General features: G+C 35.6%; 1 protein-coding gene across 1 annotated transcript; it reads right to left on the bottom strand.

The window, feature by feature from the left end:
• Positions 1-37525: 37525 nt before the first annotated feature.
• Positions 37526-70291, bottom strand: LOC149828388 (protein SHOU4-like). Its single transcript, XM_090017041.1, has 4 exons — positions 69989-70291; positions 69568-69723; positions 38300-38508; positions 37526-38014 (listed from the first exon to the last, which is right to left on the bottom strand). The coding sequence occupies exons 1-4, from the start codon at positions 70289-70291 to the stop codon at positions 37801-37803; spliced, it is 882 nt and encodes a 293-aa protein (XP_089873167.1). The 3' UTR covers positions 37526-37800.
• Between the last annotated feature and the right edge of the window lie 1798 nt (positions 70292-72089).

Below are 72089 nucleotides of genomic sequence, written 5' to 3'. Positions count from 1 at the left end.
TCCTAAATATTGATCTCTTGGTCGATAGCACGGCTGGTCATGCCATGTTCTCTTTTATGGATGGATACTCCGGATATAATCAAATCAAACTGGCCGCTCGTGACCAATCCAAAACATCCTTCACTACACCATGGGGCACTTTCTGTTACACAGTCATGTCGTTTGGGCTCAAGAATGTCGGAGCAACCTATCAACGCGCAATGGCTGCCATATTCCATGACCAGATGCACAAGACCATGGATGCATACGTGGATGACATCCTAGTCAAATCCAAGGAAGAAGAAGATCATATTGATGCTTTAAGTCAGGTCTTTAAGCGACTTATTCTTTATAAGCTAAGACTCAACCCTCAGAAGTGTGTCTTCGGAGTTGGATCAAGCAAGTTATTAGGCTTCTTGGTCAGCAAAAAGGGAATAGAAATGGATCCCGCCAAAGCAAAGGTCATCATTGATATGTCACCCCCGACTACTCTCAAAGAATTGTGTAGTCTTCAGAGACGTATGCAATCAATTTGGAGATTCATATCCAATCTTGTCATGAGATGTGAGCCTTTCAATCATTTGCTTAGAAAATGAGTGAAGTTTGAGTGGGGACCGGAATGTCAGCAATTGTTTGATCGTATCAAGAAGTACCTTCTTAACCCACTTGTTCTGAAGCCACCGGAATTGAGAAAGCCTCTTTTGTTGTACGTTTCAGTTAACCAAGCCGCTTGTGGTGGATTCTTGGCACAGTACGAGGAAGGCAGTTTGATTGAGCATGCCATCTACTATATAAGCAAGACTTTTATTGATTACGAGAAGAAGTACTCCCAGATAGAGAAGACATGTCTAGCACTGGTTTAGATGTGTCAAAAGTTAAGGCATTACTTGTTAGCATCAGAGGTCAAGATTCTTTCAAAACTTAATCCTCTCAAGTACATTCTCGAACAACCATTTCTCAGTGGATGGATTGCCAAGTGGCAAGTCCTTTTGATGCAGTATGACTTGAAATATGTTTCTCAGCAATCTATCAAAGGCCAAGCAATTGCAGACCAATTGGCAGATTTTCCTCTAGCAGAAGATGTTAAAGTTGAGGATGATTTCCCTGATGAGCGGATCTACAATGTTCAGCAGTCTCCAGTTTGGAACTTATTCTTCGATGGTTCCAAGAATATGACCGGCATAGGAATCGACATCTTACTGATCACATCAGAGAAAGAGATGATCCCCTTTTCTCTAAAACTAGATTTTCAATGTACCCATAATATGGCTGAGTATGAAGCTTTAATACAAGGTATGAGAATTCAGCAAGACTTCAATGTCAAGAGAGTACACGCTTTCGGTGATTCATTGCTTGTCGTCAGCCAAGTCAAAGTTGAATGGCAGGTAAAAGACCAGAAGTTGCTTCCTTATCAAAAGATTGTTCTAGCCCTCGTCAACAATTTTGATGAATTTCAGTTTTTCCATATCAAAAGAGAGTTTAATCAAATAGCCGACGGTTTGGCCAACCTAGGCTCCATCATGTCTTTCAGAAGCGGAGAATTCTGACATTCTTTTGAAATTGGCAGACTTGATCAACCTGCTTTCATTCCAGCAATGCAAGTTAACCAGGCGGAACAGAAAAGGAAACCTTGGTACCAAGATATTAAAGATTTCATTGAAACTGATGAGCTTCCACTGAAATTATCAAAGAAGGAGCAAAAAGTAATTCAGCATATGTCGGCCCGTTATTTTATTCTCGCCAATGTTCTTTATCGTCATGGGTTCAGTTCTGAATATTCTAGGTGCTTAGATGAAGAAGAAGCCAAAGAAGTCGTGTGAGAAGCGCATGAAGGCATTTGCGGTGGTCATGTTGGCTACCAAACCCTTGTTAAGCAAATCATTCAAGCAGGATACTATTGGAAAACCATGCAGCAAGATTGTTATCGCTTTGTAAAGAAGTGTGTTCCGTGTCAGGTGCACGCACCTTCCATTCATGCGCCAGCTACGTACTTGCAATCAGTCGTGTCTCCATGGCCATTCTCTATGTGGGCCTTCTATGTCGTGGGACCCATCAATCCTTCTGCTTCCAATGGTCATAAATATTTCCTTCCCGCAATAGAGTACTTCACCAAATGGGTTGAAGTTGTCACTCTGCGTATGGTAGAAGGTCGACATGTAGTCTCGTTCATTCATAAGAACATTTTTTGTCGTTTCAGTATATCGCACGACATTGTGTCAGATAATGGTACTCATTTCAAGAATGAGAGAATGAAGATCTTTTGTTCGAAATTCAGATATCATCATCATTTTTTAGCTCCTTATTATCCCCAAGGGAACGACCAAGCAGAAGCGACGAATAAAAGTTTGATCCGCATCTTTGAAAGAACCGTTGAGATGGGCCGTGATTGGCACGAGAAAATCCATGATGCACTCTGAGCATATCGAACCATCATTCGAACCCCGACCAATGCAACTCTTTCAGAACTTGTTTATGGGACCGAGGTGGTGCTACCCCTTCATGTTCAAAAACCCACTCTTAAATTTGCATCTCTTCTAGAGCTACCACATGATCAGTATCAGCAACAGAGATTGGTACAGCTGGATCTACTCGATGAGAAAAGACTTAAAGCAGCAGAGCATGCCCAGCCTTATCGTCAGAGGATAGCAAGACAATACGCCAAGTCAGTCATCAAAAGAAGATTCCAAGTTAATGACCTGGTCCTTAGATCAACGGCTCATCTCAAGCATCGTCCACGTGGCAAATGGTCACCAAATTGGGAAGGACTTTACGTAGTGAAAGAAGCACTACCTCATCATTCATATCGTCTGATTAATGCAGACAGGGTAGAACTATCCGACCCCATTAATGCTCGACATCTGAAGAAATTCTACACCTAGAAAATCTTTATTCTATCTTTTATATGCTTCAAAAATCCTTTAAATAAATGATCAATTATTCTTCTATAATTCTTAGAATATACTGAGGCATTCTTGTTATAAAGTTGTCTTTTATTCAAAACAACCTGTGTGCAAGCAGGATCTAATAAATCTCTCATTTTGCACGCATGTGCACTCAGTTGCATCCTTTGCATTTGCATCTGCATTCATTTTACATCAAGCTTTTTCACCCATTCCGGATAAGGGATAAATCCTGAGACCCGTGGCGTTTGTCCAGGTCATTGGAAGGGTGAAGATCGAAAATCCCCTACTACGATCAACCAGCAATCTTTCAAAATCCAGTGCTCGTATTGGCAAATCTTTTAAAAATCCAGTGCTCGTACTGGTATCCTTTCAAAATTCAGTGCTCGTACTGATAGTCTTTTAAAAATCCAGTGCTCATACTGGTAATCCTTTTAAAATCCAGTGCTCGTACTGGTAACCTTTAGAAATCCAGTGCTCATACTGGTAGCCTTTTTAAAATCCAGTGTCCGTACTGGTAATCTTTCGAAATCCAGTGCTCGTACTGGTAACCTTGTGAAATCTAGTGCTCGTATTGGTATTCTTCAAAAATCTAGTGCTCGTACTGGTAACCTTTTCAAACCCAGTGCTCGTACTGGCAAATCTTTTAAAAATCTAGTGCTTGTACTGGTATCCTTTCAAACTTCAGTGTTCGTACTGATAGTCTTTTAAAAATCCAGTGATCGTACTGGTAATCCTTTTAAAATCCAGTGCTCGTACTGGTAACCTTTTGAAATCCAGTGCTCGTACTAGTAGCCTTTTTAAAATCCAGTGCCCGTACTGGTAATCTTTGGAAATCCAGTGCTCGTACAAGTAACCTTGTGAAATCCAGTGCTCGTACTGGTAACATTTTCAAATCCAGTGCTCGTACTGGTAATCTTTGGAAATCCAGCTCGTACTGGTAATCTTTGGAAATCCAGTGCTCGTACTGGTAACCTTTTGAAATCCAGTACTCGTACTGGTATTCTTCAAAAATTCAGTGCTCGTACTGGTAATCTTTTGAAATTCAACGCTCGTACTGGTAGTCTTTTAAAAATCCAGTGCTCATACTGGTATCCTTCAAAAATTCAGAATTCGTACTGGTAATCCTTTAAAATCCAGTGCTCATACTGATACTTTGTCAAAGTTTGGTCTTCATACTAGTCGCAACATAACTCTCACATTGAGGTTCAGACTCAATCTTCAGATCTGCGAATCAAATAATCCTTATCAGACCTTTGGGTCACTCCATTCTGTTGATCTGACCTTCTGGTCACTAATCTTGTCAGACCTCTGGTCATCCATTTTACCAAGCAAACCTTTGCGTTATCAAATCCTATCAATGTCGATCATATTTGTTCGACCTTTGAGCTGTATCATGCAATCATAGTCTTTCAAGATTAGACTTTTATGTCGAATCCGTCTGCCAGTTAGTTCAGAACCAATTATCAATCTTTTCTCTTGCGAGGGACCCTTTTTCCAGGGAGAGTTCAAGGGAGCTCATTTTTTTCGCATCTCTTTATTGTTCGTTCGTTGAACCCCTTTTTCTAGGGAGAGTTTGAAGGGACTCGTGCTTCACGAACAGTTTGCAAAACAATATTTATTGTCATACAAGGAACCCTTTTTTCAGGGAGAGTTTCGACGGAAGCTCGTCATCCAATGAATCTGCTTAGACATTCATTCATTCGTTCTAAAATGAACATGCTTATACATACATTTATTTATTCCATTCATTCGAAATGAACCAGCTTAGACATGATATTCTAAAAAATATTATAAAGTTCTAAAAAAATGCAAAACTCATGACAAGTATCAGTCGACCACCTGAAAAATCTTAAAATTTGCAGGTTCGATAATCGCAAAATTATGGACAAGTATCACAAGGCACATTCAAAAATCTATTTAAGTGTTACGAAAGTTTGTACCTTACGAAAATTCTCATTCGCATCGCACCTATAATGTGAAATTCCTTTTCTTGAGAATTTTGGTCTCATAAAAATGCACATTTACATTTTTTTATGTTTTTCATTTGTATATGAAAAGAGCAATAACTCTAATCCTCTTCTCTTTAGAACCCCAACCCTTCTAGTGCTTTTCGTGAACAATGAAAAAATTTGATTTGTGTTTTTTGAGATGAATGAATTGTGTATATAACAGTAAATAAAGTTTTGTTATTCTAGTTTTTTTAGTAGAATGAACTTTTTATACAATAGGTGATTGATTTGTTTATATGTGTGTTTGTAACAGGTGATTGATTTATTTATGAGAATGAATTATGTATGTAATAGGGAAACCTATTTGTTTGATCTTGTTTTTTATTTGATACATATTATTTATGCAACAGATGATTGATTTGTTTATGAGAATCAATTATGTATAATGTGTATATAATAGAGAATGAACATGTATTTGAAACTGGTGATTTTTTGCATCAGATTGGAATTTTGTAAGGTACATGTGAATTCTGCATCATGAAGGAATTTTGCAATGAACATTCATCGGATATTCGCTTGAATGACATCACAATATCGTTGGAAGATCGTCGGATTGGAGAACACCGGTTGGGGACCACAAGAACCCTAGGGTTGCGAAAATAGGGCATCCAGATGCAAAAAAGGGTTGAGAAACGAAGCATCATTCTTTCACAAAATAAAGTTGCTCATACATTATACTCATTTCATTCTTTTATAAAATAAATTTGCCCATACATTGCATTCATAAAAATATTTTACAAAATGGATGAATGATAATACATTGCATTCATTTCATTCTTTCACAAAATAAAGTCGCTCATACATTGCATCCATTTCTTTTTTTTCACAAAAATTTTGCTTTTCCCTACCTTTTTTATAGGGAGAAAACAAAGTATGTGCAGAGGTACCTTCATCATTGATTCTACATTGTGTTGTTTTCTTGATTTTTCCTATACCACCCTCACCATGTGATCGAACATTGACTTTGAGATACGTCGATTGTGTATTGAATGGCGTTATCACAGTTCGTTAAAGCAGATGTCCCCCATCGATTCTACATCATTGTCGTTAATGATGAGAATGAGTTTTCAGATGATCAACTACAACACTCACGAACAACTTTCAGACTTTTGGTTTTCAACCCCACCCATACCATAAGTGCAGTTACCGAAAAAACTTATCACGATAATTTTTTGCCGATAATGACACTTCTAATGCTTGGCTCTAAGAAAAATGGTCATAATTTTCCTCTGGTTGAAGACCACAAAAACCTTAGTTTCTGTGAAACCCTAGTTTTGTTTTTATATTATGCTCATATGAAAATTTGAAAATATAAAAAGGAATTTTAGAAAATCAGTGCGATGTGAATAAGAACTTTCATAATATCAGACTTTCATAATTTTTTTATAATTTCATAAATTATGGACTTTCACAACACTTGAACATATTTTTGCAACATAGTATGTGATACTTGTAGCAATTTCATAATATCAAACTTTCATAAATATTTTGAATTTTTACTTAATGTGATACTCATCTACAATTTTGTGATTATCAGACTTTCACAATTTTTATGATTTTTGCAGGTGGTCATGCGATACTTGTTACGAATTTCATAATTTTTTGGGAATTTTGCAATTTTTTTTTAATATCGCAACCGCAGATGCAATTTTGTTGATGAGTTTTATGGGTGTATTATTTTATAATCATGGTGCACGAAAATATGAAATTCGCATGTATAAGGGGTTAAAGTGTCCAACAAGTATTAGGTACCTGCAGAATTGTCCATTTAGCAGATTTGGTAAATTATGGAGTATTTTTTGAAATACATCATTTTTTATCTATAATACTGTCATTTTTTGCATTCAATATGAACAAACTCTTACAAGTATTCATTCATTTATTCCTCTTGCAAATATTCATTCATTTATTCTTTCATTCATTTAAAATGAACCAGTTCAGAAATTCATTTACTCAAAATAAACATGCTCATTTATTTCATTCATTCTAAAATGAACCTGCTCATTCATTTTATTCATTATAAAATAAACATGATCATACATACATGTATTATTTACATTTAATATGAACCAACTCTTACAATCATTCATTCATTTATCACCAAATGAACATGCTTGTACATGTATTTATTCATTTATTAAAAAGTAAATATGCTTATACATGCATTCAATCATTCATTAAAAAATGAATATACTCATATATATATATATATATTTATTCACTTAAAAATAAACTAATTCATACATTCATTCATAAATAAGCCTTCTTATACATATATTCATTTTTTGCATTCAATATGAACTAACTCTTACAATCATTGAATCATTCGATCATTCAATAATTCATCACCATATAAACATGCTTATACATACATTCATTAAAAAATGAATCTTCTCATGCATGCATTCATTCATTCATTTAACTTGAGGTAGTTCATACTTCTCATTCATTTTATTCATTTATTCTAAATCATATTTCTCATTCATTTTATTCATTCAATAATGAACCTCTATAACTTCAACATTCACATTTGAAGCCCTGCAAGAAACACAACATTTAGAGCATACATGCACATAACTATATATACTTCTTTCTTTAACCCTACATAACTCTAACATTTACATTTGAACCCCTATAAAAAATATAATAGTTAAATCATACACATACAACTATATATATTTCTTTCTTTAACCCTCTATAACTCCAACATTCATATTTGAACCTCCATAACTCCAACCTCTATAACACCAATATTTATATTTAAAGCTCTGCAAGAAACATAATATTTAAAGCATACATATATACACAACTATATATATTTCTTTCTTCAACCCTTTATAACTTCAACATTTATATTTGAACCTTCATAACTCTAGCATTCACATTTGAAGCCTTGCAAGAAATACAATATTTAAATCATACATACATATATAATTATATATATTTCTTCTTTCAACTCTTCATAACTGTAACCTGCATAACTTTAAAATTCATATTTGAACTTAAAAACTTAGAATATTAGAGAAAATTCATTAATCGACATGTTAGACAACGTCAACTAACAAAAAAAATAAGTTTTGCTTCAAATATATAAAAGCAATTTTATAGTTCATGAAATAAGAAAATGGTGACATCTCATAACTAAAGTTTTATAGTTCAAAATAATGCATTAATTCTAACTATTGATGAGAAAGGATGTAAGGTGGATGTGTTGTCTGGCGCTCATCGAGAGTACTATGCAGCTTGAAAATGTTCTGAAGCTTGCACCTAAATTTTTCTCCAAGCTTTTACATATTCCTTCACACTCATGCTTTCATTATCTCAAGAATGTTAAACTTTTTCTACAATAACAATATATATATACATATATACATATATATATCTTACATATAGTTGATTGAATAAATGCTAAAATTTAAAAAAATACACTATATACGTATATAAGGAATAAACATACCAGCAGTAAAGTCCAAGCATCCTCCTTGTAAGAATCTGGTAATGCATACTAGGAAAAAATATGTAAAGAAGTGTGGTCAGAATCTCGTGTGATTATTCTTATGAAGCAACTTAGGTATTGTGCCTGTCACACTATGAGTTGATCATACGTATTAATACTAACCTTATGCTTTTGTCTATGCATCAATGCTTCTAATGATATAAGTCTAGGAAGCATTTATTGAAAATTTAATAATAAGTTAACAATATTAATGACAAAATAAGCATATATTCAATAATATATTATAAAAATATGAATTATAATAAAAAAATTCAAAAATCAAAAGAATATATAAGAAAAAAATCAGATTTAGCATGTATTTACTAAGAAAATTATAAAAATATGGACTAATATGCAAAGCCCTAAAATTTAAATCATACTTAAAAAAATCTAATTTAAGATACATTCAATCAATATATTACAAAAATATGGATACCACAAGAAAGCACAAACATATCACTAAATAAATGAAAACCTATTACTATTATAACGCCCCAGATTTCCAAAACAGTACTTGCTAAAAAATTCATGGATTTCTTTTTTTCATTGCAGTAGAATTTAGAAAAGGTTTTTAGCAGTGAAAATAAACGATAATGAGTCATCGATTTTAGAAAATGTTGGGCAAGTCACAGGTATGTGGCCAAGCACACATTGACCACCAAAGTGTTTCATGTATCAAAATAAGTTGTTTATTACAAACATCAATGCTTGGAAAAAAAATATTCTATGAAATTGGTTTTATAAATGAAAAGGTTCAACACTCTCTAGAGAAACCCTAGAACTCAATGTTGACTTACTCTGCATATCGCATCGTAGGTTCAGTACCTATATCTCCTATAAAAAGGGGTCATAACCATCGTTGGTTTGGTAGGAAAGCATTCAAATTCAATGCAAGTATAAACTTTGAAAATACAATGAGCCACTTAGGGTCGCAGTTTGGAACAACATTGCTCAAGTCTCTACGACTTAGCGTATAATACAAATGCCTCTTTAGGGATACACTTGAAACATCATAACTCAAGTCTCTATGACTTGGAATATCGATATCTCACAAATCCAAGCGCCAGCTCCTCGAGCTTAGATTAGTCGTGCGGATACAACTTAAGTCTTTTGCCTGATCGATCCAACAGTGTACCAATGACAATACCTTTTACAAGGTTATGTATGAGTCATAATAACAACACATATTTATTCATTCATTCATTCATCACTGAACCTATAACTAATGTATTATTTTGATATTAACTCGTTCACCCCTTGGTATGCAAGAGAACTTATCTTCGACATCAAACGAAGACATCTTGGGGTTTATTATACTATGTATTTTGTATACCCTAGATGCCTAAGTGACCCTATCCATGGTGGGGCGGTAGACAAAGCTTATATTGGGATAACCCCATCAGGCCAGTTCTGATGCATCCTTCTACTGTAGTAGTGGGGTTCAATCCCTAGATCTTATGGATAACCTGACCTTCAAACCTTCTGAGTGACGGGAGGTCTCTTAAACTCTTTGGTTCATAAATAATTCATGTCACTCATGGTTGTACCATCACCGCATGCCACGATGAGTATAAATCCTAAAAGGGTTCAGCAGCATAATTTTTTTTAATAAGACTTTAAATGCCACTTGGGCAAACCAGTGCATTCTGCACTAAGGAAAATATGTTCCTCAAACCCATTCAGTATTTCGAAGCACAGGCCACCAGTGTGGTCTAGGGACTACCGTTATGTTTTATTCAGATACATGCAAGACCCTACTCTTGGCATCTATGACCTTCACGAGCGTTTCACCCCTTTTGAGTGGACAGCCAACAAGGTAGTTGAGGCACTCCTAGGTCATGGCCAACACATCCTTTACGTCTGGTACGGTCACAACTAAGAGTGTCTCTAGTAGATCTCAACAAAGTGGCGATACAATAAGGTCTAGACCAAAATCGGATTGAACCTAGTTTAGGTCTGGTGTGAGTTTTATGAAAATGATTTTTAAAACAATATTTTTAATGAAAACAAGTGTGAAAGCCAGACACCAAAAATATAAAAAACGGCTCGCACAAGTGGTGGAGTCTGGGTTGAACTCAGGGAAAGAGAAATACTTTGTATTCAATCACACAATCTAAACTACTCTTTATTGCCAAAAAAAAGAATTAATTAAATCATTAACTTACTAAGGGAGTACGGCCCTACGCAGAGAACTTAAACAAAAGAATAATAAATGGTTTTATTACAGACCCAATTAATAAAATAAACCTTAATCTAAGACTAAAAGAAAGGTCTTCAGTGCTTGAGTCCTTGTGTTCCTTTGTTCCCTTCTTTTGCTTTTCTTATTTGCATATTACTTTGTGGTCCCTCTGAAGGCTCCCTGAGGGCATTTCTGAGAGCTTGAGGGGACCTTAGAGGGTACTTTGAGGGCATAAAAAGGGCTCTACCGCACATTCCAACACCTCCCTGCAAAACACAAAAACAAAACAAAAAGCAGTACGACGAAAACTAACAAGATTTTACTAACTAATGATAAAAGAATTCAGCTAAAACAAGATTTGAATTAACTAAACTAAACTAAACATGAACTAACTATTTTAAGAAATCAACTTGTAACAACCTACACTAAATGATGAAATAGCAAAACTACCTAACTAACAACTCAAGAACTAACTTTCTAACAAACTAACTAATTCAAGAAATCACAGGATTAATTAACTAACTCAAGAGATCAAAAACACAATCAGTTGAACATGGCTGCCTAGTTAATTAACTTACTCTAATATCAACAAGTTAATAAAAAATAATTAACAAGAACTAAAAACATTCAGCTAACAATAAACTATGCTAATCGGTTAACCGAAATCAATTAAAAACTAGTTATTATACTAAATGCAAGAGGAAAACTAACACCCAACCAATTGATTCCAAATGAGACATGCTGTACGGATTTTCAAAACTGATTAATAATTAAAAAAAAAAGAATACTCACTAGCTAACGGAGATGTATTAAATGAATAGAACGTACAAAACCAGCTATTACTAATTTTTCTTAAACTAATGAATCTACCAAGTTTGAAATAATCATTAACTAAGTTAAATGGGCTGAGTCAAATATTAATGATGTACAAATGATGGGGATATGTACTCTTTAAAAACAAGAAAAATGACATGGGCTGAAGCAGTTAGTTCGGCTAATATTTATCAAAACTAACCCTATTTAGGCTAACATTGAACTAGGAATTAAATCTAGACTAAACTAACTTGGTTTCCTTTCATCTATGCTACCTAACTAACTTGACATTGACAGCTAACAATAAAAAAATTAACTACTCTACTCAGTTGAAAAGAAAAACATTCAAGAGTATGATTCTATTTTACCCTAATACATGAATGAAACTAATTTTAAAATAACTACGAACCTCAAGAATACTAATTAAACCTTAAATCAACTAATATAGTACTAAAGTTAACACGCTTAAGGAAGAGACTCTAACTACACGCACTGACTAAAAAAAAAAACTATTAAGTACGAAAATCGATACAATCGCCTAAAGCTAAGCTAAGCATATATATATATATATATATATATATAATTTTTTTTCTCTCAGATGCAAGATATGAATTAACCTAATCTAAATATGCAGATAATGATGGTGATATGATTTATAATATGAAAATCTAAAACTACGATGAAACAATACTATGATCCTAAACTACGGAGAAACGGGGAAGAAAGAAGCAAACCTGACAATCAGCTTCTGATGGACTGGTTGAGAGGAGAAAGTGGTTGATCCCAGCTACATACATGCCTCCCCAATGAAGAAGGTAAGAAAAGCCGATGAAGACGAGGTTTAGAGGATCGATGAAATAAAGAATAAGAAGAGGAAGAAGAAGGAGAAATGGAAGGATAAAAGAAATCGGCCAAGAATGAAGAAGAAGGGAGAAGGGAAGATGGAGGCAAGAGGGCTACTGAAAAAAATATTTTTCCCAGCCCTCTAAACTACTATTTATAAGCCTAATTAGGTTAAAACAAATTTTTCAAAAGAGTTCAAATATTTTTGATAATTTCCAAAACAGGGTTTCTTATGAAAACATTTTTTTCTAAAAATCAAAACTTACTAAACTAATTAAAAATTAGCTAATACAAACCTAAGCTAACTAAACTACAATTAAGAAATTCTAAATCTAATAAAAACACTAAAAATGCAGGAAAAGCTTTGAAAAACATGATTTTCTAATAAAATTCAATTCAATGCGGTTTCTCAAAAGTAACGATAAAAATGGGTTTTTACAGCAATTTTAATATGGATCATGCATAAATAATGATTAATAAAATGTGAATATTATGCATGATCAAGGTCCAACTGGGTTTGAACCTACCTCAAGTGGGCTAGGCTAGGTCAGATGGGTTGGATCTAGTCAAGAGAATGGTAGAGGAGGTCAAGCAATCAGGGGTAAGGGGTTTTATCCCAACTGGGTTCAGTTTAGGTCAGGTGGGTTCAAGCTCATATCAAATAAGTTCAATCTAGGTCAAGTAAGCTTGATCTAGACTAAGACCAAAATAAAGAAAGAGAGAGAAAAGCTAACCTGGTAGGTCAAGTTGACTTGACCCAACTAAGATCAGCCTAGGCTAGGCAGGTCTAAGTTCATTGCAAGTGGGCTTGGTCTAAGACAACTAGGCTTAACCTAGGCTAGAACTAAGAGAGAGAAGAGAGAAAGAGGAGAGAGAGGGCTGGAATTTTTTCTAAAATGAGGGGGTCTCCTCTTATTTATAGGCAAAATTATGGATCTTGGATCCACATGGGGTCTGGGTATGTTCTTGATGGTCTATTGATCTAAGATCCAAACTTAGTGGCAAAGTAACTAAATAGCATATATGTCCCTGTGGGGGGCACTTAATAATTTTATGAGATATTTATGTGGGGCCCACAAGATATTTTTATAAGATATTTTTGTGGGGTTCACCAGATATTTTTGTGGGTCCTGCGTATTTTTTGGTTTCGCTGATATTTTTTGCAAAAAAATATGAATATATCATTTTTTTCGTATTGACAAAACTAAGCGAGTTGGCTTGTTAGAATCTCTTAATTTTGTTCAATGAGAGAGTTATAGCGCCCTGATTGTGTGAGCATATATTTCTGAAGATATATATGTCCTAAGTATAATTATTTCATTGAAATTTGTTTGTTTTGCATTCTGGGTCAATATGATAATTTTTCATAAAATACCTCTTAGTTTTATTCAAAAATTTTATTGAAAATTTATGGGTCTTACAACAATCATGTCAACATTCCTCTATGGGTGTGTTAATTGGGATTTTAATGTTTGTTTCAAGGATATTTGTTCTAAGCCAATTTATATCAACATCCCCATTTACACTTTGAACAACGTCAATAGTATGTGGTTCACTAGCACAATATGGTTCTGGCATCGTCATTCATGTCATGCAATTCACTACCTATTTGTTGTGTATATCAAATAAATCTCATGGTTTTGTTCTAATGACAACATGTCAATCTATAGTAGTAGGATCTTGCATATAAAAAATTTGTTGTACTTGAGATGCAAACACATAGGGTTCGACATCCATATAACGCAAGTTCATGTTGACAAGTGTGAAACCAAATTCATCTTTTTTTATCTTCTTTGCATAAGGACTGTAGACAATTTCTAAAAAATGTACTTCGAAAATGATTTCCACTAGGGATGGTAGGACCCATTTTTGTTTTAAGTATTTTATTTTTTTTATAAATTGGATTTCAAGCTCATGGAACTAAATTAAAATTTATTGAAATTACATTATATATATATATATATATATATATATATATATATATATATATATATATATCAAATGATCTTAATTTCATCTTAAATCATATTTGACTTTATTTTGACAAAATTTATCAATTATTTTATTAAATTCTATCTTTTTCATAAATTCGATTCTGAATGAGAATCTCACTAAAATCAACTCTAATCAACTTTAATTTTGCATAAGATATTTCTTATAATTCATCTTAGGCTAATTTGTATTTTTACACTTCTTTCTCATAAAATTCATCATTAATATTATTTTGTTCATTAAAAGTTACCTTGAAGAATTGCAGGTATTACATCTAAATTCATATTTCCCAAATCGAAATCCAAATTTGATAAAACTTCAGAAATTGAAATCAAAATTCAATGAAACTCCAAATTGAAATCCATACTTAATGTAAATCCTAACTAATATTGAAACTCAAATTAAATTTTATTTAAGTTCAACTTAAATCCAATTATAATTCAAAAACCTAATTCAGAATAAATTTTTAACTTGGAATTTATTTTGAATCCTAATTAATGCTTGAATCATAATTTAATTCTCATCTTAATTTCAAATAATATTTTAACCTTAAATTCACCATTATTTCTCATAAAAATATCGAAAATTTGTGGGTTTTACATATTTCTCTCCTTAAAAAATTTTGTTCTCAAAATTTAATTAGGGTTATTTATCAACAAAATTCTGGATGTTTTATTTTTATCATTTATATGTTTAATAACTAAAAAAAATTATGGGTATTACAATTGAGCTCCAAGTCAAAGATAACCTAAAAGACATGCTCAAAATAAGGTTTATCATAGCCATATATTACCCTGAATGGTTAGTTAATATTGTTGTTGTCCTTAAACCCAATTACAAAGTTAGAGTCTGCATAGGCTTTAAGGACCACAATAAGGCTATGGCCAAAGATGACTTCCCTCTACCTAACATTAACCTCGTAGTGGATAGCAATGTAGGTCATGGAATGTTCTATTTCATGGATGCTTTCTTAAGATATAACCAAATAAAGCTAGTTGTAGCTGACCAGCCAAAAAACTCATTCACAACACCCTGAAGCACCTTTTACCACACTGTTATCTCCTTCGATCTAAAAAACAGAAGCAACCTAGCCTTTCCTCCTATATATGTCGGTCAATGATGTAGCGCTAGGATGCTTACTTGCTTAGTATGAGGATGATGAAAAAACAAAATATGTCATTTATTATATTAGCAAAATATTTATGGATTATGAGAAAAAATATAATATGTTAGAGAAAACATGCCTAGCTCTTATTTGGGTGACTCAAAAGTTGAGATGTTATATGATAGCATGCGAGGTTAAAATCCTTTTTAGGCTCAATCCAATCAAATATGTCTTTGAAAAACCAACCTTGATTGGAAGGATTGCAAGATGGCAAGTCCTACTTATGAAATTTGATCTGAAATACATTTCCCAAAAGTTGATCAAAGGGCAAGAAATAGTTGATCACCTAGCAGACTTACACATAGACGAGAAAGCTAGAGTAAATAATGATTTTCCTGATGAAAATATCATGACAATAAAAGAAAAAGTACAATTTGGGGTTATACTTTGATGTACCTTGAAATGTCAATGGATCTGGGATTGGATTTATTATCATCACTCTCGATGGCAAAAAGATTTTGTCTGCTTTTAAATTGCTTTTTATGTGTACTAACAACATAGTAGAATATAAAACCTTGATTCAAAGATTAAAATGTTTGGTTAAATTAGGAGCTGAGAAGGTCTATATCTAAGGTGACTTAATATTGGTAAGCTGACAAGTCATAGGAATATAAAAAACCAAGCATGAGAAGTTGATGACCTATGTTGAAATAGTCTCGAAGTTGATAAAAAGGTTTGAATTATGCAAATTCTTTCATATTGGCATATATAGTAATCAATTCACTGACAATCTAGTTGTAACATCCCAAAATTGTAACCCAAAAATTTAGCAAAAATTTAAATTTTTTCTTATAACTTTAAACAGTGGGAAACAATGTTTTTGCTTTTGAGGTTAAACAACTTTAGGCGGGTTATAGGTGTGAATCGACAATGTAAGATCAGAGAATTCCATTCCAAACTATTCACGAATCATTTATGAAAAAAACTATAATGATTTATATTTCGTAAGTCATTCACAAAACCTATTGAATCATATGGAAAGGACAAAGTTGCAATATAAACAAGTACTTGGGATCAAAACAACTAAACAAAATTCTAAGTCTGGCCTATTATCCCTATAAGATTCGGTCCTCATCGCAGTCACTGCATTCTGTCATCCACTATTTGGTGTATCATTCTTCACCTATGTTATGTATAATATCAGACTCGTGAAAGTCGGGTAGGTGTACATCGAATCACACGCAATTATACAATATTCACGTGGACCTAAAACTTTGGGCAAAGTCATAGAAGTAGCTACTCTCCTAGAGTGAGACTGGAATGACTCTCAGAGAACCCAGAATAATTGAGGGGTTCAGTAATCATCAGGTCAGCAGAGCTGGCCTAGAAAAATATTTTTCCACAAACAATCAGGTGCGAAAAGGTATATACCACCAAACAAGAGATCAAGACAACGAGGGAGCATGAGGTCTCAACAACAACAATAAGTACAAATACAACCTTGCCCTCATTGCAAGAATTACCATCTAAGGTGACCCTATCCCTGTAGAACCAAAGAATGTTTATATTGTGGCAAGCAAGGCCACTATGTAAAGGAATGTCATGCAAAGATAATCGATGAATGGAGAAGCGGAGCAGGAACGTCACAAAAAATAGCACAACGACCACCGCATCAGCATCAATAACAACAAAAGCCAGTTGGTCGGAAAGCAGTGGCAAGACAAGTGTATACCACCACCATAGAACAACTGACCAAGGGAGAGTTGGTGCAAAGTACAACACTAATCGTTGGGCGAGCAACCCTTACTTTATTCTATTATGGTGCCACTCACTCTTTTATCTCAAAGAAATTTGTGAAACAATTAGATATACCTGTCAAAACCCTAAACTACCCATTGGAGGTACATACTCTAACTGGTGATTATTTTTTGTGCATCACCTATGTATCGAACATAGAGGTACTAATAGCAGGGAAGAACTTACTTGTTGATGTAATCCTACTCAATATGACTGACTTCGATGTCATATTGGGCATGGATTGGTTGTTTGAGTACCGTGCACGCATTATGTATTGGGAAAGAAAGGTCATTTTGACAAGACCAAATTGTCCAACTATAAAATTTAAATTGTTTATGCCCATACTGAAGGGCAGAGTTATATCATCCTTGAAAGCCCAAAAATACATTCAGAAAGGATGTACTACTTTTTTTGTTAGTATCAATCTAGTCGAGACTAGAACCGTGCCTATAAAAGAGTTGGACATAGTAATAAAATTCCCTTATGTATTCTCAAAGGAGCTACATTGACTTCCATCACAGCAAAAAGTAGAATTCAACATCGAGTTACTGCTTGGAATGGCACCGATTTATAAAGCACCATACCAAATGACGTCAGTAGAATTTGAGGAGTTAAAAAAGCAATTGCAGGAGCTTATGGATTGAGGATTCATTTGATTGGGTATATCACCTTGGGGTGCACCAATATTATTTATAAAAAGGACAGAATGATGAGATTGTGTATCGACTGTAGGTGTTCAATCAAGCTACCATCAAGAATAAGTATCCATTACCCCCATATTAAGGATCTGTTTGATCAACTAGAAAAGACAAAAGTATTTTCTAAGATCGACCTTAGAACTAGGTATCATCAACTCAGGATTAAGGATGAAGATATCCCAAAGAGTGATTTTCAAACAAGGTATGGATATTATGAGTTCATAGTGATGCCATTTGGACTCACTAATGTGCCAGCAGCCTTCATGGATCTCATGGACCGAGAATTTTGACCTTATATAGATACATTCATGATTGTATTCATAGATGACATCTTAATCTACTTAAAAAGTATAGAGCAAAATCGAGAACACTTGAAGATTATACTCAGAGTCCTTAGAGAACATCAATTGTTCGCTAAATTTTTCAAGTGTGAATTTTGGCTCAAAAAAGTGATGTTTTGGGGTCACGTGATATCTAAGAATAGAATATCCATGGATCTTACCAAGGTAGAGACTGTACTAGATTGAAAACAGCCAAAAAATAGCAGTGATATTAGAAGTTTCCTTTGTTTAGCAGGTTACTACTGGTGATTCATTTAAGACTTCTCTATAATTTCCTTGCCTCTAACCAAACTCCTACGCAAAGGAATCAAATTTGAATGGATTGACAAATGCAAGAAAAGTTTTCAGATCTTAAAGACAAAGCTTACAACAACTCCAGTCTTAGGTTTGCCTTCTGGTCGAGTAGGATTTGTGGTATATACAAATGCCTCTGGAACCAGCTTGGGTTGTGTGCTGATGCAGAATGATAAAGTTATAGCGTATGCATCATGACAATTAAAGATTCATGAACGAAACTATCTAACCCATGATTTGAAACTTGCAGTAGCGGTGTTTGCACTAAAGCTTTGGCGACATTACTTGTATGGAGAGAAGTTTAAAGTTTTCTAAAATGATAAGAGTCTCAAGTATCTCTTCTCTAAAAAAGAATTAAACATAAGACAATGGTGATGGTTAGAATTCATCAAGGATTACGAATTTACCTTATCCTATCACCCAAGAAAGGCAAATGTCATAGCAGACACGCTTAATCTTAAGTCTGATAGCATCCTATTACAGCTAGAGTCTTGTGGAAGATTTTATCGCATAGAAACTGTTTCTAAGTGATCATGGGATCATTCAATTATTGAGTCTAACTATGCGACCGGAGATCATTTCTTGAATGAAAGCATAGCAGAAGCAGGACTCGCAATTTGAAAAGTTGACAGTACAAGTATAATAGGAAGGTACATCTTTTCATATTGAAAATGATGGAAGTATTCGTATAAGAGGGCAACTTTGGTTCCAATTGACTAGAGAATTGAGGCAAGAAATTCTCAACAAAACCCATAAGACCAAGTACAACATTCATCCTGGAGATACTAAAATATTCAAGAATTTGTAACAAAATTATTGGTGGAATGGCATGAAGCAAGAAATAACACCCTACGTCTCTAGGTGCTTGACCTGTCAACAAATTAAGATCAAGCACCAAAGGCCTAGAGGAACAATGCAGAGAATTGAGATTCTCCAATGAAAATGGAAAGACATTACTATAGACTTTGTGGTAAGTTTACCTAGGACGCACAGAAAACATGACGCAATTTGGGTTATAGTTGACCGACTCACTAAGTTTATTCACTTCTTACTCATCAGGATCAAACAGCCTTTGAAAAGCCTAGCTGATTTGTATATCAAGAAGATCGTACGATTACACGAAGTACCACTCTCAATCATCTCAGACCATGATCTGCAATTTACATCGTGATTTTGGAAACAACTACAACAAGCATTAGGTATGAAACTCAAGTTCATTACCGCATTTCATCTATGGACCGATGGTCAATCAGAGAGAACAATTCAAACCTTAGAGGACATGCTACAAGCTTCTATGTTTGATTGGAAGAACGACTAGGATGTGCACCTAAGTTTGGTTTCATTTAAATACAACAACAGCTATCATGCAAGTATTGGAATAGCTCCATACGATGCTTTGTATGAAAGGCCATGCAGATCACCAACTTACTCAGATGACATCGATGAGCGATCAACCTAATCACCGATAGGTTTGCACTGCACTCAGCAAGTCCAGAAGATTCGAGATAGGTTAAAAGCTACCCAAGACAAGTAAAAGAGTTACGCTGACCAACGACATCAAGAGCTTACTTTCGAGGAAGGAGACATAGTGTTTGTGAAGATATCTCCTACCAAGAGCGTATTTCGATTCGAAAAGAAGGAAAAAGTACCGAAGAAGCTGAAAAGCCCATTTAGGTTGTGGTTTATCACCAAATGGGTTTAGCACATACCCATTACTATATATATACCACCATAGGTTATGATGGTACACACTTGGTTTACACATATCTAAGCTCCAAAATCTAAATCTAATTAACCCTTGGATCATGCTTAGTATATTCTATTTTTTATTTTTGTGTTACAGTTTACTTGGGAGACATCAAGGTTTTAATCAATCAAAAGCCAATCAATGTGTGATAAGGAGGTGTTTTTTCCTTTAATTATAAAAAAAATGATGTTTTTATACCATTTTTAAACCCCTTTATTTGCATGAATTGCAAGTTGTTGATTTTCATTATTTTAAAATGAAATTTTATGATGCATTAAACATGATAAAACCTTCTAATATATTCAATAAAACATGTTAAACACATCTGTGCAGTTAAATTTACCATTTAGTGGCTAAATCTATACAAACAAAATGTGTACCACCTTACCATTTAGTGGCTAGATCTAATCAAACAAAATGTGTACCACCTTATGTTGTTATAGTACAGAACCACCATACACACACGCCCCACACAAGTTTTTTTCTAAAATTGTTGTGTTATACCTTTCTCACTCGCACCCGCACCAATGTGTCTGATTGATAGAATACCTCCATCTCTCCTGGTCAACTCGAGCATGAGGTCATGTATGCAATTATCTTCTTTTTATGTAAGGGTGCTGACATAAAAGAACCGTATCAAAACCCCACTTGGTGCGCAGGTCTGCCAGTAGCTTTCAGAGGTGAGCCACGTAAAGCAGGGTGGTCGTGGACCCTCACCGGGGGTTTTCCTTGCTTTGGAGAGGGTTCCTTGTCATAAAAAAATTCTAGGTAAGGGATCATATTAAAAGATTAAAAGGCTCATGACAATGTGACAACTAGACAAAGGTGCCAAAAATGCATGCATGTAAGATCTTATGTCATGCATATTTTATGTTTTAAGTAGGCAATGATCAAACGGTGCACGCACAACTGCTCCGGGAAACTTGCATGAAACTACAAACAAATGGAAAACAAAAGGGGTTATCACAATCAAACCAGAAAAAAAAAAGAAAAGAATGAGAGTTGATGAGGAAGGAACTAATCTTTAAAGTTTAAACCCAGATCCACTTTTATCGTTTTTGGATGAAGAGACTGTTGACTTGTTGATATTAATAAATTAACATGTCGATATGAGAATTTATCTATATATTTACATAAGAATGATTCCGTTGTCAACTTCCCAACTAATGGCCCAGAAGCTCTAATGAGTTCCACGAAACATTTTGTACATTATCACCGGTGCTGACTTTCCAAAGGATAACGGTTAACAAAGTCTACATCGTTTAATAACATCAATAATTGCTTCAGAATGACGAACATGGTTGACATATTTTTTTTTTAAAGGCAAGCTGGGGTTAGGCAGACCCCTACCAGTTATACAATAATACCATTAGGTTTTGAACCTACAACGTCCCAACACAAGGTGACGTGCACTAGCTGCTCCTACCAGACAAGCGGAGCCCCCGTTGGTATGGTTGACATATATACTTCCTGCAATAAACAGTTCTTGCAAGCGAACGATTGCTCACGACTCCCAATTTGTGAAGTTTTTTTTTTTTTTGAAAAAAAAGAAAAGCTTTATTAAAACACTCAAAGTCCCCCATCAACGCTCACTAAACATCATAAGCACCATCCAGAATACAAGTATTGATTGGGTTGACTTGCAGTTGCGCTAATGCAAGTTATTTAGAGTTGATATTTTGCATCTCTAATTCTTTTCTCATACTTCTGGTTGTTTTTTTAAAGGCAATCATATTACACCCGATTCGGACTCTCATTTGCAAGGAGTAGGGGTGTTAACGGGTCCGATTCACTCCAACCCAACCGGTACCAAACCCTATAGGCTCCGGGTATTGTGATAAATAAGATGATTTGATTAAGACCCGGGTCCATACCCGAAGATTCGATTAATACATGGAGCTGGGTATAGTTTGTGAAATTTTATACCAAACTCAGGCCCGACTCAAGTTTCGATTAAGACCTGCAATTTTTTAACATAAAAATGATAAAAAAATATTATTTTATCGGGTATGGCCCAGGTCTGGTTCATGTCCGAGTATGGCACCACTACAACAAAGTAGTAGATTAGCGACGACCACATTCCGTCGCTAATCCGTCGCTAACCATGTTAGCGACGGATTAGCGACAACGAGGCGACAGTATGCTTACGTCGCGAATATTTCGACGCTAACTGGCGACGGAATTATTCCGTCGCCAGGTCCGTCGCTAATTGCGACGGAATAACGAGCGCTATATTCCGTCGCCAATCCGCCGGTACTAAACGGCGACCACGGCTTGGTGACGGATTTAATTTCGTCGCTATGTCGTCGCTAGATTAATATGAATAGCGACGGATGGTTCCGTCGCTAATCCGTCACAAACACGAAAAAAAATTAAAAAAAAATTATTTGAAAATTAATTACCGAGAACTGTACAATTTATATTTCCTGTAAATAAAAAACAAACCACACAAAAAAATTCATATAACAAGTATCTACAACAATTAATCGTTCCACCTTAAAATTAAGAAGTTTAATTATTTACAATTCAATAATTACAATTAGGAAAAATAAAAAAAATAGAACTTCTTCAACACAGTCCTCTAATCATCGCCAAGATTTTATGCGTCTTCTTGTTCATTGTCTTTATCTGTCCCTTCAGCTCCACTACCCTGATTATCGCTAGCAGCCTACACAAGAAAAGAACAATCAGTATTGATAAACAAAATATAATGAAATAAATTACACACTATATGTGATTCTATCATGTGCTCATGTGTGATCTAAGGCAATAAAAAAACTCTATATGTGATTCTATCATGCTCATATGTGTGCTAAGGCAGTCAAAAAATTGAATATGTGATTATAGCATGTTCATATGTGTTCTAAGGCATCTAAAAAAACTCTATATGTGATTCTACCATGCTCAGATGTGCTTTAAGGCAGGCAAAAAACTATATATGTGATTCGATCATGCTCGTATGTGTGCTAAGGCAGTAAAAAAATTGAATATGTGAATATAGCATGCTCATATGTGCTCTAAGGCAGGCAAAGCCAAAAATTTTATATGTGATTCTATCATAAATGATATATAACATGTTCATATGTGTTCTAAGGCAGTAAAAAAACTCTATATGTTATTATAGCATGCTCATATGTGTGCTAAGGCAGTCAAAAAACTGAATATGTGTTCTTAGGCAGTCAAAAAACTGAATATGTGATTATAGCATGCTCATATGTGTTCTAATGCAGTCAAAAAAACTTTATATGTGATTCTATCATGCTCATATGTGCTCTAAGGCAGACAAAAAGTTATATATATATATATGTGATTCTATCATGCTCATATGTGTGCTAAGGCAGTCAAAAAATTGAATATGTGATTATAGCATGTTCATATGTGTTCTAAGGTATCTAAAAAAACTCTATATATGACTCTACCATGCTCAGATGTGCTTTAAGGCAGGCAAAAAACTATATATGTGATTCGATCATGCTCGTATGTGTGCTAAGGCAGTAAAAAAAATGAATATGTGAATATAGCATGCTCATATGTGCTCTAAGGCAGGCAAAGCAACTTTATATGTGATTCTATCATGCTCATATGTGTGCTAAGGCAGTAAAAAAATTGAATATGTGATTATAGCATGTTCATATGTGTTCTAAGGCATCTAGAAAAACTCTATATGTGGTTCTACCATGCTCAGATGTGCTTTAAGACAGTCAAAAAAACTATATATGTGATTATACCTAAGAGGGACCTGGAATCGAAGATCTCCTATCTTGAACAGCGGCCTTGATCTCATTTCGGAGAAAGGGGCGATGGTGTATTGGAAGTAGTTATTCAGTGATTCATTAATGATCTCGCGTACATCATCACCGAAAAGAATAGTCGGCTGCTTGGAGCTTATGTCGGCGCAAGAAGTCGGTGAGCCGTAACTGAAAGAACCAATAACTGGTGAAGTGTTCATATTACTTCCAAACCCGAACACGCGACCTTTTTTGGGTTCACCTGCTGCAGTCACCCATGCTGTAGGATCAAATGATGGATGATGAGTAGCGTCTTCGCCATATCGCTCTACTATCTGTTGCTCATATGCCTCCTACAAAATAATGTTTAAAGTATTCATTAATAATTAATGATAACATTATGATAACTTGCATATATATTGCAATGATTATTAATAGAATTAATACATACCGTTGTCGTTCTCGCCTTCTCTGATACGAAGACTCCCGTGGTCTTCCGTTTATGTGTTTCTACAAACACATCCTTATATGGTACACTGCCTCCTTTTTCTGCTTCCTGCGAAGTTAAATGACAAAAGATTTAGTACACAAGTTTGCAACAATACTTATAAAATTAATATTATATATTGATGAGTTACCATTTTCTTTAGGTGGCTCCCAAATGTCTTAGATCCACCTGTGTGTAGATGGGCTTCGGGCATCTTCGATCGATTTTGTGAAGCCTTCACAGAGCGATTTTTAAATGCATCTCCCGCCCACTTATCGCACATTTCATCCCAGTAATCTCTCCTGATAGTAATAGGACCATGGCCCTTCCACAGTAATGGATCATCTACTATGCCAGATGCTTTTTTTGCTGCAGTCTTCATAGTGTACAGCATGTCTGCAAATCGATTGGCAGTCACTTTCTGCCACACCTTCCTTGCATCATTTTCTTCCACCGTAGTTGCGAAGCGATTCGAAGCCTACAAATATTTTCAGAAAGTTAGTAGACATTGCTTAAATAAATTAAATATGAAACACATTAACTATGAGGAACAACTGTATACCATGAATGAGGACCACAATCTGTCTAACACCTCCTTTGGGTACTCTTTCCATTGAGCAACTGGTCCTGGTAGATGTTGAAGAAGTGAATTCCTAATCTCCCGTACTACTTCTTGTGGCTCAAACCTCGTGCTGCACATGAATTGTTACACAGTAAATATCAATATAAAATATTTAAAAGACATGCAATAATTGAAAACAAAATACTTACGGTCGATTATCGATATACACTATTCGAATGAGTCTTCTTGTGCCAGCCTGAGAAGACCCTGTTTCCTATGTTGGCTGTTGACTTGTGTGATGAACTGGTGTAGGTGGGTCGTGTACAGGCGCAACATCATCTGTAAAAAAATACATTAGAAATTCTCAGAATGTGCATTTGAACTAATCAAGCATCTAATTAGTTATATGATATATCTATCACAGGAGCCCGTGAAGATGAAGGTTGAGTCTGGCTACTACTGGATAAGCGACCACTATAACCTCCACGAACCATATTCTAACAAATAACATATGTCATACAATACATTCAAATAATTCACATCAAGTATTACAATGCATTCAAGTCATTCACATCAAGCATTGCAATGCATTCAAATAATTCAAATCATTGACATCAAGTATTGCACTACTTCAAATCATTCGTTAATTGCATAAATTATAATACATTCAGATAATTGAAATCATTCACATCAACTATTACAATGCATTCAAGTCATTCACATCAAGCATTGCAATGCATTCAAATAATTCAAATCATTGACATCAAGTATTGCACTAATTCAAATCATTCGTTAATTGCATAAATTATAATACATTCAGATAATTAAAATCATTCACATCAAGTATTACAATGTATTCGAATCATTCGTATCAAGTATTACAATACATTCAAATAAAATTTTTAATCATTCACACCAAGTATTGCAATACAACTCACATCAAGTATTACAATGCATTTAAATAGAGGTTTGTAGTATAAGATTTTGCTCACTAGCTTGAGAATTATTCCTCGTCACTAGTTTGACTTTCTTCTTCTTCTTCTTCTTCTTCTTTTTCTTCTTCTTCTTCTTCTTCTTCTTCATTGTTTGCCCATCCACTTGGTACATCATTTGGATCACATTCCTCTATGAATGTTTCATCAGCCAATGGAGATATGACATGCATATCATGCGCAACATCGTGACCATAAGCGAAGTCATAGACATCATCTGATTGATAGTAATCACTGTCTTCAGCTAACTCATCTTCCTGTAACTGATCATACTCGGGGTATAGTTTGGATTTCACCTTGCAAACTGCCCACCATTCATTTCTATCTGACTTTTTTATACTCGGATATGAAGTATAATAAACTTGTTGAGCTTGCGAGGCTAATATGAATGGTTCATATGTTCCAAACCTGGATTTATGATTCACCTCCACAATGCTTGAAGCTTTGTCGAGTTTTGTTGCAGTTGGATCAAACCAATGACACTTGAATATCGTAACCCTGTTATTCATGCCTGAGTAAGTCAACTCCATTATTTCCTCTATAACACCGTAGTAATCATGTTCATTTTCACAGTAGCTGCTACCCTTGACACACACGCCACTATTTATCGTTGATTTGTTTATACCGTAGTCTTTTGTATGGAATCGATAATCATTTACGATATACCCGTTGTAGCATTGCACAACTTTGGTCGGACCATTTTCTAAATCACATATTCCTTGATCTTTAACATCACCATTGCGAACCTACGCACAAACATAAACAATGATTGTGATCATGATCAATTAAGTAACTTAGTGTTGTTTATAAGTACAAAATTTATGTTAGCTTCTTTACCAACTGTTTCAACCACTCCACAAACTTAGTTTCACGTTCTTTTTGTACTTCTGCATCAGTGAGATGTGAAACTTCGTTTCGCAACTCTAGATCAAATCGTCTGCAAACCACAAATACTTATATTACCGAGTCATGTATCCACATATAGAACATAAAAGGATTTATAATTGAGTTGCATATACATATACTTACTCGATGTATGGGTCGATCGCTGAGCAATTAAAAAGAATATAGATGTGTGTTGCATCTTGCTCTCGATCTGTCAATAGCCTTGATCGGCAACTACCAAATGCATGCCCAAGTGGTTGAAATATCGACAGCTTGTCAGCTACAGTTACTTGTTCTCCATCATCGTTACGGGGCGGGCATGTGTAACGTGTTGAAATATGAGGTTCGAAGTACATAGATGAGAAATTTAAAATCTCTTCTAAAGTGTACGCCTCACAAATAGAGCCTTCTACTCTTGCTTTATTACGAACCTTTTTTTTTAGGTCGAACATGCATCTGACAAGAATATACATTTCAAATTTTAAATATCTGTCATTAAAGAGACAAATATAAAAAAACATATACCTTTCAAATGGGTACATCCATCGATATTGCACAGGGCCACCAACCCTTAGTTCATATGGCAGATGTATGATCAAATGTTCCATAACATCAAAAAATGCTGGCGGAAATATCTTTTCTAACAGACAAACAGTGGTGATGACAGAGTCCTCGAGATTCTTTACATCTGATACAACGACCTCCGATGCGCACAATGTTCTGAAAAATCCGCTCAACTCAGACAATACCCCCCATATAGGTTTGTCTAACATATCATGGAATGCTAGGGGTATCAATCGTTGCATAAAGATATGACAATCATGGCTCTTCAACCCATATAACTGACCATCGTCAATCTTCACAGCCCGAGCAATGTTAGAGACATATCCATCTGGAAATTTCAGTTGTCTCAACCATTGACATACATGTTTTATTTGATCAGGTCCGAGCACGTACTTTGCCTTTGGTTTCAGTACTTTGCCATTATACTCTTTGAGTTCCAATTCTGGTCTTTTACATATTAATTTTAAATCCATACGGGCCTTCGGATTATCCTTCGTTTTTCCTTTAATATTCATTACTGTATTGAACACATTATCAAACACATTTTTCTCTACATGCATCACATCCAAATTATGTCGTATCAATAGGGTCGGCCAATACGGTAGTTCCCAAAAAATAGATTTTTTCGTCCAATTGTGATCCTTCCCAAAACTACGAAAGGGTGTAGGACTGCGGGCATTTGTTAATACATCTGGAAAGTATCGCAATATTCTTAGAATCTCTATGCCAGACAATCTTGAGGATGGACCTTCTGTTTCAATTGTGCCTGCTGTAAATGCATTTTTTTGACGTCGGAATGGATGATCGCTGGGTAGAAATCGACGATGGCAATCAAACCAGCAAGGCTTCCTTCCATGCCTCAATCTAAAAGCTTTGGAATCCTCCATGCAGTACGGACAAGCCAACCTCCCATGTGTGCTCCAACCAGATAACATACCATATGCAGGGAAGTCACTGATTGTCCATAGAACAGCGGCCTTCATGTTGAAATTTTGTTTTTTGTGGGCATCATACGTGGTAACACCGTCATCCCATAGTACTTTTAATTCATCAATCAATGGCCTTAGATATACATTAAGATTTTGGCCAGGTGAGGTCGGACCAGGGATCAACAGAGACAAGAAAAGATTTGGACGTTTCATACACAAGCTTGGTGGAAGGTTGTATGGAGTTACAAATACTGGCCAGCATGAGTATGGAGTTGATCTACCCCCAAATGGATTAAATCCATCTGTACATAGACCGAGTCTAACATTTCGCACTTCCATTGCGAAGTTCTGATGAGTACGATCAAAGTGCTTCCAAGCTTCAGCGTCAACAGGATGCGTGATCTTGTTTTCATCGTGTCGAACTTTATTTGCATGCCATCTCATGTGTTTAGCTGTCCTTGAAGACATATACAATCGCTGCAATCTAGGAGTGATAGGAAAGTAGCGGAGCGACTTGTATGAAACTTTCTTTGATCTCGTGCTACCATTGCCTCTTGTCTTTGGCTTGAACCGAGGATGCCCACATGATGGGCATGATATATCGTTTTCCTGCTCCTTGAAATACAACATGCAGTGATTTGGACAAGCATCAATCTTTTTGTAACCTATACCTAGAGCGTTGACCATAACTTTCGCACGATAGAAATTTTGTGGCAATTTCTCATCTTTAGGCAACATACTCTTCACAATCATGCACAAACGGTCAAAACATGATTGACTCAAATTATACTCGGACTTCAAATTCATTAGTTGAAGAACTGCAGACAAGATAGTGTGACTCTCACAACCGTTCCAAAGTGGCTCATCAGCATCTTTAAGTAAATCATAAAATCTACTAGCTGCATCGTTTGGTGATTCTTCATCTACAACAGTTCTTACATCACTAGAACTCATAGCAGAACCCAGTTCTGTTCCTGCAGCATCAAATATCAAATTCGTATATGGATTATCGTGCACCACATTCACCTGTGCATCAAAATCGTTTCTAAATTCTTCTCCATGAAACATTCAGTTCTGATAATCACTCACAAAACCCTTCCTGTATAGGTGATGTCTAACGCCATGAGGTTCTACAAATCGATTATTCTTACAAATCTTGCAGGGACACCTAATCCGACCTGTGGGATCTACCGTACTGACACTTGCCGTTGCAAATTCAATAAAACTATCGACACCATCCATATATTCATGCGATAACTCATTGTCCACTAACCTACGGTACATCCATTCATGGTTTGCAGTCATTCTGTCGTATGATGTTACGAATAGTATCCTAACCAGTTAAAAGAGAACCATCAGAATGCTATGATGAACAAAATATCAAATTTATCATGCAATATATGATGTCATACAATCACAAGAATTATGATGCATGCATTGATAACTTAATATTTTCATGTGCAAACTATTCATGACACGATACATTCATTTGAAGCATGCTTTCAGTATACAATTTCACATGGAAGACATAATCAAATTGAAAGTAACTACATGTAAGCATGGATACAATCACATTAAACATTGCAATACATCGAAATAATTCATATCAAACAAATGTCAAACATGTACCTGCAGCAAACACACTTCAATATCCCACTAACTACTACCATGCATAGCATGGACTCCGTATTCCAAAAATAAGAACACTTCTATTCTCATACATTAAAATCATGCTCAGCATGATCTCCGAACTCCAACAAAGCAGTTCTAGATATCAACAACTAAGCGAGTGTGTGAACAATAAAGTGTTACATTCAATAAATTAAATAACATGTGATGCGCTTGCATCACTTACTCACCACGGGTATTTACCCGATTTGCATTGTTTTTGTCACTTACTTACCATGGGTGGCGGGGCGCAAGCGAGTTCCGTTGAGAAATCTGCAAAAAACACTGTGTTAAAATGAATATTGAAGTTAATTAGGAAAACACAAACACTTATGCAATGCAAAAAACAACTAAATTGTTGATGATATATCTAATGATGAAATGCGATGAAATAAAGTGAAAAAGAAGCATTGATGATATATTTTTTTAAACTAGCGTCTTCCCCTAAAAAAAAGGGAGAAAAATTATAAGTGCACTCCGAACCTTGTTTTTGAAGCTTGAACATCAAATTGTAGTGAGAACTCGATGAAAAAACTAAAGGCTAATTTTTCAAATTGCTCCCATGTTTTCAGTATAATTCAAAATTGCACCAATGTTACAAAACTTTTCGTAAATGCACCTAAACTTTGTTATGGTTAATAGAAAAAGTTCATGGGCATTTTTTACAATAAATTTATGGCAAAATCTCAAATATAGCCTCTAAAAGTTTAGTAATATCACTTTTTATTTTTGTTTTCCTCTAAAGCTTAAACTCTCTTTTTTGAACTAATTTGCCATGGCATGGGGGTTGATGACGATGTAAAGATTGATTTTTTTGAACCAATTTGAACTAATTTGCCATGGCATGGAGGCATAAACAAAACATTGGCATTTTCTGAAGATTGCAATTTGTTAGGCGAAGAAGAAGAAGAAGAAGACAAAATGGATCAAGTATATGAAAATTAAATGGAAAAACAAACACAAAATGGATCAAGTATATGAAAATTAAATGGAAAATAGGAGAGAAAATTTTAACATTTATGGCGATTTAGAATATGGGACAAGTTCTAGCCATTGGTGCAGCTGATGCATCTCTAGGTTTCCTAGACATGGCAATCAGCAAAAAAATGATTTCATTAAAACTAAACAGATAAACAAGCAAATAAAGACCATTAATGGTGAGCATTAGCAGGTTCTGAACAAATCTTGAATTCATGACGAAGCACAATAAAATAGAGCCCACTTCCCTTCTCAATACAACAGAACGCTAAATAAATGCATGTCAAACGATAATCTATTCCACTCCTTAATAATCAACAAAACATATCAATATGAGAAAGGTCCCCCTAACCATCCACTGAAGTTTTATTCATTCTACTCCACCATATGCACAACCATGACCAAATGGTCCAGTCTTTAGGATAAAAAGGATCTACTATTGACACTACAGTCACCAACATAAAACGGGAATTTCTACATCAAAACTTTCTAATCAGTTTTGACTAGAGATATGAAACAACCTACAAATTGGACTGAAGGTACATGAACCAAACAGTCATTACACTTAGAAGCCTTTACTCACAGCGCACTTGCTAACCCTATGATATCCCACTATCCCAGTGCACCAACACATTATTTATGACACAACGGACCACCAACGCAAATAACATGGCATACAACATACTGGGCATTCCAACTAGGATAAACCTAGTCTGAGCAAGAAACAATCATAATATTCAACAAAGAAGAATCCTCTTCCTACAATTCCCACGATGGAATACCTTGACCTGCCCTTTGCAAGATGAGGAATCGGAGGAAGAAGAAGAAGAAGAAGAAGAAGAAGAAGAAGAAGATGCAAGTGATTACCTGCGCGTTGCCGGGCGGTGGCGGGAGGCTGACGGGGAGCGGCAGCTGGCGAGCGGCGGCTGGCGAGCGGTGGACGGGGAGCGGCGGCTGGCGAGCGGTGGACGGGGAGCGGTGGCTGGCAAGCGGGAGGGAGAGGGCGGCGGGCGAGAGCAATACAGCGAAACAGGAAAAAGAGAAAGAGGGATGGGATTAGGGATTTACGCGACATTTAGCGACGGCTTAGCGACGGAAAAATTCCGTCGCTAAGCCGTCGCTAAATCAAAATACCAAAATACCAAAAAAGCGACGGAATATATTCTGTCGCTACGCCGTCGCTAATTAGCGACGGATTAGCGACGACAGAGTTCCCTCTCTAAATCCATCGCTAAAATGGTGTTCTTGTAATAAAAATTAGCGACAAAAAATTACAGTCGCTAATCAGTCGCTAAGTAGCAACAGATTAGCGATAAAAGTTATTTCCTCGCTAATCCGTCGTGAATTAGCGACAGATTCTATCTCTAGCTAATCTGTCGCTAATTAGCGACGGAAAAAATTCGTCGCAAATTTCCGTCGCTAATTAACAATTTTCTTGTAGTGCACGGGTCTAGTTCATGTAGTTCTTATCAGGCCCGGGTATGGTTTCTCTCATAATGGGTTTGATTAGACTTGGGTCTGGACCCGATACCATACCCAAAAATTGGGGCCAAGTCTGGTTCTACCTAGGTCTGAACCAAACCCGACCCATTGACAGCCCTAGTAAGGAAGGGCAGAACCAGAAAATTGATATATATAGGAGGGGCCAACCACACACACTTTCTTATATATATATATATATATATATATATATATATATATATATATATATATATATATATATATATATATATATATATATATATATATATATATATATATATATATATATATATATATATAATAATTGGTAATGATAAGGTGCTCCCTGAGTACATACTCCCACCTAATAGAAGTTTTAGATTTTCAAAATTCTTAAACTTTTTTTTATTGATCAAACCCTATATATATGATCTATAAGAATTATTTAGTAGAAAACAAGTTTTGAATTATGTGATTATATCAACATTACTATATATATATATATATATGTGTGTGTGTGTGTGTGTGTGTGTGTGTGTGTGTGTGTGTGTGTGTGTGTGTGTGTGTGTGTGTGTGTGTGTGTGTGTGTGCCAAATGCTTTTCTAGTTACTCATTAGCTAATTGGGCTTTTGAAGGTTTTTTTCTATATTTTTCTTAAATTTGACTGTACAAATGTGTTTGATATGCTCAACTTACTAGGGAATGACACTCGATCATGTTTTTTCGATAAAAATATGCCTTAACATTTATGAAACCTTAGACCGTCAATTTTTAAAGTTTATAAAAGCTTACCTGAGTATTGAAATTAGATGATCAAAGAGTCAATTCTTATACAATCAAACATGTAGAACACATCTCAAATTTAAGGAAAACATGGAAAAAAAACCTTTAAAAGCTCGGTTAGCAGGTTGTTCTCTAAAAAAGTGGTTAGCAGCTACCACCTTCAATATATATATATATATATATATATATATATATATATATATATATATATATATATATATATATATATATATAAGAAAAGTGAAATATGTAAACTAGTAAAATATGTAAATTTGTATGAACAAAGTTTTTCATTGGTTTTTTTTGCAAATCTAACTGTGCATATGCATTGGGCATGGTCCATTTGCTTGAAATCGACTATTAGATCATAGTAATTGGACCATGAAAAGTAATTTTTTATGCTTGCATATTTATAAAAATTATGAGTCATCGATTTTCAACCAGTAAAATTTCTTCTTATACATCTTTATCGGATGATCCAAGAGTCTCTTTCTATAAAACCATGCATCTAGATCTCATCCATACAGTGAATTTTTAGAAAAAAATATAAAAAGCCTATGAAAATCTCGGTGCATATCAGTTTACATAGTTACCCTATATATATATATATATATATTTTTATTTATTTATTTATTTATTTATTGCTACTGTCAATCATAAGTGCAATCAACCTCGCAAATGAGAGAAACCTCCTTTGTTTGGTTTTTTTTCCACATCTAATACCATAGATGGTGGGATCATGTAATCAATGGCTATGAAGGCATCGATTTTTTCTAACTCATAAAAACATGTTTTTTCGTCAAAAAAATATAATGCAAGAGTTTATTCTTACTAAATCGAGCATGTTGAACACATCTATGAGGTTACATTGTGTCAAACAACTTGCATCGTGAGCAGGGTCCTGTGTCAAAATTGAGGTGGTATCCCATGTGGTAAGCCGGGACCTGTGTCAAGCTGAAGGTCCAGGATCGAATCCTGATCTGCCATGTGGGGAGGCTGTTGTTCTGCTCTGGTCCGCCTAACCCCAGCTTGCCTTTTTAAAAAAAACAACTTGCATCGTGAGATTCAAACTCTACAATCTATTGTAGCAAATATATATAAACAAGTTGCATATATATAACCATAATTGATAGCCATTTATCAGTAGGATATTGAGAGCAAAAAAGTAATTTTGAGTTTATTAAATCCCTAAAAATCTTGTAGTGATTGTGGTGGCTAGTAACAACTATATGCAATATTTGCATCCATAGACCAACAGATCCGTAAACTTCGGGAGGCTATCCAATCATTAACGGATCAACGAGTCAAGAATTTTGAAGTGCTTGTGCAATGGTAGCAGCAATATCTTTTGCACAGTTTTAAGAAAAATGACTTGCAGAAAGTCTCCCACAAATAAAATATGGTTCTCATCATTTAAATGATGTGGATAAAGAGAAATCAATGAATACAAGCACCAGCTAAGAGTCTTGCACAAGAACTTAATTAATGATTGAATTGTGCATGGTCTTTGCTGGCACTGTGATGAAAAATGACATAAACACAATAGATGTTAAAGAAAAAGTTTATTTCTGATAGAGTTCATGGTGGTAGAAGCCGAGGATGGGAGCACTTGGAAGGTAGAGGTATTTTAGGGCCAACTTTGAGAAGAAGGCTGGAAATTAAGGGTGGGGGGAATGTTTGGGTTATTAAGAAATTTTATAGATAATCTAACAAATGTTTATTTGAATGCGTAGGGATAAGAAATGTAAAGATAGATTAGGATGCTAGAAGTTGGGGATTCGTTATAGTAAGTTTCTATCAATCTAATATGATGTTATTAAGATGATAGTAGTTCCTTTTCAGATAATAGGAGTGAACTCTCTCTCTCTCTCTCTTTACATATGAGAACTAGAAAGAACTAGATATATGGGCATTTCCGACACTTTTTTTGCAAATCCAACCACGTGGATGTGCTTGGCATGGTGAATTTGCTAGGGAAACCATTGGATCGTGTATTTTCGAAGAAAAATATGATTTTTTAATGTTTGAATATTTATAAAGATTGAGGCATTGATTTTAAAGCCTTAAAAAAATCTTGTTTATGCATCAAAATCTGACGATTCAAAAGCGGATTCTTATAAAACCAAGCATGAAGATCACATCCTGTTAGATTCAAGAGAAAATAACAAAAAATCCATGAAATCATGGTTCACACATTAGTTCTCATATTTCCAATTCTCATATTCTAATGATTATATATATATATATATAATCTTTTGAGTTATGAAATGTTGGCATATTATGGGCTGTTGATTTTTTAACCTTTTAAAAAATTGAAAAAAAAGTGATTTCTACTCATTAGTTTTGTACCTTCATTAGTAGCCGATATTAAGGGTTAATATCGGCTACTAATGAAGGTACAAAACTAATGAGCTAGAAATCATAGGTGCAAATTTTATCAAGTCAATTTAACCATATAGATGTGTCTGGCATGGTTTATTTGCTAAGGATCAAGCCTTGGATCGTGCTTTTCTAATATAAAAATGTGATCTTTGAGTTATGAAATTTTGACATATTGTGGGCCGTTGATTTTTGAACCCCTTTAAAAACCTAATTACTTGCCATAATCACATGATTCAAAACAAGTTTCTTAATAAACAAACCATGTAGATCACATTTGTAACATTTGATCTACAAAAATTAAAAAAATTTGAAAAAAAGTGATTTCTACTCATTAGTTTTGTACCTTCATTAGTAGCCAAAATTAACACACACACTATTGCCCAGGTCTTTTATAAAAAAAAACTTTCTTTTTTTTTTTGGAAATTCTTGGTGGGCCATGGCCCCCTTCCCGCCCCCTATTGGTCCTGCCCCTGTTTGTAAGAGGCTTACCAAAACCAAGGGAAAAAATAAAAGATGTGACAGGTGATATTAAAATCACCTATCAATGGTAATTTTCGATATCAAGGTTGGCCACAGAAAGCAAGGTGGTCGTGGAGCCCCATCCCAGGTTTTTCTTGCTTTTGCAAGGTTCCTCATCATTAAAAAAATTGTGATTTTCAAAATCAACTGCCTATCCTGGTGGATCAAAGGGCTGGATGTTAAATAAACCTTTAAAAAGAATTTTGGGGTTTTTTTCGTCCGGTGCAAGGCCGATGTCAAGCCCCCCATTTATAATACTTGGTCAAGCTAAGTCTTCAAAAATTGGTCGTGCTAGTCTAATACCAAGTGCTAGCAAGAACTTGGTTTGATTGGCTATGATTGGAGATTGGCAAGGCTCGATCAAGACTGACCAACTAGGCCAAGTGCAAGCATGGTTCCAACTTCCAAGTCTACCAGCAATTATCATGACGATATTCAATATCTACTAGAAAGAAACGAAATTGCAAAGCACACAAGGATTCCACTCATCTGGTAGGGGGCCAACTTGTGAATGTCACCTGGTTGAAGGGACATCACAATTTCGAAATCCACCGGGCATCCCTGCTGCAAGGCCGAAGTTGGATATACTCTCGGGACCTCAAGGATTTTATCAACTAGAGGGCTGACAATATATGGCCAGTGATAGGAATGTTTTCTCCCTTGGCTTAGCCCAGAAAAAAAAAAAAGGAAATTATCAAGTTAACGGTTATAGACCTGATCTTGGCATCATGTTATGATTGTCGGTTGAGATTTCAAAATCCCAGTACCTCTTAAAAAACTTCTTTTTATGGTGTTAGTGACTCTTTGTTGTCTTGCTGCAGTTTGAAGCATGTTCAAATTTTTATATGCAACTTTTCATAGTTAACATCTTGCAAGCTTACAATTTTATCATCAAAGTCTAAAGGGTATAGTCTTGAGGGATTCTGCTTCCCAACCTTGGTTTGCCACCAAATATAAGATTAGGGTTCAAAACCCACAAGGGGAATCATCCCTTGCTGCAAGGTCAATACTCCTTAGTGATCAGCGGTACCTCAAGGGTTTAGGTTGGTGACCAGGGATTTCCCCCTCAGCCTAGCTGAAAAGAAAAAAGTAATGACATGAGACTTTCTATCAATGATCAGCTTGGCCACAAATCAGCCAAGGCTCTCGTTCATCAAACATTCTTATTTCATGACTGCCGACATGTAAAAATAAATTCAATGAATGAATGAATGTGTGTGTGTGTGTGCGTGCGGGCGAGTAGAGAGAGAGAGAGAGATCATATAATTTTTTAATGTTATAACATTTTTTTATCAGCATATTTTCCAGATAATTTAACATCAACACATCCCTAAAAGTTCAAACTGTGACCGGGAACGTGCACCAGTATACAAGAACCGACATATAACTCCCGGCCTGTGTCTCAGCTCTAGGGCTCAGCATGACTTGGCCACAATCAGCTGTAAACAAAGTCTCTCCCGGCCTTTAATTTTGAAAGACCTAAAGGCACTACAATTCACTTTGAACCATCAGTCTTGTTGAGAGACCAGATAAACATATCCATGGCAGAAGACACATTTGATGATTTTATCTTGGAACCAGGACTACAAGGGCTTCATGAAATTTGCTACGTGCATCTGTATCCATGTCATTCTTTTAAAAGGACAGCATATTCGTCCATCAGTCATTAATTGGCACAATCTCTTGCAGAGAACAGGCAATTTACTGAATCACTGCTTCCAGTGGGTCTGAAGATCAATCTATCTATGTCCAGAGGAAATAGCAGCCTTCCCCATTGGCATCCAGTAGAGATCGATTCTGGTGGCTCAACTATTGCAACGCCATCATCACTTCTTTTCAAAACGCCCATTACACTTACACTCTTTCCTTCTTCTATGTACCTGTTCATTATATAATACCGAAATATGAAGAAATGCAACATAAAGAAGTCTCTTTTCTTGGCAGTCAAAATCAACCAACTTATTAAACCTAGTATGTGAATCACTTATAAAAACATGCTTTAGCTTTATAACCACCAAGGAATAGACAGACAGAGAAAGGAATACCAAATGCAGTGGTCTAAATTAACTGAATATATAGAAGAACTTGGTGACAGACCCTGTACAATCCAACTCTGGTGGTCAATTTGGATATGGGATCTTTTTAAACAGGTCAGAAGTCATTACCCTTCCTCTAAGCACAAGCATGCCCCACTTGTGAGGTTTCTTTCTGTTAACCAATTCTTCAGATATGGTGACAAGGGCTGGCTCTTGCTTTTAGTGTTAACCAGCATACATTCATCAACCAACGGAACAACTTTGGAACCAAATCCGGCTTTGACTGTGGCTCTCAAACCAGAGATTCTATCAGTTATATAGAAATCTGTAACAAGTTTCTGTTCAGAAGAAGCAGTTAAGTACCAATAGGAGGCCAAAGAACTTCAAAACCAAAGATAGCACTACTCAGATTATAAGGACAAGTTGACAGAAACTAAAAATCTGCATTAACAAAAAAACGACAAAGAACCCCATGATAAAAGTTACTCCGTACTAGATAGATAGTTTAAAGTCAAAATAAGCAGGGGAATGCATCAGAATTTCCAGTGTCTTCACCTTTTTAAGTATGCCATGCATTTAAGACAAAAAAAATATGTTGCAGGAACAGTAAAGCATCTAAGCAGTAAAATTTACACAATTACTCTAAATGCCTTTTCTTTTTAAAATGTTAATGAAAATGGTTTAGTTGCAGGAATTCTGAGGCCCTTTCACCCCAACACATTATACTGGCCAATGAATATTTGCAAGCTGGCTCCAATGCATAAGAGCTCAAAGAATTATGGACACCATAAAAAATTCCAAAGAAGAGCATGGACCAGATTATAAAGACAAGTTGAGAGAAACTAAAACTTTGTATTAACAGAAAACAAAGAAAAAAGAACTCCATCACAAAAGTTACTCCATATTAGATTGCTAGCTCAAGACAAAGTAAGCAGGTGCACACATCACAATTTCTATTCTCCACCATGTGAAGCATGCAATTCATTTAAGACAAGAAACTATATTTCCAGGAACCGTACAGCATCTAACCAGTAAATTTCCACAATGACTGGAAATTCCTTTTCTTTTTAAAACGTGAACGAAGATGGTTCAGTTGCAGGATTTTGAGTCCCTTTCACCCCAAAATGTTATAATGGCCAACAAATATTTGCAAACTCACTCCAATAGGACCAATACATAAAGCTCAAAGAATTGTGGACACCACAAAAAAATTGGCAAAGTGACTGTTCACAATGCACCTTCCGAAATATGTACTGCTATAGAACAGAAACTACTAATATCATGATGAATACAAGGAAATCATCTTCTAATACAGACAATGAAAGAGTAAACTGATGTTTTGACCACAGAAATAATGTAGAACAGCAAAAATCAATAAACAATAAACACAAGAGTAAAGTGTTTTAAATATTAAAAGACAGATAAAAACATAGGACAAAATATGCCCACAAATAGAGTCAAAGTAATGACATTCAACATGCACTGTACGAAATATGTATGGATGTAGCACTTACAGAAGCTACAAATATCACGATGAATAAACTGAAATAAATTAATAACCTTATAATACGCATAATGGTCAAAATTTGGCAGAGTGATAATGTTCAAAAACTTCTGCAATATAATAAAAAAGAAATCTTCCAATACATATAAATAAAGAGTTAAAAGGATGTTTCCATCATATTTTTTTGTTTTATGATAAGCATGTTTTGATCATAGGTAACAACACAGAATGGCAAAAATCCAATAAAGACAAAATGCAAGAGTAAATTCATTTAAATTCTAAGACATAAAAAATTAATGTAAAAAAAGGTAAATGACATATATGTGTAGAGTGATGTAAACATGCTAAATGAAATATGCTGAATGAAACATGTTAAATGAGTTTTTCGGCTTTTAAGGCACTTACTTCATGATTCCAACCCCATAGATGTGTTTGGCATGGTCGCTTTACTAGGAATTGACACCCGGATCTTATGTTTTCGATAAAAACAAATGATATTTGGATCCTCAAAAATTTACAAAGATTTTGGACCATTGATTTTTCAAATCTTATAAAAACCCACCCATTTTTCGGAATTGAATGCTCCAAGAGCTGATCCCTATAAAATCAAGTACGTAGATCACATATGTATGATCAGAATTTAAAAATAAAAAGAAAAAAGTCTGAAAACCCATTTAGCATGTTTGCATCTCTCTCTCTCTCTCTCTCTCTCTCTCTCTCTCTCTCTCTCTCTCTCTCTCTCTCTCTCTATATATATATATATATATATATATATATATATATATATATATATAGAGAGAGAGAGAGAGAGAGAGAGAGAGATGGAAAACTTTTGCTAACCCTTGTGGGTAAGGAACCCACTAGGCAAAAAGTAATTTTTAATTTTTTTCACATCTGACCCTACAAATGTGATTTACATGTTTGGTTTAGTAGAAATCGGCCCTTCGATCATGCTTTCCAACACATATGTTGGATTTTTTGGAGGTTGAAACATCAATGGCCTACAACATACTGAATTTTTAACCCCTAAAAGATTGTATTTTAATGCCAAAAATATAATCCAAGGGTTGATTCTGATTTATTTCTACTATTTTGACCATGCTAAACATATACATGGAGTCAGATTTGGCCCTTATCTATGAGGGTAACAAATTTTTTCCTTGAAGGGTTTATCTAATTTAAACCTAGTTATATTAACATTAGCATCATTCAACAGATTGAACTGACTAACGCACCCTTAAAAATGAGCACATTTTTATATTATGTTAGCAATGTTCAATTGATTGAAATGAAAAAATACACCATCAAGAGCAGAATATAGTTACTTTCATATGTAGATTAGGTGTTCTATTTTGAAGGAAGAGAAAAGTTGAACACAAATTTTAAAATGTAAGAGTTTTTTTTTTATTTAAAAGTCAAAACTGACATTTTTGTTAACCTAAAAAATAATTATGTAATTTCAAAATTCCAGCCATAATGGAGTATTTTGAAAAGTATTTAACAAAAATATTTTGTGTTTTAAGTTTTTCCAAAAAGAGCATGTTTTAGGGTGCGTTAGTTGGGAGTTTTTCCAAGAGAAGCTAAGCTCCATTCTTAGACCAAAATGGAGGGTTTCATTGGGAGTTTACATTAAGCATTTCAACTACTTTTCTTTGTGGTTGTGCTTTTAGGAACCAATTTGATTGGAGGAAAAGAAAGATGTTGAAAATGATCACTAATAGTGGCTTGCTCTTCAGATTGCATGTGGGACAGCTGCATTGGCCCAAAGTTCAACGAATCTTCAATCTGGTGGTTAGAACCACCATTCTTAGACATTGAGGACTCCTAGTTCAGTGATTTTGTTTCATTCTCAACCACTAATCCTTCTCGGTTCAAACATTTATTCAAGCCCTTAACATGACAATCAGTGACTAAAAGAGCAACTACTTTGAAAAGCCAACTCTTGTCTAAAAGGGATAGAGAAAAGGTTGTTCTCATCAGCATGGTGTGTCTCAATTTCTAAAAGCAATTATGATGTTGTTGATTAAACCCTTTGCCTTAGGCTAAGGTTCTCAACTTCAATGAGAACACATGAAGATCTAACAATTTAAGATCTATAAAGAACTTCAATAGCAAGCTATCTCTAAGCTTGATATCTACATGAATTCTTGCATAGCATACATGTTTCATGATCTGGGTGATTTAGTTGGCCATTAAGACCATCAAAACATTATTTAACCCGTCTAAAGCAACCATTCAAAAATTCAAGGACCACCTTTTGAAGCCTAGCCCATATCGGGATAGAAGGCATACATGGAAATTTCGGAAGCTCACCGCATGTAGTTGCCTAAAAATTAAAGTTGGTTCCACCCATGCACCATGTTGAAGAACCTCATTCACATCTAACAATAGTCTGAACAAGTTCAGAAAGTCTCCCGATGGAAGATAAGAAAATCAAAACACTCACTTTTGATATTCAGTGGTCATCTTTCTATCCTTATCTTCAATAGTTGTTTTTCAAAGTCCTATTTCTTTAAATTTTTTATTCTTTACTTGGTAATTGTCTTTCGGTGAAACATCTTGATAAATGTTTATATCCTAGGACCTTATAAATAGTGTTGGATAAGATAGTGAATTGAGTAATTAAGTTTACCATGAACAAATAGCTTTTCAAAAACAAATGTCTACTATACATATAAGAGAGGGAGAGAGGAGATAACAAATTTCCATGTCTTCTTTTTGATAATGTGCACATACCCAGGATATATAATTCCAACCTTTTGAAGATAAAACTCAACCAAGAAGCTAAAAACTCCAACTCACATTGGTCACAGGTACTGGTATCAAATTGCTTCTGACAAGAACAAGAAGCATACATTTGAACCACAATAGAAAGCATGAGCGTAGAGTTTTAATCTTTCCAGAATAACCTACTCAACATCCATCTAAATTCTAGTAGCCTGGAGCATGTGTAGTAGCACCTGTATTGGTAAATTGATAGCAAGTACCTAAACATATACTAGGAGAAGATATGGAGTTGCATTAATAGAATGATTATCATTGCATCAAATGGGATGTTCATTTTAGATTCTATTCAGCTTAAGATGACTAATGGAATGACAAGGAATAACATGATCGAAGTACCCCATGGATATCTCCCAATCTATCTTGCCGACAAAAGATGTGGAAGAGATGGCAGACTAAGTAGTAAGCCTTGCACATTATCTAACTTCAAATATGATGGTCCCACTCTAAATTCCTTCAACGAATATCACAGATTTTTCTATTTGGTATACAAAATATACTGCGTTGTGAGATACAGTAAGTGTAAATTCATCATCCAAAAATGGATATCCCTTCTTAAATTCAAACAGCTTTTGACTATTTCTAGTGATTGATAAATAATCACCATAATGGAAAATTCTGCATAGAAAGCATCTTGAAGATAACACTTTGTACCATCCTTTAGAATAAGGGCCAACACATGAATAGTAGTCTATACAAAAATGATATGAATCTAGGATAGCCTATTTCAAAACATACATCTGCCTACAAGATCTTTCGTCACAGATATTTGAGATCGTTCAACATGAACCTCTTCTTCAAGTGTTATTGGGTGCTGACTCGACACTAAAAGTGTGATCTAATACCCTTATTGCAATACTAGGCCATAACCTCGATCATTGGTAGTCCCCCCACATGATGGAATTTTGGTAAAGACTCTGCCTCACTTATCTAATTTGGGTTGGATCTGACAATGAGCCAATGCCTAGAATATAATTGAATATAGATTAAATAATTAAATTACACAACCATGTATTTGAAGTTTGAACTCACCCAAGCTCAACGATCCACAACATAATAAACTCTAAATTTATTTTTCAGAATACCCAGAATACCTTAGACTTCTCAAAAACCTCTGTTTTTTAAGATATATATAAAAACATACCTCAAGCAGTCATCAATAAAAGTAAGCATGTAACAGTAACCATTCTTTGATAATTGGTTGACTGGACCAAACACACACGAGTGAATGATCTCCAAAGGCCTTCTTGCTTGGTACCTAGCTTTTTTATATGAAAGTCTGAGCTTTCCCTTACTGTCACCCTACACACCCAGTCTCTTTCTAGCCCTCTAATTTAGGAAGTCTCTTCAACATTGATTTGTGCATCATCACTCTTAATTTTATTGAAACCCATATATCTAAGTTGAGCATGCCAAACATTTATTGCTTCAATTTTACAAGCCTTTTGCCAATATATATATATATATATATATATATGTGTGTGTGTGTGTGTGTGTATAGTTTTGTTGTCAAGGGGTATTTTTGTTATTTTACCCCTTGTAAATTAGAGCTTTTGTATTTTTCTTTTTATTATTATTTATTTTCCTTTTATTTAATGACCAAGGGTTCTATGGTCATTAACCATAGAGTTGTTGGGACTCATCCCAACGGTCATAAATATGACCATTGGAGAGGTCCCAATGACTCTATGGGAGCCTCTCCTGGGTCCTTTTGTTGTATAAATAGGGGTTGTTAGCCCCTCTCCATGTAATGATTTTTTATAGCATTTGCTCAATAACAAATTCATTATTTTTTATGTTGTTCCTCTTTATGAGCATTGTGATTAGCCCTTAGTGGATCTTTGTATCTTGCCCATTAGTGGCTTCGTATTTGTGTCGTTGTGCACTCTTCATAGCCCTTTGTGACATCTCTTGTGCACTTGAAGTTTCATTACATCGTACCAGAGCCCTTTGGGTTCTTTTGATATTGAAGGCTTTGTTTGTGGTGATCAAAGATTGTGTGTTCCTAACAAAAGTTTTTTATGCTCTCTTTTCCTTCTTTATCCTTTCCTCATGTTATTCGTCATGGAGCATGAGAATCAAGAGTTGAGCTCTCTTTCAAACTCAATGGATCCAACAGCCATGGAAAATCACTTTAAAGGCAAGAAACTTTAGGGATTCGTGATGGGGACTACTCTTGGACCATCTTTAAAGCTCACCAAAGTCCAAGAAGGTATTGAAAATGCCCTTGAAGGAGATGATCGCATTAAGGCTATCCATGAACATCAATTAAAGGTAAAAGATTGCCAAAGCAACCATGCTAAGATTTTATCATGGTTCATGAACAATGTTGACACAAAAATATGTACCGACATTGCTAAGTTTAGAAGAGCCAATGAAGTATGGTTCTTTCTTAAGGGTATGTATACCTAAAAGGATCTTGCTAGACAATATTTTTGTCAAGACAATATTAAAACGACTAAACAAGGAAACATGAATGTTCGTGATTATTTTAGTGTTTTATCTCCTCTTTGGGACGAATTAGCACTTATTGAGCCAAGATGAATGGCTCCCGAAGATATTGAACTTAGAAGAGAGCAAGTTGAGAAAGAACATTTCTTTTAATTCCTTCATGGTCAAATTGAGGTTCTTTCTCCTTCATAGGATTTTGGCCATGCCTCTTGAAGATGCTCTTGCTAAGGTAAGCCAAAAGGAGATTCATCTTGGCATGACTACTAAAGGTGAAAATGTTTTGGCTATTAGTAGGCTGGGTAACAATATAAGGACTTATAGGGCCCCTCACTTTGTAAGGCAAATTAACTATAATAGTGTATATAAGAAGGGTGTTATTTATCATTATTGTAATGAACCGGAACATATTAAACAGGTTTGCCCAAAGCTTAAAGGCAAAGTTGCTTTCATTGAAGAAATCACACCCAATAAGAATCTAGCAAGAATGGAGGAGATATTAAAGACACTTTTAGTCAAATATCGGAAGCACTACAACAACTACTCAAATCATCTTCTACTTCGGTGGTTGCCATTACATCTTCTTCATCTCCTCAAGGTACGTGGATTCTTGATTCGGGTGTTTCCTTTCGTATGACCCCTCATGTTAATGCACTTTACGAAGTTTACACTAATTCTATTTCATCTTATGTCTTAACCGCCGATGGAACCTCTTTAAAAATAAATAGTATTGAAACTTTTGATTCAAAAACTTCTTAAAAAATTTTTGTTCCAAAAATAAGGGTTATTCCAAAATTGAATTTAAACCTTTTCTTTGTCTCTCAAATTTTCAAACATGGATGCAAAATCTCTTTCTCATATAAAGATTGCACCATGCAAGATCTCCAGTTAGGGAAGCTGATTGGGCAAGCCCATAAGAGAGACAATGTTTACTTTATGGATTTTGTTACTCTTCCATCCAAGTCATTTGTAATTATGTACAAGACAAAGTATTGATATTTGGCATAAGAGACTTGGGTAACCTAGTTTTCGAAGATGCACTCTTTTCTTTTTTGGAAAATATCTTTAGTGAAAAGGATATTGAAATGAAACAAGATGTGCACAATCACAATGTCAACGAAGGGCTATACAAGTGCACAAATACAATATGGTCTCTAATGGACTGATAACAATCTCATAAAATAGATATCTAAACCACAAATTTCAATAGAACACAATGTAAAAATGCACTCTTTCCTTTATATAGCCTCACATACAAGAAAGGGAGGCAGTCCAATGACTAGTTGGATTGCCTCCCAACAGTCAAGTTTGATAAAACTGCTTTGGGTTGGCAGTTTTGTCGTGAATACCGAGAATGAGTGGAAGAAGAAAGGAGAGAGGAGAGGGGATTTTCCTTGGAATCGGCAGCCACAGATTTTCTGTGTTACTGCACTAAACTTCATTAAGATAAAATAGGTTTACAAAATCTTTTACAATGGCAAGATTACCCCTAGTTAGTAATGTATATTACATTATAATATAGCATACACGTGGTCAATATGGATATGGATCCTCTACTGGATCCATATCCGATCTGTATTCTAATACCCTCCCTCAAGTTGTGCATGGGATTGAACCATGTGCAACTTGTTTTTCAGATACCAAAAGCGATTACTTGTGAGACCTTTTGTGAACATATCAGCAACTTGGTCTTCTGAAGACACATAAACCGGTTCAATCTCTTTGTCTGCTACCTTTTGTCTGATGAAATGTTGGTCAATCTCAATATGTTTGGTCCGACCGTGATGAACAGGATTGAACGCAATTTGTATAGCACTTCTATTATCACACATGAGGGTTGAACTTGAGATACTCTCTCCCATCTCTGTAAGGAGATGCCTAATCCATATTACTTCTGTTGTGGTAGCTGCTATAGATCTATATTCTGCCTCTGTGCTAGAACTTGCCACAGCTTTCTGTTTTCTGCTACTCCATGAAATAAGATTACTTCCAATGAAAACACAGTATCCTGAAACAGACCTCCTTTCATCTGGGTCCCCTGCCCAGTCTGCATCTGTATAGGCCAATATGTCATGTTTTGGTGTTACCCATGAAGATTGAGCATATTTGAGTCCACCACCCACTGTGCCTTTTAGATATCAGAGAATACGTTTGACGGCATCCATATGACCAATCTTTGGTTCATGCATAAATTGAGATACTTGATTTACAGAATATACAATGTCTGGTCTAGTAAAAGTAAGATACTGTAACATGCCCACTAAACTGCGATACTTGCTTGCATCAGGATACAACTCGCCATCACAAATGCTGAGTTCTTGATTGACAACACTGGGTGTAGGCACAGGTTTGCAATCTGTCATTCCTGCTTTGGCCAAAAGATCAAGAGTGTATTTGTGTTGAGTTAATGACATTTCTCCATCTTGTCTGTCTACCTCTACACTAAGAAAATATCTTAGCTTTCCAAGATCTTTCATCTTGAATCGCATACTCAGCAAAACTTTAATTTGTTGAATATGCTCTGGAGAATTACCAGTGACCACTATATCATCAACATATATAAGTAAGAAAACCACAGCGGTTCCATCCCTGTATATGAATAAAGAATGATCTAGTTGGGAACGAATAAAACTGTGGTTCTGAATCTCTGAGGAGAAGCTTTCAAACCATGACCTGGAGGCTTGCTTTAAACCATACAATGCTCTGGTTAATTTACATACATATTCTTTTGGGTCTCCCTCTGCATAACCTTGAGGTTGCTCCATATAGACTTCTTCTTTTAAATCCCCATAAAGAAACGCATTTTTAACATCAAGCTGACTAAGGCTTCACCCATGTTCAATAGTCAGGCCAAGGATAATACGAATGGTTCCCATTTTCACTACTCGGCTGAAGGTCTCATCATAATCTTCACCATATTCTTGGGTGAAACCTTTGGCAACAAGATGTGTCTTGTATCGTTCAATGCTCCCATCCGATTTATATTTAATCTTATACACCCATTTTGAGCCAACAACATTTTTATCTGGGGGACGACCAACTATCTCCCATGTTCGACACTCATGAAGTGCCTCTATCTCCTCATTCATCGCCTCAATCCATTTGTGAGATTGAATAGCTTGACAAAACCCAAGTGGTTCCTCATGTTTTTCAATCTTGGATAGAAAGATCTGAAAATCCATAAAGAAGTTATTGTAACTTACCCATTTTTCAATTGGATGCCTTATCCTGCTTGATCTTCTTGGTGCCTCTCTGTTACTGGGTAATGTCATGTGTTCTCCAACAAGGGCATCTGTTTGCTCTCTGGGTCTTCTGGTGTAGCCATTCCCTTTGTATCTCTGACATTATGTTTCTGATACCTTATCTGAAACCGTCTCATCATGTATGTTTTCAGGAGCCAAAGTGGTACATTCAGCAGCATGTGAAATAAGTTCAGCACTGAGCCATGGATCATACCAATTATCAGTCATATCATCATGTTCACGATCATTGTTGGCTTTATTTTCCAGAAAGCTATTTTCATCAAAGACAACATTTCTGGAAATTCTGATCTTCTTATTGATAGGGTCATAACACCTGTACCCCTTGTGTTTATCTGCATAACCCACAAATTGGTATATAGAGGTTTTGTCTTGAAATTTGTTTCTCATGGATTTGTCAACATGTACATAACATGTGCATCCAAAAACTCGTAACTCATCATAAGGTTGTATACCAAAGAGAACATAATAGGGAGACTGATTTTCAAGGATAGGCATAGGAAGGCGATTTATCACATGAGTGGCAGTGTGAAAAGCTTTTGTCCAAAGGTTGATGGGCAAATTACAACCATGCATCATACTCATTGCACTTTCCACAATATGTCTGTGTTTACGTTCAGCAATTTCATTTTGTTGTGGAGTATACGGGCAAGAAACTCTACAATGTATCCCATTATCTTGGAGGAAATCTAAAAACTCTTTGAAGGAATACTCACCACCTCCATCATATTCGAGAATTTGAATATTTTGGGAGAATTGATTTTTAACATAGGCATGAAAGTGACAAAAAATAAGAAAGACCTCTGATTTGTGTTTCATGAAGAATATTCAGGTAAAACGAGAGAAATTGTCAATAAAAGATACATAGTATTTATTTCCAGAAGAAGAAGGATTGGGAGTTGGACCCCAAACATCATAACATATTATCTCAAAAGGAATAGAAGCTCTTTTATTTATTTGATGAAAAGGAAGTACATGACTCTTGCAAACTTAACAACTGGAACACATTTTATTCTTTAATGAAAGTGAAACAGACTCTGAAAGAAAACCATTGGACACTAACTTTTCAATAAAGACTTGACTACAATGACCAAGACGAGAATGCCAGAGATCTGGCTTATTACATTTGGATAAACTTAGGACATTTTCAGAGACATGATCAGACTTGGGCTTCAAGACACTGGAGGTTGGATCTTCATTGAAGACATACATGTTTTCACGTCGCTCTCCTTTAACGAACATCTCCTTCGTTTGAAGATCCTTGACAAAGACAGAAGTAGGAGTAAATTCCACAGATGAATTGGTAGAGTCAACAAGTTTAGATACAGAGACAATGTTTTTCTTTATATTTGGTGCATAAACAACATCAGATAAAGAAATAGATGACTCAGACAAAAGAATAAGGACATTGCCTATGTTTGAAATAGGGTGGTGAGTCTCATCTCCAGTTACAATATTAGATTTTCCAAAATAGGGAACCAAAGTAGAGAATTTACCTGCATTGCCAGTGACATGAGCCGCTGCCCTAGAGTCAACATACCATATTCCATCATCATTCTGTTTCAGGTTCAAGTTGGCCATCGCAGATAGGAGAAGATCCTTAGCGACATCACTGACCCGAAAAGTACCTGCAGTTCCTGGTGTAGCAATATTTCTATTGTTTTGCGCTCTGTTTCGATTCTGCGGGTTAAACCAACAGTTGGCTTTGATGTGACCCCGTTTATTACACTGATAGCATGTGGGAACATTCCTTGAAAAACTGACTATGGAATTTGGTGTAGATAGTAATCCACGTCCACCCTGGATGGCAGATCCCCTGCCTCTACTACATCCTCCTCGTGTACGATCAACTATCATCCCTATGGCAAGAACCTCATGTGTAGATGATTGTCCAGCTGAAGCATCAGACATGCTCTTCAGAGTCATTTTGTACTGAAGGAGTTTGGCACGTAATTCCTCAAAACTGAGTAATGTAGGTAAGCATAATAAAGAGGTCACAAGGACATGAAATTCTGATCCCAGGGCATTCAATGTCTGTTGCACCTTTTCTTTATCTGATATTGGATATCCAACCATGGCTAACTGGTCTGTAATGCTTTTAACTTGATTTAAGAATTCAATAATGCGCATTGCCCCATTTCTTAACATCTGAAATTCGCGTTTGAGAAACAGCATTTTAGCCTCTGATATCTGAGAATATGTCTGAGCTAAAACCTCCCACAAAACTTTGGATGTGGAATCATCAGGAATGGAAATCAATATCTCTTGTGATAATGTGAAAGTGATGTATGCAACAAGAGTCTGATCGCGCTTCATCTAAGAAACGAATGCAGGATTGCGGATAGTACTCGGCAATCCTCCATCTTCTTTGGCTTCGGTTATGATAAATTCTGGGGGTATTAGAGTAGAGCCATCCAAGTGGCCTGAAAGGTCTTGACTTCGAATAAAAGGAGCAATTTGCCTTTTCCAAGTCAGATAGTTGTTGGTAGTTAACTTTTCTGAAACTAGTTGTCCAAGGAAGTTGGAAGAAAGACCCGAATTGCCTGAAGTATCCATTGGTAGCAGTAGTAACGTGATGTTCAGAACTGATAGAGAAGAAAATCAGAAAACAACGACTGTGTGGAAAAGAAACAATTTGCGTGATATGATAACGAAACTGGAAGAGAACTCAGCTCTAGAAAGGAACAATAATAGGTCTGAAACTACTTCAGATCTGTGACAGAGAAACTCAGCGAAAGAAAATAGAAGAAACAGAGGATGATGTCGTTGAAAGGAAAGAAGTATTTCAGCAAAAGGGAGAAAGAACAGAAGACTCGGCTGAAGGGGAGAAAGAACAAAAACAGACATGACCTGTCTGTAAACTCGACTGAAGAGGAGAAAGAGCAGGCTCGGCTCGTCAGAAGACTCAGGTGAAGGGGAGAAAGAACAAAAACAGACGTGACCTGCCTGTAAACTCGACTGAAGAGGAGAAAGAGCAGGCTCGGCTTGTCTGATTGGAAAAGGAGCAGACGTGACTGAAGATGGAGCAGGCACGGTAGATCGTGGTCAATGGAAGACTCGGCTGAAGGGGAGAAAGAACAAAAACAGACGTGACCTGTCTGTAAACTCGGCTGAAGAGGAGAAAGAGCAGGCTCGGCTCGGCTGATTGGAAAAGGAGCAGACGTGATTGAAGATGGAGCAGGCACGGTAGGTCGTGGCCAATAGAGCAAGCCCTTTCACATTCCCTGATGAAGAGACAGGCTCGACTGAAGGTGGAGCAGGCTCAACAGATCGTGGAACAGGCCCTTTCACGTTCCCTGATGAAGAATCAGGCTCGGCTTTGGGTGGAGCAGGCTCGGCAGATCGTGGCCAATGGAGCAGGCCCTTTCACGTTCCCTGATGAAGGCACTTTTACGCCCAGATGAATCGCTGCTCTGATACCATGATAAAATTGCCTTGTGTTGGCAGTTTTGTCGTGAATACCAAGAATAAGTGGAAGAAGAAAGGAGAGAGGAGAGGGGGTTTTCCTTGGAATCGGCAGCCACAGATTTTCTGTGTTACTGCACTAAATTTCATTAAGATAAAATAGGTTTACAAAATCTTTTACAATGGCAAGATTACCCCTAGTTAGTAATGTATATTACATTATAATATAGCATACACGTGGTCTATATGGATATGGATCCTCTACTGGATCCATATCTGATCTGTATTCTAATAAAGTTGACTTACATAAAAAAACAAAAAAAATAAAAACTAAATAAAAAGACACTACAGCCCCTATTGGACTGTATTTTATTACATGTCATGAAATAACCAAAATACCCTTTATATATGTATATTGCATAAATATATGTATATCAGTTAAATACAAAAATATATACACTATATTTTAACACTCTCCTTCAAACTTATGGTGAGATCATCGAAAGTTTATTAAGAAGATACAAAAATCTCAGTAGAGAAAGAGCTTTAGTGAAGAAGTCTGCAATCTGAAACTCGAACTAAACATATGGTAAAGTAATCGTCCATTTCAAGTATTCTTCTCGAACATAGTAGTAATTCATCTCAATATGTTTTGTTCGTTCATGAAATGTGTGATTGTTGGCTATATATATGGCATTTTTATTATAACAGCATAACTTTGAAGGTTCTGAAACATCAACACCCATATTTGAAAGTAATGATTTCATTAGCACGAACTCAGTTGTTGTTATAGACATCGCCCTATATTCAACTTTCGTGAAAGATAAAGACATTTTCTGTTGTTTTTTGCATCTCTAAGAAATTAGAGAATCACCTAAAAACACACAAAAACCTGTAGTTGAGTGATGGTTATTGGAATCTCCTCCCTAATCAGAATCAGTATAAGAAATAAGATTTAAATATGATAAAGAGAATAAGAATAGCCCTTTAGATATAGTTTTCTTAATGTATCAAACTATTCTTAACATGGCACTCATGTGAACTGATATAGGCGCATGCTGCAAGTCAGTTCCAGCATGCGCAATGTCTAGACTAGTAATAGATAAGTACATTAGTGATCTGATAAGTTGCCTATAAGGAGTTGGATCGTCTAATAAAACTCCATCTTCAGCTCTTATTTTAGCGTTTATCACTTTAGGAGTATCAGCATATTTTGTTTTTTTTATTCTCAAACGCGCAACAATATCAGCTGCAAACTTTATTTGAGACAAAATATACCCTCTTGGCAAGTATGCTACTTCAAATCCTAAGAAATATCTCAAAAAACTAAGGTCAGTCATATCAAAAGATTTCTTAAGCATAATCTTAATTTCTTCAATTTCTTTCCAATCATTCCCAGTGATGATCATATCATCAACATACAAGAGCAGAATGATAAGCGAGGTATCTATAGATCTTACAAAAAGAGTGGTATCAGTATAACATAATTTAAATTCAAAGTTCAACAAAGATTCACTAAATCGATCATACCATGCTTTAGGAGCTTTTTTAAGCGCATATAAAGCTTTTCGAAGATGAAGAACCATTTTATTTTCAATAGTCAGACCAAGGGGAGGATCCATGTAAACTTCTTCATTTAAATTTACATTTGAGAAAGCATTATTAACATCTAACTGACATATAGGTCATTTTCTAATAGATGCTACTGCAACTAGAGCCCTAATTGTGGTCATGCGAGCTACTGGGGCAAATGTTTCCTCATAATCTACTTCATATTCCTGTGAATACTCTTTTGCAACTAATCTTGCTTTATATCTTTCTAAGGACTTGTCACTCTTTGTTTAGACTTTAAATACTCATTTATATCTTATTGCCATCTTTCCCTTAGGAAGATGTTAGACTTTCCAAGTATGGGCCTTGTGTAATGCATCTAATTCTATTTTCATAGCTTCTACCCATTCTTTTATGTCTTTGGTTTCTTTATAATTGGATGGCTCATGATATGAATGAATTGATAGAAGATATGCCCTATAGTTTGGAGAGAAGGATCTATAGGAGACAAACCTATTTGGAGGTCTATGTATTCGTTCAGATCTTCTAACACTAGTTTCTTCAATATTTGTTGGTTGACTATACTTATCAAAAGCACATGGATGCTCCCCATTATCTCATCTAGAGCATTGTATAAGGTTATGACTTGGTTCTCTCTCTTCAATTGGTTCACCATTTGACCCAACATTATCACTATCATCATTATTGATATTTTCAATATTAGACTTAGGCAATAAGTCAAACAAGAAAGCATATACTCAGATTCTTCCTTAGGTTTTTCAAGATCAAATCCTTTTTCTTTTTTTAAGAAAAGTTACATTTCTAGATACATAAAGTTTTATCATTTTTAGAATCATAGCATCGATAGCCTTTTTTATTTTCGGAATATCCAAAAAATATATATTTAATAGCTTTAGAAGAGAGTTTGTCATATTTTTTAAAAAAGTGTAAAACATTTACATCCGAAGACTCTTAATCTTTTCAAATCGGGAGAAATTTTAAAGAGTTTTTCAATTGGAGATTTGTTTTCCAAAGTTTTAGAAGGCATTCTATTGATTAAATAGACTATGGTGAGAGTGACTTCGGCCCAAACCTTTTTGAAACTTCTTTTGAAATGAGTAGAATCCTAGTAGTTTCAATAATATGACAATGTTTTTGAGGGGTCCTAGGACAAGATTTTTTATGCAAAATACCATGAGTCTTTAGATAGGATTGAAAATCATTTGAAAGAAACTCTCTCCCCGAGTTTAATATGTCTTAAATTGATTTTTAACATTATGAAAAATTTTAAAACACGAAAAAACTTTGGATTTGAGTCTAAGGAAGTAAATTCAAGTGTCTAATAAAATCATCTGGGAATGTAACATAGTATGAATAAACCACCTTTTGACATAACGGGAGCGGGACCTCATACATCCAAATGCACTAATTCAAAGATTTCATTAGTCAAAGAAGTTCTAGATCCAAAAGGCATCATTTGCATTTTTTCAAATATACAATCTTCACGTACAAATTCTTTTTCCTTACAAAATTTTTTCAAGAATAGAAAAACAAATAGTTTGGATATACTTGGATGTCCTAATCTTTTATGCCAAAGATGCAAATTAATTTCTTTAATATGATTACAAAAAGAGTTTTTAAGTAGACATAAGAAATTCATATAGTAAAGATCTCTTCTATAGCCTTGCCCAATTAGCTTCCCTGACTGGAGATCCTGCACCCAACAAACCTTAGATGAGAAGAATACTTTACACCCATAATCGGGTATTTGGGAAATCGAAAAAGGAAATCGTGTTTTGACAAGTCTTTTAATGTTTTCAACTCCTTGTTTGTCACCTTCTGTGATGATCATATCGTCTACATAAAGAAGAAGAAGAATACCTGCATTAGAAATCTTAACAAACAAAAATGTATTAGTTAAGCAAGATTGAAATCCGATATTAAGTATAACTTGACTAAACATGTCATACCAAGCCTTTGGAGCTTGTTTAAAGCCATACAAAGCCTTATCTAAATGAAGAATCTTTCCTTTAGAAATAACTATATTAGGTGGTGCCTCCATATAAACTTATTCAACAAATTTACCATTAAGAAACGCATTCTTAACATCTATTTGGTATATACGTCATTTCTTCATAAAGGCAAAGGCTAATACGGTTCTATCCATTTGGTATAAACTTTTTGGTTTTGCATATCCTAAAAAGGCACAATGAATAGCATGAGGATAAAATTTATCATTTCTATCAGTGAACACAAAACATTTGCATCCAAAAACCCTTAGTCTAAAATAATCAGGAGTAAGTTTGAAAAGTTTTTCAACTGGTGATATATTTTTCAAGATAACAAATGGCATTTTGTTAATAAGATAAATTGTGGTCAAAGTGGCTTCGGCACAAAATTCTTTAGGTGCTTAATTTGAGATAAGCAAAGTTCATGTGGTTTCTATGATATGCCTATGTTTTCTTTCGGCCAAGTCATTTTGTTGTGGAGTGTAAGGACAAGATTTTTGACCTGTAATACCATTTGAATCCAGGTAATCTTTAAAATCTTTTGATAAAAATTCTCCCCTGAATCAGTGCGAAAGATAAAAATATCTTTTTCAAATTTATTTTTGACCAATTTATGGAATATTTAAAAATATAAAAAACTTCAAATTTATGTTTGAAAAAATAAATCCATGTGTGTCTAGTAAAATCATCAACAAAGATCACATAATATAAAAACCCACCCTTAGATACAACAGGTGCTAGGCCCCAAACATCTGAATGCACTAACTCAAGCGTCATGTAGAGACAAGTTCTTTCTTGAAATGGCAATCTTTTCATCTTGCTAAGAATGCAATCTTCACATATAAAATTTTCAAGATTAGAAAAAAATTTCATATTTGAAAAGTGTTGGATTTTGGATACATTAGGATGGCCAAGTCTTTATGTCATAAATCCCAATCCAATTTCTAAACGTTATAGCAAAAGGCATTTTTGAGTATTTCCAAAAAATCCATATAGTATAAACCCCCTTCCCTATAGCCTTCCCCAATAAGCTTTCCTGACTAGCGATCCTGCACTTGACAACCAATAGAAGAGAAAGAAACAGTATACCCATGGTCAAATAATTGAGAGATAGACAAAAGATTTAAGTTTAACTTGGAAATATATATAATTTTTTTAATAGAAAAACCTTTTGAAATATTTTCGAAATTTCATGTTCTCTTTATCTCAAGGGATGTCCCATCAACAGTAAAAACATTTGACCCACTTGAGTTACGACATTCGGATAAGATATCACCATTTTCTGTCATATGAAATGAGGCACCTGAGTCAAGAAGACAAAGAGTCTTACTGGGGTCAGAGATGCCCATAGAAGAAACCGCGGCTCTGGTTGATGAAGCTCCTTTAAGTAGAGGTTGGAGAGCTTATATAAGTTGAGTCAAGGATATGCTCCCAATGTTTGATTCTTATGTAGCTTTGAGCTTACTTGACTCTTGTGCAACTGAGGTTACCTTCTTCTCGTAGAGCCTCTTTAATTTAGGACAATATGTCTTGACATGTCCATAAGAAACAAACTTTTTTCTTCTCAAACTCATTGCCTTTTTTTCATAGTTATCATTGTTTGGTCTCTCATAATGTGGTGGTTTGTAAGCATGGATATGGTTTCCCGGCCTAGAAACGGCTAAGACCAAATCATCATCTTCTTTAGATATCTTCTTTTTAAGTCTATTTTCCTCCATACCTAGTTCTTCAATAGAGGAAACTTTTCTTCTATGAAGAAGAATCGATTTGGTAGACTCAAACTCCGGTCTTAGACCATTGATGAATTGATAGAAATGTTTCACATCAATTTTTCTTTGACGGACTTTTATGTCTTCAGGACAATGCCATTGTGGCTCAAGAAGAGCCAACTCATTCCAAAGGTCGAATAGCTCACTAAAGCATTTTTTAATACTTTTTCCTCCTTGAGTCATAGTATGTACTTTGTCTTGTAAGTTGCAAATACGGGCAATATCTTTAAGAGAATACATTCTCTTGAGATAGTCTCATGTTAAAACATATGTAATCATGTATATATATATATAAACATATATATATACATCATACCCGATAAAGGGTATTTTTGTAATTATGTCCAATAGGGGCATTTCAGTCTTTTTACTTTTCTTTTATTTCCTTTTCTTTTTCTATTTTCTTATTTTTTTATTTTTATTTTTTTATTGTAAAATGTATTAAATGCATTGCATTGGGGGTCCCAACTAAGAGTCGTTGGACCCCCAACGGTCACAAATGTGACCGTTGGGGGCCCAACGAGTCCTTGTTGGGCCTCCCAATGCCCTCTCTCTCTCACTCACTCTCTCACTCCTTTGCTTATAAATAGAGGGGTAATCCCCTATGTAACTTATGGCTTTTCAAGCCCTCATTCAATAAAGTTCATATTTTTTATGTGTTGCCTCTTTGAAGGCTCCTTGTGTTGTCCCTTAGTGGACTATTTCTATATTCTCCATTGTGGGTTTGGGTTTGTTCATTCATTGGACGGTGTGAATGCATTAAGCATTCTTGTTATACATTTCCGCATACTTTCTAACATCTCATGTTTTATTTGCATGTTCAAACTTAGCTAGCACTTCTTGATATCAAGACTAATAATGAGTCAAGACATAATCTTGGTGTGCCCCATTCTCCACTCTTTCTATTTTTTCTAATATGTGGTCATAAGCTTGGTCTTTTTAGCCTCCGTAAGAGGTACATCTTTTTCTCCTTCTATCTTAGTAAGGATTAGTTTGGGTTCCAAATCTGACCCATCCACTAATCCCCACAACCTTTTCCCCAATATGAAGTGCTTCATGATTGAAGCCCATGTTACAAAGTTTGTGTTATTGAGTTTGATGGGTTTTAGGATTACAAGGTCTAAGAAAAAGAATAGAAGATAGACATGAGGAAGAAAAGAGAGGAGATAATCAAAAATATCACAAGCACTTCACTACCAAGAGAGCACTTCCAATAAAGAACATGAACACACGAGCACTCCGCCACCAAGAAAGCACCTCCAATAAAGAGCACGAACACACAAGCACTCCACCACCAAGATGGTAACTGAAAAACTAAAATTTAGTTTCTCCTACCTAAGACATGCTACACACTTTTGTAATCTATGTCATATGGGTGCTCCATCCCTTGTATCATGTCACTTATATATTAATCATGTGGAGAACTGCATAAAAATAGTTGTATCCTATTGAAAATTTATGTAGTATAGTATAGCATAGTGTTATGTAAAGTAGCTTTATATATGTTAGTTTGTACATACCGTATAAAGAAGGGGCATAGTAGTCATTTTAGATTTTCCCTTTTGTTGTACTAAAGGGGGTCGGCCCTCTATGTATAAGTGTTCATCATTCACGTCACGTAATAGAAGAACTTTGTTCTCCTCATTTTGTTGTGTCACTATTATAAGGGCTTTGATCATATGAAGAATTATTACCCCATCCTCAAGAAAAAAAAGGGGGGCGCATATACAACTTCTACTGAGAGTGATGGTGTAATTCCCAAGAATGAGCAATCAGGTGGTTCTGCATCGATTGGTGGTGAAGTGATGGGTAGTGTACAGCTTCAGAGACCAGAGCATGTTCAACAGGAGATCCAGCACTAGATTCAGCAATTGCAGCTTCTTGTTGAGTCAGTCGTTGGTCCTTCTTTCGCTGTCACTCTTGCCTTTTCCTCTGGTATTGATTTCTCAGGTATCTCAGGTCCTTCTAGTTGACTAATAGACTCTGAGACCTCATGTCATATGAGGCCTCATGAGTTTGTCTTAGCTAAATGTCGTCCCTATAGTGGCATTTTTCGCATTGCAAATGGTTCTTCTATGTTTGTCTCCAAAGTAGGTTCAATTACTTGGGACTCTTATTCTAGTAGTAAATTTAATTTTTTTCAAGTTTATCATGTTTTATCCCTTGCTATGAATCTTATCCTTATAGGTCAAATTACCAAACTTAACTGTAATGTTATCTTCCCCGTTGTTGGTTGTGTTGTGTTGTGTTATGCAAGAAACGTTGTCAGGGAAGAAGATTGGGAATGGTCATAGGAAAGGCAATTTGTACTACCTAGACTGGACTGATATGAGGGAGTAGAAGGAAGACAGAACCGGATATGGAGCTTCAGATTAGGATGAGTCTGTTTTGTGGCACCAAGGATGGGCATATTTTCAGCTCTAAATTCGAAAGTTTAGTGTCATTGAAAAGTTTTGGAAAATCTAAGCTAGTTGTGCCAAATCATGATAAAGATTATGTGAGTTGTCGATTGGCCAAGAGTCATGCTCTGCCATTCAAGTCTAGTGATAGGGAATCAGATAATCCTTTTAATTTGATACATTCAAATGTATGGGGTCATTCTCCTGTTATGTCAAAAGGAGGATCATCCTATTTTTAAACTTTCATAGATGATTGTATAAGGTTTACTTGGATATACTTTATGAAAAATAGAAGTGATCTTTTTGACATTTTTAAAAGCTTTTGGGTCATGGTTGAGAATCAATTTGCAGCTAAGATTAAAACTCTAGTGGTGAATACGTTAGTTATGTATTTGAAAGATTTCTGCAAGAAAGAGGCATTGTTCACCAAAAGTTGTATCCTTACATTCCTGAGCAAAATGGTGAAATTGGAAACAGCAAGAGCTCTTCTACTTGGTGGAGAAGTACCTAAAATATCTTGGGCAGATGCAATTCAACTAAGCATTTATCAGATAAATCGTATGCCTTTTGGGGTACTTCAAGGCATATCTCCTTTTCAAAAACTATATCAAAAAGTTTCAAACTATGATATGTTGAAACTTGAAAGTGTTTGGTTGTGTATGCTTTGTCTTGCTAGCTGACAAATTCAGAGATAAGTTATCCCCTAAAGCTGTCAAATGTTGCTTTCTTGATTTTTTTGAGAGCCAAAAAGGATACAAGTATTATGATCCGGTTGGAAAGAAAGCGTAGGTATCAAGACATGTCTTTCAAGAGAATGTGTTATACTTTAGTCAGTATGGAGAAAAGACAAAAAATGAGACTGACTTGTTCTTTTTTGTTCTCTTTGAAGAGAAGGTAGGAGAGAGGATAGAGAGTCAAGGAGAGCAGGTTCTAGATAAAGATAGGTTTGGTCAGACTTACTCAAGGAAACAAGAAGGTGATTGAAATTTCATGTCTAGATCAAGTGGAAGAGCAGGGAAGGGAAGAGGTCAATCTTGATCTCATTCCTACGACAGCTAATTCAGAACAACAACAACAACAACAACAAAACTTAGAGTTACCATCTTCCGGTTTGGTACGTAAAAGTACTAGACCTTCTGTACTTTTGTTTCATTTTGTATCATATGAGTCTTTTGCATATCATCATCGTGATTTCTTAGCCTTAATTCATTCTTATGTTAAGCTTGAATCCTATGCAGAAGCAATAGGAAAGGAGGAGTAGCAAAGAGCCATGGTTGATTAAATAGATGCACTTAAAAGAATACAGGCATGGAAACTAGTAAAACCTCCTCCCAAGAAAAATATTATAGGCAGCAAATGGATGTACAAGGTAAAGACAAAGGCAAATGGGTCAGTGCAGAGGTATAAAGTCAGATTGGTAGATAAGTGGTAGAGTCAGCGGTTTGGAATTGACTTTGAAGAAACTTTTGCTCTTATGGCTCATATGACCATAATTCGTACTCTTTTAGCAATGGCATCCATACAGCTGTGAGATCTTTGGCAATTAGATGTCAAGAATGCATTCTTAAATGGAAATTTACAAGAAAAAGTGTATATGGAGTTACCATAAGGATACTCAGATCTAGAAGGTAGGGTGTGTAGACTTCGCAGAGCTCTATATGGTCTCAAACAAGCACTTCAAGCTTGGTTTGAGAAGTTCAGTTCAGCAATAAAGTCACTTGGTTTTGATCAAATTTATCACGATCCTGTTTTGTTTGTCTTCCTCTGCTCTTGGAAAATATATATTACTTTTTTATATAGATGATATGGTTCTTACTGAAGATGACATGAAGAAGACTGAAGAGACAAAAAAGAAATTGGCCAATATGTTCGAGATGAAAGATTTAGGGCGTTTAAAGTACTTCCTTGGCCTTAACATAGCCTACTCTTCAAGAGGACTGTACTTGTCCCAACATAAGTATGCTACAGATTTGATTGTGACAACAAGATTAGCAGATGACGAGAAAAAAGTAAATTCTCCCATGGAGGCTAACTTGAAGATAAGAGCAACTTATGGTGTTGAGCTAGAGGATCCTATAGTATGAAGGCAGTTAGTTGGGAGCCTTATATATTTGACTATATCCAAACCATATATAACCTAAGTCACACGGACTCGGCTTGAAGGTCGACGCACCTGCATCGATATGCCCCGACATGAGTGCGGACACAGGTGCAGCTTCAAACATGGGGCGGACACGATCAACGAAGAGTCAGACTCGGTCAATGCACCGGGGCCGAGTCCGTTCATGTTTTGGACTCGGTCAACATTGACCAAGTCTATATTCGTCCATTTTTAAAAAAAAAATGTTTATTTTTGCTTTTTATTTTTGCTTTAAAATTTACAATCTTATTATTAATTTATTGCTATATATATAATTATATATATATATATATTTAAAAATATATATATATATAGTCGAGTCCTCGTGTCCAAAATTTTTGAAATTGCGTCGCACCCGCACCCATGTGACAGTATATAACCCACGCAGTTCTTACCAATACGTGTAATCGGCAACTTTACATTGTTATCCCAATGACCTTTCCATATTTGTATTGGATCTCGAACTTCACTTAATCTCTTGTCATATGATTTAAACATCCTAAGTCGATGATCCAATAAGGACCATAGCCAATCACCTTGGTATTTGATACCAATGTTATGACTACTTCATTTTGGCTAGCCACATCCCTTTCTGGCTTCTCCACCACGTCAATAGAAATTTTAATATTCCAATTTTTCTCACTCGCATGTTAGTCTCAAGATGCAGTGCCTACGTTTTCTTCGACAATCTTTTTTCTTCTTGCTTTAATAGTCATGAGAATAATAGCCTTTCTTGTCATGGGTACAACACTCAACACTTTAGCGATAGTTTCTTTCTCAATGATTACTGAGGATTTCTTCACCAAGCTCCCCCTCATCCGTTGCTCTAGCTTTGCTTACCAGATTTAATCTTTTCTAACTTATTAATACTTTTTATTGCTGTCCTTTTTGTTAAGAAGGATTTCTTCTTCCTCTTTGATAGTCATACCAAACATTTCTTTAATGAGAGTCTCTTGATTTGCAAGCATACTAATTCTATGATAGACAGCTAGGCCGGTTAGCCTTATACTGTTATGAAGCCAATGTATTCAGGTCTCAACCCTTTAATAATGATTCATCTCATTTTTGCCTTTTTTATCCTTGCTTTCAGATTTAGTTGGTGTATTTTTTGACATAAAATCTTCACTTTCCTGAAGAAATAACTAATTAATGTTCATCCTTGAATGACCATGAGCTTATTTTCCAAAAGTTGAAGTTAAACATCATTTGTTTTAGCAAATAAAAGTTGCCAAGGCAGCCCATGCAACTTTCGGAGTTTGGCATCCTTAATATACTTCAACAATTCTTTTTCAGTAATTGTCTTTATCACAAACAAGGTTTTTCCTTCTTTTATCTTTCATTTACTTTGTACCTCTGTTTGTCAGCACCAATGAGGTAGTGTCGCTATTGTCAACAACCTCACAGAGATCTTGGTGACGAAATACAATTTTATACAGAATTGTCAATAATCATAATTATAATGAGTGAGTTCTTTTCATACTTTTGTTCATGCAGTCATGTCTGTCAACACGATTAGTGAAGCCACTCATCAAACTTTGAACATCAAGAAGAATGGTTCCTGAATGATCGGCTTTACAGCTCCTACTACTCACATGTTAAAATATATGTTTGTATATATATACTCATGTGTGTGTGTGTGTATATATATATATATATATGTGTGTGTGTGTGTGTGTGTGTGCATAATCTGTTTTGTATTAGTTTGCCCGATAGGGGCATTTTTGTCTTTTCACATGTAATTATAGTTGTTTATTAAAAACAACTATACTTTAGTTTCTCTTATTTTTCTTATTTTATTTTTCTTTTTTTATTTTATTTCCTTGCCATTGAGGGCCCCACTCCATAGAGTCATTGGGGTCCCAACGGTCATAAATATGACTGTTGGGAGCTCCCCAATGACTCTATGAAGGGAGATCCCAATGGCCTCCCTTTAAATTTGTTGTATAAAATAGGGGAGGAGTTCCCCCTATTCCTCTCAATGATTTCAATCCTATTATCAATAAAATCCTATTCTTTTACTTGTTGGTGTTGCCCTTTGTAGGCACTTTGTATTGTCCCATTGTGGACTTTGGCTTATGTACTTTTGTGCCTATTGTGCCTTTGTAATTGTCCACTCTTTGACTTGTTTTGTGTTTTTGCACATTGTTCTTGTAATTCCGCATACTTCATTACGTGGTATCAAAGCCATAGTACTCTTGGTCTCTTGAAGAGTGACCATTGAAAAATCGTGATTCGGGGATCGACGTGCTTGCAGTAACTCAAGTGGAGGGGTTCTTACGTGTTATTCCATAATCCTTCTTTCCTCTTCTACTAATGGAGAATGAGCAAAAGATTGATCTCTCTTTAAAGTGAATGGTACAAATTACATTGTGTTGGCATCCGCCATGAAAAATAACCTCAAAGGCAAGAAGCTTTGGGGATATGTGATAGCTTTTATTCCAAAATCTCAACTCAAACTCAACTTGGAGGTCAAGAAAAGGCTTTAGAAGGAAATGTTCGTATAAAAGCTATTGAAAACCATCAATCCAAGATAGAAAATTTGGAAAGTAAACATGCAAAAAAATTTGCATGGTTTATGAACAATGTTGAGCTCAAAATATGTATCAACATCGCTAAGTTCCGCAAAGCAAATGAGGCATGGTTTTTATGAAATGTATGTACACACAAAAAAATCTTGCAAGGCAATTCTTTCTTCAAGAAAAAATGTATACCATCAAACAAGGGGACATGAGTGTTCATGATTATTTTATCACTCTCTTATAAGATGAATTATCTCTTCTTAAATCTAAGTAGGTCGCTAGTGAAGATGTTGAATTAAGAAAAGAGCAAATGGAAAAAGAGCACTTTTTTCAATTCTTACATGGGCTTAGCCCCAAATATGAACAAATTAGATCTTCTCTTCTTCATAGATTTAAGTTGCTTCCTTTAGAGGACGTCGTTGCCGAAATATGCCAAGAGGAGACTCGTCTTGGTATGATAAAAGGAGAAAATGAAGTATTAGCCATGTCCAAACCCAACAATATAACACCCCAAAGAACAAAGTGACTTACGTTGAAGAAACCACAACAAGGAAGAACCAATCAAAGAAAAAGATTCATTTTCACTTGCTCAATTATCAGAAGCACTTCAAATATTACTTAAATCTCTATCTACATCGGGTGTCGCGATAGCCTCACCTTCTCCTCCGAGTATATATTCTTGGATCTTTGATTCAGGGGCCTCCTTTCATATGGCACCTCATGACAATGGACTATCTGATATATTTCAACTGTCGATGGAACATCTTTGCAAATTAAAAGTATCGAAACTTTAAATTCCTCTCAAAGTTTTTGTGCCAAAAGTGAGAGTTGTTCCTTAACTAAATTTAAACATTTTTTCCGTTTCACAAATTTTCGATCATGGATGTGAAATCTTCGTCTTATCTAAGGATTGCTCCGTGCAGGATCTCCGATCAGGGAAGCTGATTAGGCAAGGCCATAGGAGGGGAGATCTTTACTTCATGAATTATCTATCTTTCAAATTCTTTTTGTAATTATGTCCAAGATAAGGATATTGAAACTTGGCATAAAATACTTGGATACCCAAGCTTCTCAAAGATGTATCTTCTTCCTTTTGAAAAAAAAAATTGTAATGAAAAAAATTTAATTTGCAAAGATTGTATCTTTTGAAAGATGAAATCCACTCATTTTCCTAATAGAACCTTTGTCTCTAAGATACCTTTTGAATTAGTGCATTCGGATGTTTGAAGACATTCTTTTGTCATATCAAAATGAGGATATTCATATTATGTTACCTTTATCGTTGATTTCACTATATATGTGTGGATCTACTTTCTTAATTTCAAATCCGATGTGTTATCTTTCTTTAAAAAATTTTGTAAGATTGTCAAAAATCAATTTCAAAGAAACATTTCTATTCTTAAATCTTATTCAGGTGGTGAATACTTAGCAAATGAGTTTCAAAATTATGGAGAACAAAACGGGATTTGTCACCAAAAGTCATGACATAAAACTTCCCAACAAAATGGATTAGCCGAAAGAAAATATAGACACATTATAGAAACCACTGGGACACTACTTATTTTTAAAGATATTTCAAAAAGTTTTTGGGTCGAGGCCGCTCTAACATCAACAAATTTGATAAATAGAATGGCCTCATTATCCTTGCAAAATGCATCTCCTTATGAAAATATATTTGAAAGAACACCTGATTTCAAACGATTATGAATTTTTTGTTGTAAGTGTTTTGTACTCTTGCATAAAAGAAATAAATTGTCTCCAAAAGCCATGGAATGTGTGTTCATGGGTTACGGAGAAAACCAAAAAGGATATAAATGTTTTGACTCTAAGAGTAACAAATTATATGTTTCAAAAGATATAACCTTTTTGGAAAATGGTTTTGAGAGAACCAAGGAAAACAATGAAGTCGATTATATTTTTCTACTTAATCTCTTGACACAATAAGAGTTGACTTCTTGTGATGATTCTTTGAATGGCATCGGGGATAATACCTTAAATGATAATGAAAATGGTGATGATAATATGCATTCAATTGATGAGAATGAGGAATCATCTATAAGAAATAATGATATTGTTGATAAACTCATACAAATACATGCCCGGCATAAGCAAAAGTATCCTTTAGATGCTTTAAAAAAATATTTACAAAATTCATCGTTAGAAGAAACCTCTCTTAGAAGATCCAATTGTATCTCCAATCCACCAAGTAGGTTTGTATCTTATGACACATTAACACCAAAATATAGGTCATGCCTAATAGCTTTACATTTCTATCATAAACCGTCACACTATAATGAAGCCAAAAATCTTCCACAATGGGTTGAAGTAATGAATATAGAACTTAAAGCTCCTTGAAAAAGCTAAAACATGATAAATAACTTTGTTACCCATAGGAAAGAAATCTATAGGATGTAGATGATGGGACTCTAGAACAATATAAAGCTAGGTTAGTAGCCAAAGTATACTTTCAAGAATATAGAATTGACTATAAAGAAACATTTGTCACAGTAGCTAGAATGGCTAGTGTTAGGACACGCATAGACGTTGCATCTATTAAAAAATAACACATGTACCAACTAAATGAGAAAAATATTTTTTTAAATGGTGAATTAAATGAAGAGGTATACATAGATCCTTCGCCGAGGTTTTGTATTGAAAAAAGATAAAATCCTTAAACTTAAAAAGGCTTTATATGGTCTAAAAAAAGCTCATAAAGTTTGGCATGATAAATTTAGTAATGTAATGACTCATCTGGGTTTTTATTCTTGCTATACTGACACTGTTCTTTTTGTTAAAAGTACAGGTTATACGGTAGTTATTCTTCTACTTTATGTAAATGATATGATTATCAGCAGAAGTGACAAACAGGGAATTAGTGATATTAAAAATATTTTAAAAGAACATTTTGATATGTCTGATTTAGGTTTTTTAAGATATTTCTTAGGTATTCAAGTTGCGTACTCTTCTAAAGGGTACATTCTTTCTCAAATGAAACTTGTTGTTGATATTTGTACCAAGTCTGACATTACAGATGATAAGAAAATAAAAAACCCAGAAGCAATTAATGTTAAATTGAGGCTGGAAGATGCGACTCTGCTTAAAGATCCTACATCTTACCGCCAACTAATTGGGTCGCTCACTTATTTATCCATCACTCGGGCAAGATATAGCTCATGCAGTTCATTCCGTTATCCAGTTTCAGTAAACTCCTACCAATGTGCACATGAGTGGTCTTGAGAATTGTTAGATACATGAAGAATACTATAACCAAAGGGGTTTTTTTATCCTCATCTTCTTCATTTGATTTACATGCTTATACTGATGTTGATTGGGGTGGAAATCTCAATGATAGAGTCTCAACTACCAGCTTTTGTGTTTTTTTAGGTGACTATGATTTCATGGAGATGCAAGAAGCAGCAAAAAGTATCATTATCCTCAACTGAAGCTTAATATCGTGCAATGGTTACAACAACAATGGAGCTTGTGTGGCTTAAAAGTCTTCTCAATGATATGAGAATAATCAACTCAACACCTACATTGTGAGCAACCACACCTTCCATAAACGAATTAAACATATTGAGATTGATCGTTACTATGTACGTGATGAATATCTGAAACAAACTATTATATTGTCGTATGTCACATTGGAGTACTAGTTGGCGGATTTCTTCACCAAAGCTCTTTATACTCGGTTTATTTTTCTCCTTAGCAAGCTTTCGATCATTTCCCCATAAGTTTGAGGAGTGTTAATATATATATATATATATATATATATATATATATATATATAAAATCTGTTTTGTATTATTCTGCCCGATAGAGGCATTTTTGTCTTTTCACATATAATTATAATTGTTTATTAGAAATAACTATATTTTAGTTTTCCTTGTTTTTCTTATTTTCTTTTTCTTTTTTTAATTTTATTCCCTTTCCATTGGGGGGCCCACTCCATAGAGTTGTTGGAGCCTCAACGGTCATAAATATGACTATTGGAACGACTCTATGAAGGGAGCTCCAAATGGCCTCCCCTTAAATTTGTTGTATAAAATAGGGGAGGAGTTCCCCCTATTCCTCTAAATGCTTTCAAGCATATTATCAATAAAATCTTATTCTTTTACTTGTTCATGTTGTCCTTTGTAGGCACTTTGTATCGTCCCATTGTGGACTTTGGCTTATGCACTTTTGTGCCTATTGTGCCTTTGTAATTGTCCACTCTTGGACTTGTTTTGTGTTTTTGCACTTTGTTCTTGTAATTCCGCATACTTACATCACAATGGACTAAGTCACGTGTTCTCACACAAGCTCAAATGGACCCACGATTAAAACCACTCTAATACCACTTATTGGGTGGTGGTTCTCACACTAGAAGCTTGTTCAGGTTCCCTTAGAGACTCTATCATGTACAAGCAGATTGTAGAAAGCCTGCTCTATTTGACCTTAACCAGATCTGACATTACATATGCAATTGGTGTTAGTCAATTCATGTAAACACCTAGAAAAAGTCACCTCCACACAGTTTCTGTATCCTGTGTTATAGTCTGCGATGTTCTGTGCAACAAAGAGAGTCATGAATGGATAGGGTACTATGATTTTTTACTTTGCCAATGATCAAACTACTCGGCAATCCCCACGAGATACACCTCCAAGCTGGGATCGACACCAATATCATAGTGTAGTAAGAAATATAGAACATAAAAAAATGGGTTGCTCCAATCTGGGATCCCCACGAGCAACCCATTTTTTTCCTTATCAAATACAGAGATAGAATACAGTGTTGCTACCATAACTGCACAAGAGTCTACCTAGTTGACACAGTTGTTTCAAGATTTGCATCAAGAATTGAATATGCCAATGACCCTATGCTGTGATAACCTTTCAACTATCAAACAAGCTGAAAATCCAAATTTTCATGCCAAAACCATGCAAGTTAAGTACATTTTCACTACACTGGAGAGAGAATTTTACAAGAAAACTTATGTTGGCACCAATCAGAGTAGATGACCAAAATGGTAATATATTTACTAAATGACTAGATGATTCAACATTTATCAAACAGCGTGCAAGATTTGACATGATTAAGAGGTGGACAATCAGAAAAGTCGGGGAATGTTAAGATCAACATTGACAAGTTGGTTTTCGTTTTATATTTTTTTATTATAAATTGACTCATTCTTTTGACATCTTGTATGGGTGTTAAAGTGTCATTTGATAGAGCATCTCAACTGTATGGTATGTATTGTTGTTTTCTTTTTTTGTCAAAGTATTATTGGTGCGACCATGAAACCGCTTCAAGTGGGGTCCACTACCCAACAACTGCATCATTCAGGAAAAAGCCCAAGCATTCACTGTAAACTTTTCATCCATATCATTTGTTACTAAAGAGTAACGCAAGCCTTGATGTGCAAAAACAGACAGTTGGTAGCGGGTCTTCATACTAAGACTAATATCACCCATGTGTTTAAAGCACCCAATGTAGATGAGACAAGGCATGATAATGATGGTGGTGGTAGTAGTAAATGATGGTACATATCTTCAAAGTTTAGTCATTAAACTGGTTCTAATTCTAAACGAGCAAAGCACAGTTCAACACCAAAGAGAACGAATCGCACCTCCGAGTATACTAGCCTCCACATGGACCAACCTCCATTAGCGTTCGCCAACATGGAAGCGAGACCTCCATACTTGTACAGACTTGTAGATGTATACACACACCTAGAAGCCTTCTCATACGAAGACTCAAGCGCCACGCTCCCACAAGAAGCGACCTGATGATGCCCATGAATCACACACACACGTTATAAACATAAAAGGATCGCCCGAAATCATAAAAGGAAAACATCGCAAAAGTGCAGCTTAGGGGGAGGAAATGTGAGAATAGTTATTACATGAAGGGTGCAGATGTAATGTTCCATAAATCTTAAGGGGACTAAAGATATATACATATATAACAAAAGAATGCGAAGAACAGGGGAAAGCTAAAACCCTAGAAAGAAGAAAAGAGGAGGAGGAGGAAGGAAAGACGAGAGGTACCCCTGTGACCTTGACGAACTGGCCGTCGGCGGCAGCAGCGAGGGCCGAGTCGGGGAGGCGGGAGAGGAAGGAGGCGAGAGCCCGGCGGCGCCAGTTCCAGGCGTTCCAGGAAAGGAGGGCGAGGAGGAGGGCGGAGAGGGAGAGGAGGAGGAGGAGGCAGAGGGCGTTGTGGACGACGAAGAGGACGAAGGCGAAGACGGAGAGGCCGAGGACAAAGAGGCAGAGGAGGGTGCAGGCGGCCGCCCGAGGGATGCTGGACCAGAAGGTGGCAACGTCCCCCTCGCTTCGGGACAGGTCGTTCATCTCATATTTTCCAGACTTTGCTGCTGCAAACCTCGTCTCCGCTAGTCGTTCCGTCCCCAGGAAGAAGGTAGGAAAGAAAGACACCAAGGAAGAGGAAGCAGAGAGAGTGTTGTTTCTCTCAAACTCGGTCGTCCGTTTTTCTCGTTCGCGATCGGCTTCACGAAATTACGAAAAAAATGCCTATGTTTGAAAAATATATCTGAAATGTTTTGGTTTGGTTCGGACTTCGGAGTCCTAATGTTGTCAGTATCGGTGGGTATGTATCGTATCGGCATAAAATCGACATGCTCCACCCTTGAATCGGCTATTTTTTAATAAATATAAAAATTAATTAAAATTATTTTAATATTATACGTGTAATTCTGATTGATATGTAATACTTTTTAATTATTTTTTATCCCATTCAGAATAATTCACTTGAGTATGGGTACTGGCCGATTCACCTGAATAGTTGGCCAAATGATACAGGGTCGATACTACAGGGGTGGCAATAGGGTCCGGTTGGTGGGTTGGGGTTAATGGGTTGGCGGGTCGGAATACCGACCAATATGACCCATTTATTAAACGGGTCGGATGGGGCAAACACGAACATGACCCATTTATTAAATGGTTAACCCGACATGACATGGTTAACCCCTTTAATAAAGGGGTCGGGTCGACACGACACCGACCCGACACAGTGACCTGTTTATTAAACGGGTCGACCCGATAACATAGACATGATAATCGACCCAAGTAACCCAAATAACCTGTCTAAACTGAATAACACAATTAGAAACACAAAAATTTTTTTACCTATTATACTTTTTTTTCCTGCAAATCTCAATATGAAACGGTACTACAGACATCAACATAAAGTCATAAACATAAAAAGACAACATCAACATAATTGTCTTACAAGTTACAATCATACTACAAACATATCCACCAAGTTGTCTTACAATCATCAAGATAAATATAAATAATTAAAAGGGTTGATTGCCCGCCTAACCGGTTTATTAAACGGGTCAAACAGGTTGGTGTGTTGGCATACCCCTGACACAAGCATGACCCATTTAATAAACAGGTTAGGCGGGTTGACCCTGACACAAGCATGACCCATTTAATAAACAGGTTAGGCGGGTTGACCCGTTTATGACACAAACCCATTTAAGCCAAACCCTAACCCGGTTAAGAAGCGGGTTGGCGGGTCGGGTCAGATTTTGCCACCCTTAGATACTGATACTGACAACATTGGTTCATACTAGACCAAACCCATATAGATTTGAGATATTGGTACTGAGTAGGACCCAAGTCCAATCGAACCCATCATAAGAGAAACCATAAACTTGATCTTATAAGGATTACATGAACCATACTTGCACCAAATCCATAAAATAATATTGTTTTATCTTTTTTACATTAAAAATTGAATATCTTAGTCCAAAGTTGGGTAGACCCCAGGTATGATATGAAATTTCACAAACCATACCTAGTTCCATATATTAATCTGACCCTTTGATTTTGACCTGGATTCTAATCTAATCTCTTGTTTATCACCGAACCCTGACCCTATATGTTTTGTTACAAGTCAAGTTTCAGTCAAAGCCAACCTATTGACACCCCTACTTTAAAAGGTAAGCAGGAGAATCGGCATCGAACCCAGTGACCCTGTGCCTGGCCTGTTTAGGCGGGCTTAGGCCGGGCTTTTAGCCCTCGGCTCCTTTGGCCTGAGAAAAGAGATGAACGGTTCATGCTTTGACTTAGCTTGGCTGGTCGAACATAATCATTGAGAGTAAACCAAGTTTAAGACTTGCAA

This window comes from Nuphar pumila, chromosome 9 (assembly GCF_984573655.1).
Source record: "Nuphar pumila chromosome 9, dmNupPumi1.hap1.1, whole genome shotgun sequence".
Taxonomy (NCBI): domain Eukaryota; kingdom Viridiplantae; phylum Streptophyta; class Magnoliopsida; order Nymphaeales; family Nymphaeaceae; genus Nuphar; species Nuphar pumila.
The sequence above is the reverse complement of the archived record's forward strand: the minus strand, read 5'-3'. Positions and strand labels throughout refer to the sequence as shown.

Excerpts from the sequence above, each read along its gene's own strand:
- LOC149828388 (XM_090017041.1), bottom strand. The coding sequence starts at position 70,291 with ATGAACGACCTGTCCCGAAGCGAGGGGGACGTTGCCACCTTCTGGTCC. Across the intron at positions 69,724-69,988 it reads AGTTCGTCAAGGTCACAGGG|GTCGCTTCTTGTGGGAGCGT; the intron begins GTACCTCTCGTC and ends GGGCATCATCAG. Across the intron at positions 38,509-69,567 it reads GGAGGCTAGTATACTCGGAG|AAACTTGTTACAGATTTCTA; the intron begins GTGCGATTCGTT and ends TCTTCTGAACAG.